At 39.6% G+C, this 72,089-nt stretch overlaps 3 protein-coding genes and 1 long non-coding RNA gene across 4 annotated transcripts in view; 3 read left to right on the top strand and 1 right to left on the bottom strand.

Moving 5' to 3' along the window:
• The window catches only part of LOC137095889 (uncharacterized), a 9,441-nt gene extending 581 nt beyond the window's left edge, over positions 1–8,860 (top strand). Inside the window, exons 2-3 of the long non-coding RNA XR_010909037.1 lie at positions 1,863–2,034; positions 7,728–8,860. This is a non-coding gene — a long non-coding RNA (uncharacterized lncRNA). The remainder of the gene's footprint in view (positions 1–1,862; positions 2,035–7,727) is intronic.
• Positions 8,861–25,479: 16,619 nt separating this feature from the next.
• Positions 25,480–35,438, top strand: LOC132775659 (sulfotransferase 6B1-like). Its single transcript, XM_060776450.2, has 7 exons — positions 25,480–25,681; positions 26,953–27,098; positions 30,851–30,940; positions 31,721–31,847; positions 32,094–32,188; positions 33,333–33,489; positions 35,299–35,438. Exons 1-7 carry the CDS (start codon positions 25,480–25,482, stop codon positions 35,427–35,429), a joined length of 948 nt encoding a protein of 315 aa, XP_060632433.2. The 3' UTR covers positions 35,430–35,438.
• A 2,943-nt stretch (positions 35,439–38,381) lies between these two features.
• LOC132761137 (sulfotransferase 6B1-like) lies at positions 38,382–53,697 on the top strand. Its single transcript, XM_060753759.2, has 8 exons — positions 38,382–38,484; positions 38,821–39,063; positions 41,013–41,149; positions 43,208–43,297; positions 44,354–44,480; positions 45,518–45,612; positions 46,723–46,879; positions 48,935–53,697. The coding sequence occupies exons 2-8, from the start codon at positions 38,862–38,864 to the stop codon at positions 49,063–49,065; spliced, it is 939 nt and encodes a 312-aa protein (XP_060609742.2). The 5' UTR covers positions 38,382–38,484; positions 38,821–38,861; the 3' UTR covers positions 49,066–53,697.
• A 7,714-nt stretch (positions 53,698–61,411) lies between these two features.
• On the bottom strand, positions 61,412–70,064 carry LOC132761136 (sulfotransferase 6B1-like). The gene is made up of 7 exons (XM_060753758.2): positions 69,666–70,064; positions 67,245–67,390; positions 66,174–66,263; positions 64,591–64,717; positions 63,202–63,296; positions 62,682–62,838; positions 61,412–61,848 (listed from the first exon to the last, which is right to left on the bottom strand). The coding sequence occupies exons 1-7, from the start codon at positions 69,859–69,861 to the stop codon at positions 61,718–61,720; spliced, it is 942 nt and encodes a 313-aa protein (XP_060609741.2). The 5' UTR covers positions 69,862–70,064; the 3' UTR covers positions 61,412–61,717.
• Positions 70,065–72,089: the final 2,025 nt, after the last annotated feature.

Below are 72,089 nucleotides of genomic sequence, written 5' to 3'. Positions count from 1 at the left end.
AGTGAGGCAGTGAGCCAGGTCTAGATGTAGTGGTCTGATTCAAACAACATGATCCTGGTTCAGACATCATGATCCCAGGACCAAGCTATGTGCCAACACACACCCTTTTCATTTCCCCCTTCCCTTACACATGTGGCTTGAGCAAATGTTTCTCAGGGTTTACCCACCCTGCAGTCTCAGTGGTTTACAATCAAATTAATTGACTCGTCCTTATGATGGGATGTAGAGAAGAGACAAAGTCCCAAGAAACTGAACAATATTATTTTATTTTTCTGTTGTCCCAAATACAATAGACTTTTTGAATACTCCAAGATTCTGGCCCATTTACATTGCCTTATAGTGCATTTTCAGAATGCATTGAATTGGAGTATATGAGACTTCACTGCCATATAATGCAGTTCAATGCAATGAAACTGCATTCTGAAACTGCATTATATGGCAGTTTCATTGCTGCATCCCTTCTATTGGGTGTTACCAGTCCTCATTGCTTGTTCTTCTTATGATGACTATATGAATGAGAGTCATCCATGAGTGTTATCTCTTGCTTCTTTTTTGATTTTTTCTTGCCACATGGATTTCAAAGTAATAGTCAGACCTTCTGTATCTTGGGAGGTATGACTTGACCACAGTGGTCCACGCTCTTGTTACATCCTGAAGAGATTATTGCAACACACTCTATGTGGGGTTGCCTCTGAAGATCGCTCAGAAGCCCCGGCTAGTCCAAGATTCGGCAGCTAGACTGCTCACTGGGGCGGGGCATAAGGAGCGCACAACTCCCCTGTTATGCCAGCTCCACTGACTGCCTATTAGCTTCTGAGCACAATTCAAAGTGCTGGCTTTAGCCTATAAAGCCCTAAAAAGTTCCAGCCCAGTTTACCTTCTGAATATATCTCCCTCTACGAACCACCAAGGATGTTAAGATCATCTGGGGAGACCCTGCTCTTGGTCCTATCTCCTTCGCAGATGACTGGTAGGGACAAGAGACAGGGCCTTATCTATGGTGGCCCCTTGGCTGTGGAACTGTTTTCCCAATGATATTAGATCTGCCCCCTCCCTCCTGACTTTTCAGGAAAAAAAACTCAAATCCTGGTTTTGGGATCAAGCATTTGTGTCAACTGGGAAAAGAATGTTTTAGTGGACTGCAATGGACTGATTTGGATTATGTTTTGAACCGGTGAACTTTTTTTAATTGAATGATTATAATTGTTTTAATTGTGTTAATTGTAACTGTGTGTTTTAATATTTTGGGAGGTTTTTGTTTTGGCATCTAATGACTGCCTGCTGTAAGCCGCCCTGAGACCCTCTTCAGAGGTGAGAAGGGCGGGATAAAAATGCCCAAAATAATAAATAAATAAATAAATAAAATTGGGAAATGTTTACTTGCCCCCTTTTCTGCACAGTGCTAACAAGAATTAGCTAGAGCATTCCCGATTTTGTCTCTAGGAGATCCTTCATTAGTGTTACCTGATACTACTGCTGTCCATAACTTGTTAGCCCTGACTTAATAGACCTTATTGGTAACAGTACTCCTGTAAGTCTAGCCTCTTGCCTCTTGGTGCATGCAGTTCCACCATGGAAGAAAGATAGCAAGTGGTACAGTGTAGGAATGGTGCCTTCTTTACATTCAGGACAAATTTATGACACACATCAAATACTCATTTTTGAGGAATGTTTAAAAGTGTTTCAATTTTGAAATATTGCATATTAGCATCCCATTTCCCACAATTTTACAATCAGATGGACTGGGGGGTACTGACAGCTGCAGCTTTAAAAAATCAACTTTTTCTCCTCTGTTCACTGGATACAGATCCTAAATAGAATAAACTGTGTAATGGCATAAATGTTCCTCTCTTGCCCTCCAGGACCTCAGAAGAAGAAATTTCACAACAGCAGCAGACAAACAGAGGTCTTATGATCCTGCATTCCAAAGCCAAGGAAATTCCAAATATCTCCTCCAGGGCAACTGCCTCATAGATAGCAGACAATTGAACATACAAGAGAAAGGAAATTCTCAGAAGATGCTTCTGATAATAGGTAAGAGTATTTTTCTTAGTGATCTGTCTTCTTCCTTAGGGTCAAAATGGTGCCATTAAGTTAGTCTGTTAGTAGGCTGTACTTAACAACAGGCCAACTGAATTTTAATGTGACCTCAAATGTAAAAAAGTATTATATTCCATTTGTTTTCAGGCTTTTGTAATGGTACTGCTTATATTGTATTTTTGTGTCCAGAAAATCCTGCCCAGCCTTTATGCAATTTTGTGTTATTTTTTTGATGGAGGGAATAAAGAATTATCTTCTCCAAGGGCCCATCCGGACAGGACCTTTATTGCGGGAACTCCCGCAATAAAGGAGGGGCTGTCCAGACAACATTCTGGACAGTCCCAAATTAATCCACTACAAACCAGGAAAACCCTGGTTTGTAGCAAATTAATTTGATTGTGGATTTATTCTGTGCCTTCTTGGAAGGCACAGGATAAATCCACTATTTCTGATGTCTGGACTACAGTCCAGACACCATTCTCACAGTTTACCAGGCTAAATAAGCCTGGTAAACTATGGGAATACCCACTCCCCCTCCCCCAAGCCCACAGACCCTCCCCTCGGAGCAGTTCTCAAGGCGTGTACCAATGACGCGGCAGGAGAACGGGGGGTGGAGGAAAATCGGTCCTGGCACATCATTTGAACATGCTGGGAGAGCTGCTCCAAGGGTATACTGCAGGTCTGGTAAGTTTTTTTTACTTTTCTAAGGGGTCTGGGGGCTTGTGGGGAGGGGGATAGGGCCTCCAGACATTGTCATGGGCTAGTCCCAAGAGAACATCTGGACAACACACCCCAGAAAGTGCATGCTTTCTGGGGTGGGTATGGACAGGCCCCCAGAAACATCCGTGTTATTTTAACGTGGATGCTTCTGGGATAAAGGCTTGTCTGGATCTGGCTTAAGATTGCACCAGCACTGTAGAATTAATGCAGTTCTACAGTGTAGATCAATACACCCCAAGTCAGTCAGTGAAATCACTGATGAACAAGGATTTAGAACTACCCAGTACTCTCTAGAGAGGACTCAATTCAAAATGCTTCAGTGCTCTAAAAATCTACCTGCAACAGAGTCTCACATCTGTGTGAGACTGTCTCCTGTGGTTGTTGCTGATGCAGGTTCAACAAATACCTGAAACAAAATGAGTTTTTTTAAAAGAATCTTCTCTGGAAAAAAAAGTCTTAGGAATGAATCATCTCTACCAATTTCATAGGGGAACAGGGCTACTTTTTCATATCTAAGGAGGTATCAGCATTTTTGTGACCAGCGGCCATTAGTCCAATCTCTACTTGCATCTCCAATTTGTTTGCCTGTTTAGCAATCCAAATACCTTAGGCTAGCAAAATGTTCAAAGAATCAGTTAACATGTCTGAAAAGAAAGAAAAATAGATGGATGGGGACTTACAGATGCAAACAATGGCAAAATACTTTTTTGAAATATTGTAAGTGGCAGTGAAATACTTGAGAAAGATATGATTTTGACCTAACTTACTGGGTCCATTAGATTCACCCATCTCTTGACTAGTCCTCAACTGCATATTCAAACACAAATATAAGCTATTACATCTGGAAGGATCCACACTAGAAAGAATAGGTTAGAATGATCATTCATTGAAATTGTTTTTCAGTTTTACAATTGTTCTTGTTAGGTTCCAAATAATATGCGGATTTTATATGTTCAATAAGGATAATTTGGTACCTTAGACAGGAATTTCAAGGTGAAAAGGTATGGTTCCAAAAGAAAGCCAAATGATCAAATGGGAAATAAAGATGATGATATGACTTTAGGTAATCGGTAATAAACATAAAAGATAGGCCATTAAGAAAAGTCAATGATGCAAAGATGAGAAGGGCCCATTTACACCCAGTTAAATGTACTGTGTCCAATGCAAAAATGACCTTGAAACAAGCATGAGGCCAAATGTAAGTACAAGCTGAGGATTCCAAGTTTTAGTCAAAACCTGCTCAATAGTTCCATGCCTGATGGATTTTAGACTCTTCAAAACCCGAGTCACTGAATTCAGAACAGTGTGAAAATTCACATTTTTTGGGGGGGTGGGGGTGGGGGTGGGTGGGATCTGAACAAACAATACTATTTTGAGGATTAACTTTGGCTTCAACTATTTGGTTTTCTGGCTGATTTGTGGAATGGTAGTTGCTGGGAAACTTTCAAAATATGCCCTGAGAATTGAGAACAGCAGCAATTTAAGATGAAGCTTTTAGGGTGGTACCACAAGTAGGTTTTTCATGTAGGTTTCACATCTTATTGTGCTCTACTCATTTGTAGGCTGAAATTAAGTTGGTTTTGTTGCATTCTGTTTTTTTTTTCCTTTAAAGTTGCTGTGAGTTAATGATGCAGACAAAATACAGGACCTTTGATGTGTTTTGGGAAGGGAGCTGTAGTGTGATTTATTGTTCATGAGAGGTATTTTGGTCACACCTTCTTGGCTTCTACTGATGGAGTCAAGCCACCACAGCAGCAGGGAGCCTTCTTGTTGTGTTTAAACAAGGATCCCTTGACTTTCTCTGAGTTTGAGAGCTTTGCCTTTCTCTGAGGCTGAGAGGGTGTGACCTGTCCAAGATTACCCAGTGGATTCCATGATTGGGGACCCATCCAAACAGTATCTTTATCTCAGGAGCTTCCACAGCAAACAGGAGGGTGGTTGTTCCCTGTAAACGTGGAAGCAATTGTTACAAATGGCAAAAAATTTAGATTTTCAGGTGTGGGAATATCCCAGTTCTGAGCTGAAAATCCACATCTTTGAATGTCTGTATTCTCTGCACTTGGAAATCACTGTGTTTTTTTAATCTAGGTTTGTTCCCAGGTTTTATATTTTTTATTCTGATTGGTTGGTTCCTAAAACGAAGGTGACAATTGAGTAGAACATAAACATTTTGTTTGTGTGCCCGAAACTTCATGAAACGTGTGGAGGGCACATTTTCTCTAGCCAGGACAAAGTTGTGCCCCCTAGTCAACGTTGTACATCTTTTCACAATAAGAGTAATCAGGAAGAGATATGTATAACTCAGGAACTACACCCTGTCACACAGATGGCCCCGCAGCTTGTATAACCCAGGAACTGAACTTTTCCTTTCTGTCAGGAGTGACTTGAGAAACTGCAAGTTACTTCTGGTGTAAGAGAATTGGCCATCTGCAAGGACATTGCCCAGGGGACGCCCAGATGTTTGAGGTTTTATTATCCTTGTGGGAGGCTTCTCTCATTTCCCCGCATGGAGAGCTGGAGCTGACAGAGGGGGGTCAACCAGTTCTCCCTGGATTCAAACTGCTGACCTATTGGTCAGCAGTCCTGCCAGCACAAAGGTTTAACCGATTGTATCACCAGGGGCTCAATGATACAATGATTTGCATCTTTGCATGTTTGCATCCTATTTTTTTAAAATCTGCCAAAATTTCCAGTGGAAGTCCCACGGTGGCCATCTTGGGAGCCTCTAAATCTCACAATGAAGCAGCAAGTGTGGACAATGTATTTAAAAACGCAAACAAAGTTAAAAACTTGGCATTATGCTAAATGTCCTTTGACCAGAAGCTGGCTACTTGGAGTGCCTCTGGTGTTGCCACAAGAAGGCCCCCCATTGTGCACGTGGCAGAACTCAGGTTGCATTATAATAGGTTGTCTGTGGTTTGCTCTTCTCCACACTTGCATATTATGGACTCCACTTTCTGGCTCCATTTCTTAAGGTTGGCTCTACATCTCATGGTGCCAGAGCGTCTTCCAAGTCGCACAGTCTTCTGTGTGCCCAGGAGTCTCTCATTTGTTATCAGCCATGGCTTGAGGTTCTGGGCTTTAGCCTGCTACTTTTGGACTCTTGCTTGCTGAGGTGTTTCTGAGAGTATCGCTGTAAATCTTAGAAAGTTATTTCTTGATTTAAGGCATTGGTGTGCTGGCTGATATCTGAACAGGGGATGGGCCAGGTGATACAGTACCAGCTAAACAGTATAAATTTTCCAGTAGTGTGGGACGTGGACATCCTGTGATAATGCGGCATGTCACAATGAGAGTCACATCCACTGTTTTAACGTGTTGAGATGTGTTCCACACTGGGCATGCATACTCAGCAGCAGAGTAGCAAAGTGGAAGGAAAAATGTCTTCACTGTGTCTGGTTGTGATCTCCAGGTTGTGCCAGTCAGCTTTTGTATGATATTATTGATAGTCCCCACTTTCTGCTTGATAGTCAAGCAGAGTTACTTGTAAGTCAGAGCACGGTCCAGGGTAATGACTGGGTATTTTGGTGTGCTGCAGTGCTCCAGTGGGATTCCTTATGAATGTGGCAAACATCTCTTTTGAGGCTAAAGTTTAGAAAGATGTTTTAAACAATGAAAGAAAGCTACATTGCTGCTGACACTGTGGCTAATATTACTTTTTCTTCCTGCTCTTTCTCCATACTTTCCCATAGACTGGCAACATGTAGTGTATATACAGTGATGCGCCAACAGGTAATTACTTGGCCTACAAAGCTTATTTTATCTGAGTGATTTGCAATAATTAAACCACCGAATGCTTTTTGAGATTCAAATACATATGTTCCCAGAAAATACCTTGATTTCATTTTCACTCTATCTACTGAGAGCTGTGCCTCACAAAAGTAGTACAAAGAAGAACATCAAAAATACAGAAACCATTTAGTATAATGAGTTTGGCTTCTCTCACATCAGTTGTGGCATCATTGCAGTCAGATTATGAATTAAAGCACTCCGTTTTGCATATAAGAATTCCTGATATTTGCTAGTCAGACACAGTGGCTATAAAACATGACTTCCGGGGGGGGGGGGGGGGGGGAAGCGGCATTCATAAAGTAACAGGGAGAATGACAAAAGAGTAAGTTTCAAATAAGTGAGGATTATTAGCAGTTTTTCTTTAAAAACCTCTTTAATTTGCACATCATTTGGACCATTTCCTTGTTTACACTGTTGAATCTACTGACATCCACAGAACAAGATAGACCATTCTCCAAGGGGGCAGCTTGTTTAACTGAATCAGCCACATAGGCATGGCCCAGTTAGGTGAATCTTTCCTGGGATCGGACTAAAATGAGAATGAAAGAATGCAAAATACTGAAATAAAGATAGTTCAATTTTATGTTAACACATGTAATGAGATGTGACCTCCAATATGATTGGGAAGACTAGGGAGCTTGTAGATAGGAGAATAAACTATTTGGTCAACTTTATTTCTCTTCCAAGTGAAGAAGAAATCCAGGGAACCCAAGAGAAACAGGTGGAGGATGCCATCTCCCCAGAATGAGGCATTTGAGAAAGATGCCTTATTCTGGGACACTTGGCCCTAGTCTATTTTTTTTCTTTTCATAAGAAGCAACACTGTGCTGGGAAAAACATATATTTGGTCTCATAATCTTTTGCTCAATTATTTAAAGGCCCTCCCCTCCCTGTTGCACAGGAACTGCCAAGAGACAAATGGTTTCCCACATAGCTGGGAGATTGCTTTCTGTGAGATTATATAAGTGGTTAATGTGTTTCACTAATTACTTTTTTCCACCCTTTCAACATTTATGCCGGAGGAGAAGCCTAACATTTTGAATGCTTACTACTTTTTACTATGATGAGTTGGTGCAAAAGTGAAATTGTGCTGGAATCCAAAAGGCAAGTACAAGATCATATGCAGAGTACTTTTCTATGTCTGTGGAAGAGTCGCTCATTTTTTTTTCTTTCAGACTCCTTCCCTGGTGCTACATGGGATGTCCATCAGTGAAGAGGTCTGCCCAGTTTTTCCAGTGATGGTCCTTGATGATTAGAAGTTGGTTTTGTGGGTCACAAAGGAAGAGCAAGAAGATAGGCCTGAAATCCCACACTGTTCATGGAGACCATCCAAAGGAACATTGATCTCATTCTGTGAAACCAACACATCTCTAGGCTAGAGCATGGGAGCCTTTTTAAAAATGACAATGCATAGAACTCTGTAGTCAGCGGGAGAAAGTGCAATTTCAAAAAGTATTTTGTTCTAAACCTGCTTCAAACAATGTTTTGCAGATGTTGTTTTTGAGTTGGTTTTGACTTTTACATCCTTATTATATTGGGTTTGACAGCTACCTCCCTTCATGGCTTGGAATTGCATTACCTGAACTATCCCTTCCTGTCTATTTTTCACACCGTAAAATGTTTTTGAAAGGTGCCCCACTTCATTCTCCATCATCTTTCTGCAAAGGAGAAGGCATTCTTCATGACAAGACAACTGTTGAATGCTCTTTCTGGAAAGCCTGGCATTTTGCCTGTTCTGATCTCATTTCACTCTCAACTTTATAATTCAATTTTATTTCTTTTATGTGGGCTGAAACTTTATCATTATAATGGTGCTCATAATGATTGCACAGTTTTAGTCTATATTTGTATATTTACAGTATAAGCCTAAATTCAATGTGACACTTGTGATATATCAGCCTTTTCATCACAACTGTCCTTGAGTTCCCGAAGGAATAGAAAACCATGCCTAGGGTTCTCCAGTCCTAACTATCAAGTTTCGGGACACACAGTGAGCTCCAGTAAGAAGAAGATATAATTTCTCCTCTTTCTTTAGTAAGTCTGAAAATTGTTTGGATACTGAAGAATTTATTTTGTTTTTGTACAAGAATGGAGATCATATTGAACTGAAAACATCTCTGAACAAATCCTCCCAGGAAAGCTTCTCTTTTTTCCTTGAATAAGAACGAGCTTCCCCCCTCCTGCAACGCTGGAGAGGGGGAAGGGCCTTTGCCACCCCCACCCTTGGGGAGGCGTGGTCAGGGGCGGGGCTAAGCCTGGCTGAGGCCCCGCTCCTCACTTCGTCCAAGGACGCTGAGGAAGACGGACCTCTTCGACCTAGGTCCGTGAGTAGAGCCTGGGGGAAGGGCAAGGGCTGGGCCCAGTTGGCTGCGTGCCCTTCCCTTCCTCCAGGGCCAGCTGCAGAGGGGACGCGGTTGCCGTAAGGCGGCTGCGCCGCCCATCGGGACGCGCGCAGGCCGCATCCGCGCTGGAGGCGCCGCCGCGGGATGCCGCCGTTTTTTCCTCCCTCTTTCCTGGGCCTCCCTAGGCCCCCCCTTGCCTTCTCTCCTTTATTTGCCTCGGGCGTGGGGACAGGGTGGGGGTTACCGGGCAGCGGCTGCGGCGCCGCCGCCGATGGTTCCCCTCCCCCAGCTGGGCCTCTGCCTTGGGGGCAGGCGCGGCATGGGGGGGGGAGCCTGTAAGGGCCACGAGTTGGCTGGCTGCCAGAGAACCCCCCACCTTTTTTCCTTCTGTAGGTCATTATGGGGTGGTGGGCCTACTGGGATGACTGAAGGTTTGATATGCGCTGAGCTTTTGCCCAGTCCCAGGCCCTCTTCACTGCATTGCTGAGAGGTAGCCGGGGTTGGGCTTTGTTAAGAAAACAGACCCCATTCGGGGGCCAACAAAGGGGTTCATAATACCCTAGGCCATGTTTTACAATAGTTTTGCATTAGTTTCACTTTTGATTCACGGCACATGGCCCAGGGTGAGGGCGGCCATTTTAGGTCCACTGGGTTTGGCCATTTTAGACATAGGGATACAACAGCGACGTCCTTATTATTTAAGGGTGGCTAGCTGCAGCCTGATGACAATGTTCTGCAGGCCCAGCAGTAGCTATTGTGGCAATAAGGAAATATCCAGCAGCAGAGCACGATGACATCATGCAACCCCTCCCCCCCTCCTTTTTAGAGATAATATGAAAACCACTCTCACCCTCCCTACCCCTCTCCTGGTCTATATACTCAATAGGGACGTATTTATACAAACATGTTCATCAGAGGTATGGCCCAAACTGGTCACCATACGCAGGAATAGTAGGTCGATGGTTAAGAGTGAAGCCATATTTCTCGTCAAGAGATGGTTATTGTTAAGAGGCAATGCTGGGGGCCATTCCACAAAAATTGCGGCTCATCTTTATGCGGCCAATTGCAAGCCAGGCCTTTTGGCCGGGCTTGTGGGGTCACATCCCTTGTAATAAATAGCTACACATTTTAATGGCAAATTTCATTTTCTTCCTTATAGTATGACGCCAAGGAAGAATGTCGCAGGAGCCAAGGGCAAGGGCCCGGCCAAGAAGACGCCAGTAAAACTTCCTCCCCCTCTGGCCCTCTCGTCATCGGATGAAGAGGATCAAACTGCTGACCAGATTAATGCGCTTATCGCGCATGTTAACGCGCTAGAAAAAGAAAAAGGGGGTGGCTCAGTGGCTTCGGTACAGCGACCAACTTGCACAGCTAGCAGGGCACTCCTATTAAAATCGCTGTCCTCTCGTGTCTCTGTTTTAGAGTCAGGGAGGCGGAAGGCCACGTCAACCCTGGAAAGTCGGTCAGCCACTCAGGAGACAGTCGAGGACGAGCCACATCGATCTAGCGAACCAGCGGTTGATCACCAGCCACAGACCATGGCCCAGGCCAGCACGACTTCCTCATCAGGTAACGTAGAGGCACACGCCTGCCCATGGGGGTTAACACAAACTCAAGATTCCGACATAGGACAGCTAGTGTCAGTGAGTGCTCAACCATCCGTTACCCCCACCCCAATGGCGACACAGCCGTCTCAGGCCCTGGCTCCTAAGGAGGCGGAGGAAGCTGCTAGCTCAGAAACGTCACACCAGTTTTGGGGCACTGCTAATTGGACATTGCCAGCACCCAAACGGCTGGGTAGTGTTACACTGGGATCACACTTAGCACAGAAAACCATTGATAAAATCCTGCGGAATGAATACGTGGAAATTTTCTCCCTCTTTTTTAGAGAATTAGAAAAGAAGGAAAAGGAGGAATTAGATGACGAGAGAAAAGAGCTTTTAAAAAAGCGCAGGATTGACCAAAATTGGGGCAATTGGTTTACGTGTTTCCTAATTTATGGTGGAGTGCTAGTGCAGGCTTACCCATCATGAGCTCATTCCCTCTTTCAATATCTAAATATCGTGTACTCAGCCTACGTTAACTTTACTGGTAATGCATGGTTGCTATATGATAAGAGGTTCCGCCTGGAAGCAGCCCGATATCCTACTTTACGCTGGGATTTGATCGATGATCAACTCTGGATGGAGGTGCTGACGCCGGCACGTCCGGTCTATGGGGAGAAGGCTGATAGTGGCCATACCATACAGAATTCCAGGACTGGCCAGTCCTTTCGTCAGCCGGCCAACCAGCAGCCCCTCCAGCAACAACAAAAAGCCTTATGCTGGGAATACGCTTCCCAAGGAACGTGTTCCCGCAAAGGCTGTAGGTTTCAGCACTCCTGCTCAATCTGTTATGGCCCTCACGCAGTCAGGAACTGCAGCAAGGGAAAGTCAGTTAGACCTAACCAAAAGGACAATCAATTTCAAAAGCGGAACCCTGGCCCAGCTCCCATTTCAAAAGGGCCCCAGCCCAATTAATTTGGAACAACTTGAAATTTGGCTGCAACATTATCCAGATGCAGCCACAGCCAGCTATTTACATAGCGGCTTTAGGGAAGGCTTTCGGATCCCAGCCCACGGCCCCAGGGTCCCTTATAGGGCACATAATTTTAAATCAGTGGTGGGGATGGAAAAACTGGTTTTACAAAAGATTAACAAAGAAATAGCGGAAGGTAGGGTAGTGGGCCCCTTTCTCGAACCGCCCACCCCACATCTGAGAGTGTCCCCACTAGGGATAGTCCCAAAAAAGGCGCCGGGCGAGTTTCGCCTCATCCACCATCTGTCCCATCCCAGGGGCAGGTCGGTGAATGACGCCATCCCTGAGGAAGTTTGTTCAGTCCAATACACTTCCTTTGATTCGGCAGTTCGAAGAATACGGGCTAGGGGAACAGGGGTGGAACTGGCGAAAAGCGACATTAAGTCAGCTTTTCGCCTTTTGCCAGTTCACCCAACAGATTTTGAATTGTTAGGTTTTCAGTTTGGAGGCCATTATTACATGGACAGGGCTTTGCCAATGGGGTGCTCTGTGTCATGTGCGGCGTTCGAAGCCTTTAGCACTTTCCTAGAATGGGCGCTTAGGGTTAGAACGAGGCTGCCAGGAATAGTTCATTATTTAGATGATTTTTTGTTTATCGGGCGACATGGCTCGGGTGAATGTGCCTTTCTGTTAGAATCATTCCAGAACCTGGCGGGAGAATTGGGAGTGCCACTGGCCAGCGAAAAAACGGAAGGCCCGGCTACTAAAATAACCTTTTTGGGCATCGAGCTGGACACAATCCAGCAATTTTCAAGGCTGCCCCCCGGAAAAAATTTCCAACCTTATAACACGCATCAGGCTCTTCAGGTCAAAAAACAAGGCAACTTTGCATGAGTTTCAAGAGATTATTGGTCACCTGAACTTTGCTTGCAAAGTTATAGCGCCTGGCCGAGCATTTCTGAGAAGGCTCTCCAAAGCAACGGTAGGGATAGCCTTGCCCCATCATCGGATAAGGATAACCCGGGCCATTAGGTCCGATCTCTTGGTTTGGCTTCAGTTTCTTACCCAATTCAACGGGGTTTCCTTTTGGAGGCAAGACCTTCTGTTGAAGGATGCTCTCCAAATTGCTTCCGATGCCTCAGGGGCCATAGGTTTCGGAGTCTATTTTGAGGGCCGATGGTGTGCAGAACGCTGGCCTGAGAAGTAGCATGATCGGGGCTTAACCTCGGACTTGACATTTTTGGAATTTTTCCCCATCCTGGTGGCTGTAATACTGTGGGCGCAGTATTTCGCCAATTGCACACTACATCTTTGGTGTGACAACATGTCAACGGTCCAGGTGGTTAACTCTCTCACCTCACGATCTAGCAGCACAATGGAAGCGGTTAGAATGTTCACGCTTCATTGTCTAAAGTATAATATCTTGTTCAGGGCATTCCATATAGCCGGGGTTGATAATTCCTTAGCGGATTCTCTGTCCCAAATGCAGATAGAGCGCTTCAGGCAACTTGCCCCCAACGCGGACGCCCATCCGTACAGCATGCCGGTCCATCTTTGGGAGATTGGAATGCAGAGCTAGTCAGGGGCATGAAGTTGGCTTTGGCGCCGCGTTCCAGGAGGGCCTACATCAGGGCTGTTCAAGAATTCCTCGAATTTAGAAAGTTATACTCCTTAAACCAGGTTACGCCAATTCCTTATGACGATGTGGCACAGTTTGCTATCTTTTTACAAAGGAAGGGTTTGGCCCCACAGACGGTTAAGGCCAAGTTATCTGCCATTGCTTTCTGGTTGAAGGGCCAAGGCCTGCCTGACTTCACGTCAGAGTTTAGAATCAGAAAATGGCTGGAGGGTTTGACGAGAGAGAGATGTAGACACAGGGACGATAGGGCACCTTTGACACCCGTCATTCTAAAAGGATTGAAGCAAGTTTGGACGCAGATTTGCGAATCACAATATGAAGCTCAATTGTTTCATGCCTCGGCCCTCATAGCATTTTTTTGGCGCTCTCAGAATAAGTGAGCTGGTTGCCGGATCAAAGTCTGACCGGTCCAATAGGGCCCTTGCTCTTTCTGATCTGCGCTTGGAGCACGATGCTATACATCTGTTGATAAGGTTTTCAAAAACAGACCAAAAGGGCAAGGGATCAGTCATAAAATTGCAGAAGGCTAGTGATCAGGATCTATGCCCAGTCTCTGCCCTAAATCTGTACCTCAAAAGTAGGGGATTACTTGAGGGGCCCTTGTTTTGCCATCAAGGGGGATCACCTTTGACAAAATTCCAATTCTGGTCCATTACAACGAAGGCCCTTAAGATACTGGGTATAAAAAACCAAAAATTCGGAACCCACTCTTTCCGGATTGGAGCAGCCTCTACTGCATTTGCTATGGGATACTTAGTGGAGAGAATAAAGAGCTTGGGGCGGTGGAGGTCCGGGGCATACCAATCCTATATACGTGAGTTGCAGTCATAGTTACAGTTCTTATCTTTTCAGATGTCACGAGAGTGTTGCATAGAAGAAGGGTCCTCGTGTGTGGCCACAGCTTTATACATTGGGCCGAAAGACAGGCTCGGAGAGGAACCTTCGGCCAACACCTCGGCCTTTCAACCATGGCTATGGTTGACTGGAAGGGCAGAAGAGGCCTGAGGTGGGATGGACTAATCTCTTTGTTGTTCAATTCTGGAAGTTGTTATCCACCTGATGTTCTGATCATTCACCTGGGAGGGAATGATCTGGGTTTGCTGAAGGGCAGGGCTCTGTTCCTTCAGGCTTTGAGCGACATACAGAGAATTAAGGAGGCATGGCCTCAAGTTTGTATAGCGTGGTCCGCTATTATTCCTCGCCCTAACTGGCCCAATGGTGATGGCAAGAAATTGGATGGGGCCCGGAAGAGGGTCAATAAAGCCATGAAAAAAGAGATGGAAAAGGGCTTGGGCTACTACATACATCACGATGAGATCCACCATAAAAATCAAGAGCTATATAGAATTGATGGTATCCATCTGTCTGAGAAGGGCAACATGTTATTTTTGGGTGATATTCAATGGGCCATCAAATTGATTGTGGGGGATTTGGTGGGGGACAGGAGCTAAATGGACATTTGCTCCTGATCCGTGGCGGAAAAGGTAAAGGAATAAGACACATTTGGTGTACACCCAGGCACCTGGTTTTGGTGTAGGCCAGAAGCTAATTCCCCCGGCTAGGGTTCAAACAACCCAGGCGGGGGATGACGTCGATGGCCTAGAAATAGGAGAGGCTTGACCCCAATACCTTGGGGCAAAATTCTCCAGGATATTTCCCTTAAGGTCATCCGGGGTTAATTGAACGGAGGCCTGGTGTTTCGCCCAAGTTTGATGCCAGGGATGGGTCGGGGAGGACCACTGCCTGGTACTTTGCTCACCAAATTCCTACACACATTTAGAGTTTAAGATACAGTTAATAGTTTGAAAATTCTAACTTGGTAACAGTTAATAAAGTTGCCCAAAATTTGAACCCAATTCTTTGTGTGGTCTCCTCATTGGGGGGTGGGATGGCAATGCTTCTTCCATAGTATGATTCTGCCTTGCTTTGATCTTATGGTCAACCTCCTAATGGTCTGTTGACAATAATAAAGTCTGTTGTTGTTGTTGCATGTGCTCAATCTCCTATCTTGCACTCCTAACAAAGCCTTATGAGGGAGTGTATGTTCAATTGGAAAAGAGAATAGTGACAGGTGACATGATAATCATCTTTAATTATTTAAAAACTATCCTGTGGAAAATGGAATGAACTTGTTTCTGGATATTCTAGAGGACAAGATCCAATCTAATAGATTCACATTGCTATTCCCTCAAGGAAGGAAGGCAGGCAGGCAGGCAGGAAGGAAGGAATTTTGACTAAAATATGAGAACAACTTTCTGATATTAAGTGTTGCTAAACAGTGGAGCCTCCAGTGGTGCAGTGGGTTAAACTGCTGAGCTGCTGAGTTTGTTAAACAAAAAGTCATAGGTTCAAATTCAGGGAGCGGTGTGAGCTTCCACTGTCAGCCCCAACTTCTGCCAACCTAGCAGTTCGAAAACATTCAAATGTGAGTAGATCAATAGGTACTGCTCCAGCAGTAAGGAAACGGCACTCCATGTAGTCATGCCGGCCACATGACCTTGGAAGTGTCTACGGACAATGCCAGCTCTTCATCTTAGAAATGGGGATGAGCACTAACCCCCAGAGTTGGACATGTCCAGTCAGGGGAAAAATATAACCTTTACCTAAACTGTGGAATAAGTAGAAAGAGTGTGGTTGCTATTCCTTAGTAAAAAGGTTTTAAGCAGAGGTTATAGTCCTTTCTAATTCTCTGATTGTTGGTAAATGTGAATGATGGGATTGGCTATCTCAAACAGAACTGTCAAACTGTCAAGGCAGAAGATGAGCAAAAACCACTCCAATATCCAACAGCCCCGAGGAGTCGGGTGTACAGAAGAGCCAAAGAAGACTGCTTAGTCTTCTTTGTGAAACATACACAAGCAATTTTACTTACAGATTACTCAAACACAATCAAGCACATGGTTTAATAAGGAGAGGAAGAATAAAATGGTTGGAGGTTGGGGTGATTCAGGAAAAAAGTGGGTGTGGAAAAACAAAGAATGCAAGTCTGCAAACTAGCAGTTAATGAGCAGGGATAGTAAATGGGCATACGGACTGTGTCAATTCTAACAATGTTGCAATGATGCTGTCAGTGCAAAGAGTGTACTGGATACTGGATGTAATTTTTATGCTTTGAAAATGTTGCAGGTTGTGCTGATCAAAAGAATATAAGTACCTAAGATGAATTAATAAAAAATGATTTCTGATTTTTGAGCTACCACTTCCTTTAATAGTAGTAATAAAAACTCTCAGAGGATACAGGCAGAAGAAATAGCTGTTCTGCATTTCTGAGGATATCCTGTCCTTCCCCACTGAAGGACAAGAGGCTACAAACTGATGAGTAAACATAAAACAGTTAACTTAAGAGAGTTGGCCCTACTAATAAACAGAGTGAACAGCCAGGCAAGGCAGCATATATAGGGTGTCAAAGAAGGCACCAAACTGCTAACATCTTGCAGTGTTTGTTTCTAAGGATGCTCAGTGGGCTTGTGAGATTTCATACCCCATGTGTCAAAATAACTTGGGGATGGCTTTGGATCAAATATATTTGGGTTGGGAGTGCATTCCATTTGCAACTATGTGTCCTGAGTAGGCCTGGCTTTGAAGATTTCTTCAGATTAATGGATATGTTTGCTTATAGTTGGATAAAGGATGCAGGAGCAGTACTGACACTTCCTTCAGTAATTCCCTGAGATGACACTGTCAATACAGACATTTCCCTTTCTTTACATGCAAATAGCCACACCTTTCCTCGACTATTTTCTTCTCACAGGAAACTCAAAGGATAAGAACTCAACACAGTCAGAATTCCAGTTTCTCTTTTTGTTACTAACTGATCCTCCCAAATGATAGCATGGGAAGAACTGTGTTCAGAATTTCAGGATGTTTTGGGGGGTTGGAGCCAATGATCCAGTTTGAACCAAAACATTTCTCTTCACTCAAACTTGCCCACAGGTTCAAGTGGATCTGTCACAATATTTTTGCAAGGACTTTCAGAGTAGTAGTTGTCTTACGACCTCATCATATGCAGGGAGACAAGTGTCTTCTCCTCTCTTCTCTCAACTGTTAGCACAGTCTCCTGCAGTGTATCACTTGATGCAGGGCTCTGTGGGTTTCTGTCCCAGCAATGTTGCAGCAGCCGAGCCCCGAGGAGTCGGGTGTATAGAAGAGCCAAAGAAGAAGCAGGGGGCAGTGGGGAAATGTCATGGGAAGGTATGCCATGGACCTTGACAGTACGTAACACAGTGTGATGGTTCCTTACGCTGCTCCAAGATTTCCACCACTGTCCCCCACTTTTAAAAGGGTCATCTGATGAGGTCCGTAGTCTCTAGTAACATAAAAAAGATGGGAGGGAGCAAGGGAATAAAGCAGCACCTTTAAAATTAACGGGTTTTTGTTTTAGTATGAACTATTTGTCCACTTTTTCACAATATAATAGTATACAGAAGATAGAAATTATGATCCGCATCCTAAATTTTCAGAGTGAGAGTCATGACATATATCCTTAAAGATCTCTTTGCATTCTATCTTACTCTCACATTTGTCTAAATATGTGAAAATCAACTGAAGTACCTCTTTAACATTATTGTGGTACTCTTGAAGTTAGGCATACCTGGGCTCATTGGAGCAGGCAAATTCATCCCTCATTTGGAAGTGCTGGTTTGGCCAAGCAGCAATTGCATGTTAATAACAAAGGTAACAGTTGTCATTCGGGTGAAAACCTGGCTCTGGAAACTGGCATTTGACGAGTGAGTCAATAACTCGTGGCTATATGGATGGAAGATGATGAACAACGATCTTGTTGTGACGACTTGGCCATTCTAATTTATATGATTGTATTTTTGGTTTTCTAATATGTTAGTGTATTACAGAATGTGATGTTTTTAAACAATTGTTTGTGATACTATTGTTGGAGACCGGCCTGAATCCCTCTACGGAGGTGAGAAAACACAAAAGTTCTAAATAAATAAATAAATAAATAAATAAATAAATAAATAAATTCACATGGCTGTGAACCTTTTACAATGGGATGAACCCATAGAATGTAAGATAGCATGTTACAGCATGACTGTAACCTTTAAAAATCCTTCTCTCTGTTCAGAGAAGCTGATTTTGAAGTTGCAGAAAAAAAACTTTCTATGATTTAGTTTGTCTGCTACTGGTTTAAACTGTGGTGTCTGGGGGATTAATCAGGTATCAGAGAGCAAAGCTGATAACCTTTATTCTTTATAATCCTCTCTTTAGTTTCATTTTAAGCAGGCATAAAAGGTTAATCCAACCTGGGCCTGCTGTGACACATCAAGCAGTGTTCTAGGAAGAAATAAACGTGATTGAATTACAAGGTAATTTCAAAGATGGCCAGCCTCTAGCAGTTGGTGAAATGGGATGGAATTAATGGGAGGCTCTCTTCTTAGCTGTGGATCAGAACCAAACTTGGTACACAGACTCCCCCCCTCTACCCCCCTTCAACTCCTTTAAATACAAAAACAAACAATTACCTTTTCTAATTTCTATCCTTACAAAATACCTAACTTGGGCATTGTCGGGTACCTAAGCTAGATATATTTCTAAAATGGAATTATGTATATAGACAATTTTGTCCCACCCTTAAATTCCGTTTTTGTCCACAAATTCACTACAGAACGAATTTGTAACTAAGATGAAAATTGAATAACATATTTTCATAGTATAGTTCATTCTAATAACCATTCCACTCTCCAAAAAGAAGGTAATATTTCACATTAATCAGAGGTTTGCCAACCACCACAAAGAAAATAAAAATGTCTTTCTTTCTCTCCCTCCCTCAGTTTTTAAAGCACTGCTGTAGTGGAGATACCGGGTTGAAACCTTGAGACTTCTTTATCAGCAGGCACTACTGTATTTGCATTTCTTTTCTCTCTGTAACTCCCACAGTACCTGGAATTGAAATGATTTCCCTGAATGTTGCCATGTAATTCAAAGTGTTTTGGGATGGCTTCATCTTCAGATGGCAAGAATCATTAGCTTTACAAAAGAGTCACTCCCAGAAGAAATAAAAACTGCACGAATGTTATCTATTTTTTAATATCACTGTCTCCTGAATGTTTTGACTTTCCCTATATGTGTCACCATAGGACATGCCATAATAAGGGATTGCACTTCAAATGTTACTGCTCCACCACTATTAGGATATTCCTATGTGCTTCAGAATAATGATGATGATGATGATGATGATGATGATGAGCGCACTGGGTGCTGTGCCAAAAGATCTCAGCCAGCATTTGGAAACAATAAACATCAACCAAATCACGATCTGTCAACTGCAAAAGGCCACCTTACTTGGATCTGCGTGCATCATTCAAAAATACATCACACAGTCCTAGATGCTTGGGAAGTGTTCGACTTCTGATTTTGTGATACGAAATCCAGCATATATATCTCATTTGCTGTGACATACTGTGCTTTTGTGTCAGTAAAATAACCTTTATTTGTACCCTGCCACCATCTCCCCAAAGGGAACTCGGGGTGGCTAACATGAGGCCAAGCCCAAAGTTACAGTACAGCAAAATAAAATACTAAGAAGCAGAAAATGCCATCAAAATAAATACATGAAAAAAACAAAATAAAAGAAACAGTTACAAAATAACACGATAGAGAAATAGAACACAGTGGGCAGTCAAAGCAGACTGAAGCTGAGCTAACATTTTTCACTCCCATTCTGACTATCTGAAGGATCACTGTTTCCAAAGCAAACACAATGAGCAGTTTTAATATTTCATATGAAAGATTTGCATGGGCTTCAAGTGCTGGCAAGAACAAAAAAATATGCAATTAAATTAGGAAGGAGTAGGAAAGTATGATAGCAGCTAATTATGCCTGCAGATCATCAGTCCTGGCAAGTTTCCTTTCATTTTCTCCCCCTCCCCAAAGAGCTTCAAAGCAGAGAGCTCTTTGGTATTTGTGTGTGTGTGTGTGTACAATCAATCCTCCACATTTGCTGGGGTTAGGGGTATGGAACTCCCACAAAAGTATTTTTTAACCTACGAGAACAGAACACCTTTCTGGGAATCTCTATGTCCTCCAGCATGAATCTACAGTCAATTTCCAGAAGTGATTTCCAGTTCATTTTTCATAACATTAATCCATAACATTGTTGCATAACAGCTGGGTGTTAAGCTGTGGTGTTTAAGCAATCCCATATGATAAACTAATAACTTTCCCTCATGTGCTGGAGAAGACCAGTTCAATATGTGTGCTACATTCTTCTTTCTTTTCAACTTGCTACAGAGAGGCAGCTGATGATGTGCAAATGGTTAATATGAGTACAATTTGTGTATAGTCTTTTTGTGCTTAACACATCTTGGTAACCTAAAATTATTGCACAAATTGTCTCATCCAATGGCAAAAAGTTCATGCACCCTAAAATGTTTTTTTTTCCTTCTTTTTTTCTTTTTTCTTTTCTTTTGGCAAAGTTAGTTTGACCTTGCCTTCCTCTGATGCTGGAGAAGATGTGACTTTCCAAAGACTACATAGAGGGTTTCCATATCTGAGCAGGGATTTGAACCCTGAATTCCCAGTGTCCCAATCAAACACAAGAGTCAAACTACACTGTGGTGGAGGCTCCTTCTTTGGAAGCTTTTAAACAGAGGCTGGATGGCCATCTGTCAGGGGTGATTTGAATACAATATTCCTGCTTCTTGGCAGGGGGTTGGACTGGATGGCCCATGAGGTCTCTTCCAACTCTTTGATTCTATGATTCTATGATTCTTCCAGAGAGATAAATGCAGACTGAGCATCTTTACATGGTTCGGAGTGACACCCAGTGGTAGAATATCAGATTGCATATTAGATATCTGTAGATAATGTGGAGTAATACACATCTAGAAGACTGTTGTTACTGGTTATTTGGCTAAGAGCAAAAATCAGACCCAGTCTACACTGCCATATACTGCAGTTTCACAGTGCAGTTTAAATGCATTGAACAGCATTATACGGCAGCATAGATTCATACAATGTACGTCAATGTTGTTAAACTGCATTATATTGCAGTGTAGATAGGGCCTCAAAATAGGAGAAACTGAAAATGTCCAATGAAACCTGATAAGAAGGAAATATGGCATTTTCATGTCTCTAGTTCTTCAGCAACCTTGCAGGCCATAAATATTTCATGTTTCGACATTTCAGAAAAGATGAGTGAAGGCAGCTCACTGGGTGGCACCCCATCTTTGTAATTTGTATGCTGAACCTACCATATGTAAAGAATGATTAGAACTGAAGGAAGGGGACATAACAATTGGAAGAAGGAACATCAGTAACAACATGTAACATAATTTTTCTCCCTGGGTTATGAATGTCATTTCCTAATTGGTTCTATCATAAAAACATGGAAAAAGTTTATTAAACTGCAAAAACATTGTTTTTGCAGGACATCCTGCAGCACATTTTGGTATAGTTTTTCAATGAATTATAGAGTCTCAACTATAGAATCATAGAATCATAGAAATGGAAGATATCTCGTGGGCCATTCAGTCCAACCCCCTGCCAAGAAGCAGAAAAATTGCATTCAAAGCACCCTCGACAGATGGCCATCCAGCCTCCAAAGAAGGAGCCTGCACCACACTCTGGGGCAGAGAGGTCCACTGCTGAACAGCTCTTACAGTCAGTAAGTTGCTTTTAATGTTCAGGTGGAATCTCCTTTCTTGTAGTTTGAAGCCATTTGTCCTAGTCTCCAGGGCAGCAGAAAACAAGCTTGCTGCCTCCTCTCTATGATTTTACCTCACAAATTTATACATGGCTATCATGTCCCCTCTCAGTCTTATCTTCTGCAGGCTAAACATGTCCAGCTATTTAAGCCCCTCCTCATAGGGCTTGTTCTCCAGACCTTTGATCATTTTAGTCGCCCTCCTCTGTACACATTTAATCTTGTCAATATCTCTCTTCAATTGTGGTGCCCAGAATTGGACACAGTATTCCAGGTGTGGTCTAACCAATTCTACATAGTTTGTGGCAATCACAAAAATGATGTTTTTGGAGTGTAGTGATTTCTTTCAAAGTAAGTAACATACAATTAAACAGGAAATAACATTTTCAAACCACAAAGATATTTTTTCCAAATTTTGTTGCATTGTGTAATTTAAGACATGCAGATGACACCATAATACTAGTAGAAAATAGAAAAAGACTTGGAACAACTCCCAAAGATAATCAAGAAAGAAAATATGAAGACAGAGAAATACTGAACATTAATAAAACAAAAAATGACCCCAAACAATCTGCATAATTTTAAAGAAGATAATAAGACATTGAAAGAGTTCATGATTCTCCATACTTTGGCACCAAAATGGAAACTGCAGTCAAGAAATCAAAAGAAAACTAGGCCATAGAAAGACAGCTATGAAAAAATTACAGAAGATCATGAGGTGTATTATTTGATAGTAAAGTTAGGCTAATGCATGTCATTTTATTTCCCATTTCTGTGTGTGGTTGTGAATACTAGACAGTAAAGAAAGCTGATAGGGAGTAAATTAACACATTTGAGATGCGGTCCTGGAGAAGAGTACATGTTTGACAAGACCTTCTCTGATTTGACAACATACACTGTAATGCAGAATCAAAATAGCACGTTATCTGGGTCTCCTTTCTGAATATCCATCCATACCTAGGCTTATGATATCAAAGAGGTTTCAGTAAGATAGTTTGAATGTCATCATAGTGAATAGCTTTAAAAGTGTTTGTTTTGAAAATTGCTCTCAAGTGTCACCTTTCTGCACTGCAAGGTTTAGATTGCAATCCTTGGAAGTGAAGCTCCGTGGACTCAGTTGTGCAATAAATAGGGGCAGAACTATACCGTTATGTAAAGTCCCAAAGTGTGATATTCCCACAATATCACTCTTACAGTTCTCAAAGGATAAATGTCACAATAATATAACATGGTTCAGAATACTTATTTTGTATCTGACCTTGCAATTATAATAATATTTTCCTATAAGATAATTGATGTGCATGTAACCATATGAGATTAAAGATGTAATATTTCCAAAAAAACTGGAACTTGGGGGAAAAACCTGAATTTTCTGTTTTCTTCAAGAAAAAAAAAGTTTGGAAAAATCCAAAAGACATCTTGAAAGTTACTTTGTTAGTTTAGGAACTTAAAATGCACTATATATAACATGATATACTATTAGATTGATATATACTTACATGTGCAAGAAATAGAATTGATCTGTTTCACAGCATCTATATTCAGCAAGGAGCTGCTATGTTACTATGTGACTGATGCATCTTCGTGACTCAGTAATAGGATTTCTTAGCGCCTCTGCTATGTAGCTAAGTATACATAAAGGGATGTAATGTGGACCGTAAGAGACAATTCTGGCCATAATTCCAAACTGTAAAAATATCTACATTTTTTTAAAAAAACTCTTAAATAACCTTTTTGTTACAAAGCTTATTGTTTGTTTGTTTGATGGTTCATTGAATTTATATGCTTGCTTTCTGCCAGAATGGGTCCCATGATGACTATGTGGATTCAATGAAGTTCCATAGAGTGAGTCGTAAAAAGTATTAATGAGAAAGAACAAATGAGATAAGATAGGCTGCAGCAATATGGTTACTGAATTAGTTTGCAACAGTTGGAATAAGCTGAGGATAAAGGGGGAAAGAGGAAGGAGGAGAAAGAAACTACGACATTTTATGAGCAGTTGAAAAAGTGGGATAATAGATTAATTGGGAATATTTCTGACAAATCGGAACAATTGGACAAGAACTCACCCATGAGCCACAAGTGATTTGAGTGTTTGCAGTTGGTTCTTAAAGCCTCCTTCCAACTTTTCTGATTCCCCTTATGACAATGTAAGAAAACCCCAATGAACCAGGGAAATATTCAATTCATTCATGTCTTGAAGTATGTGCCAACAGGCCCAAGGTGGGAAAATGTTCTGAAAATAACTGGCAGTGATTTCTGCTTTTGTGTACATACTGTAGAAAGGGATATAGCCTACATCAGATTTTAAGTGCCAGAAAATGTATCTGAGTTTAACACTTCTGGAATAAGCAAGAAAAATAGAGTTGTATAGGTTTGAAGTGTGGCTTTGTGTCTCCATTCATTCTAAATCAAAACTACAAAACAATTTCCTACCCTAATTCAGAATTATGCAGAGAGCAACCCTACACGCTGGGTGCATCTATAGATGGAGTTTAGTCAGTGGATTCCTGACATTTTTCTCTTTCTACTTTATCTCTGAAAATCTGCTCTCGAGTTTAGGAGAATTATCTGAAACAATAATGTGGAGAGTTTTATTATCTGTAACATATGTAGACTCATAATCACATAGCTATTCAAATTAAGATGAAAACCAAGCAATGTTAAAGTAGGTTATTCAAAACCAGAAATGGATCACAAATTAAAGGTAAAGATTTTAAATTTTGTTCTCTCAAATGACAGTCAACACTTGCCTAAATTTGCCTTCCAGTGATATACTACTAACAATAGCAAAGGAATGAGGAAATGCAGGAGACAATTGTCTATATAATTTCAGTGACACCGTGTCTCCAACATCCATCCTGTAGAGATAATCCAGTAATTATAGTCAATGGTAGCAGAATTTACTAACAGATCCGTAAAGATCAATATGGTACTACTTGAACCATCTTTCACCTGGAGTAGTTTCTCAGGGCGTTTCTACACTGGCTTATTATTTGGGGGCCAGTCTGGAGAAGAAATGCTCTAGACTGGCTCCAAAGGCTGTGGAGATGTTTACATACTCTATCTTTTCCTAATGTGGGGCTAAAATGGTTTAACCCCTTTTAGCCTGCATTACACCTGGAAATCCCTGGACATCATGAAGACATCCAGGAGCAACTTATGGACTACTTTGGGTTTTGTGGCCAGTGTAGAGAAGTCCTCAACAATACCCATGATTCCACAACCTTGAGACATAACAATGAAAATAGTAGCAAAGTGTACCAATTATACAGTGATGCACCCCAAATCTATTTCAATTCCATACTCTGAAATCAGATTGAAATAAATCCAGATAATCTGATTTCTCCAAGTACATCTAAAATTGCGGAAACATCTTGCCCAGAAAGTGGATATAAGCATCGAGGCAGTAGTTCTCACATACCACTGTGTTATGCAAGAGTACCATGGGGCTTATTCAATGGTGTTTTATTTTTGAAATGTGATATTCCAAAATCAGAAAGGCCTTTCAGCTAAACAAGATATCAAATTCTATGTAGAGTCTTATACAACACCAAGTAAAGTTAATGAGCTTATTTTAAATTATTCCAAGGGGAACTTATTACATTGAGTCATACCCCTATCTGCAAGGTATACCAGATCACATGTTTCCCACATATTCACAGATCTTATTTAAACATGGACATTAGCTTTGTGTCTCCAACAGCGTTTCCATATAGAGCAAAGTGAGGGTGAGCACAAGTGAGCACTGGTAAGGGTGGGCACAGAAAATGTCAAAACACAGAAATAAGTTTATTGCTGTAATAGACAAGGCAATGGCTGATGGTAACAAAATGGAACCCGAAGATCTACTGTTTTTGTATAAGCAGGTTTTGTATCCATCTACTATTTGCAGCCCAGAAACCTTCAAAGCTCTTGAGTCCTTTGAAGCAAGGAATGATGATGTGTTCCTAGCAGGTTATCCCAAGTCTGGTAAATACTTTTTTTGTTATGGATATGTTACATTGAAAAGAATTCTGAACAATGGAATGAAAATGCCAAATGATCGGAGGTGAGAGCCTGTCCACCTACTGGATGGGTGCAACTGATGGAACTTTCCTTTCCCCTGCAGTCTCTCACCATAGACTGCAAGTCATCTCCTAAGTTTTGGGAGACCCATCAGAGCAACTTGAGAGGTGTGACTATGGGGAGGGAGTGGAATTCTGATGCAAGAGAAGAGACTGAGGCTGATTCTGGACAGTATACATTTTTTACATGTAAAACTTCTAAGCCTCAGACATGGATTCCTGCAAGTTTCTGGGCCAAATCTGACATAAAAAGGGGAAATAAGTTGAGGAAAAAGACATACAATTGTATGGGGAGGAATAAGTACTGTGGAATGGTCTATTAAAATATTACAAATCATATTATGGCAAGCAATATGATTTCTGTGAATAAACTGATGGATCAATTAATAGCATGCAGAGTTTTAAAACCATGAATACACGAAAAATTGAAGTTTTAATATTTTTTGCAAAACAGATGTTTTGTTATGATTTACCAAGACCTTTCACTACTTTCATAGCTATATAAATGTAAGCATAGTTATGAGTGAACCAAGGAATTGGCCCTTTAATCTCCAGTCCCCAACTCTGTTATTTAGCTGTATTGCATTAGAATCCAGAAGCTTACTACTTAACCATGTTGCACATAGAGCAGCTCCCTGGAGTTTAAGTTGAATTTAAGGTGATGATTATGGAAATGTTTCCACAGTCATTAATACTGCATATATACAGAGTACTTCCAATCCATAATTCTAGGTCATAAATCTGTATGCAGGTTACCCGTCATCATCATCATCAATCATTATCATTATTACTATTATGATTTATCAACGATCATTTGCATTGTTCAGTCTGTAAATTAAGTTATGCCTAAATTATTTGTTTAGTTTTACCTTATACTTTTCCTGGCTGACAGCTCTGGTATTAGTAAGGTGGCAAATCTGTCCCAAATCTTGATTCTAACATTAAAAGAGCTATTCAAGGTGTTTTTGTAGATAGGATTGAGTACTCTGGATAGCTCTTTTTAAGTTCAGATAAAAATCCAGGACAATCTTCATACTTACATATTAATCAACAGCTTCTTCTGTGTGATATGTTACGACTCACAACTTTCAGTTTATTTTGGTGTTTGCACCTTCCTTCCTTCCCTTTTTCCTCTTCCTCTATTTATTTTTGTCTTCTTCCTGCACAACTTCCCAGGTACAAACTGGGTTGGTCAGATCTTAACAGATTTGGTAACAACATCTGCAAAGCATACTGAAAACTTTAATAGCCTGGAGGATGATGATAATGATGAACTGGAAGAATTTCCGTATCTTGAAGTTGGTGATGCTGAAAAGTATCAGGTAGGTTTAGAATACTTGCTAAAGTTAAAAGAGAGAGAGAGAGAGAGAGATTCTGAATAATTCCATAAAATGTTTTTTGACTCAAAGTTTTGATATACCATTTGTCGTATCATATGTGAAAAATTGCACTACAATAATTTTGGCTTCTTTATTTCAAGCCAAATGATAAAAGTAGGAACCCATGAAGCCATGATGGCTAATGTCTTTTAGGCCAGTGGTGTGCTGAATTTACTTTAGAATTCAGTCTAAATATTAAAAAAACTACTCAAGGTTCCAAAAATATTCTGAAGATATTTTGAAAAGGTCATTTGAATTAGAACCTAGAACTGAATAATACCCCACAGGGGAGGGGGGGGGGGAGGTGTTGAAAAAAAAAGCAAATCATGAAGAGTAGTTCCATAACAACAATAATTTAAATAGTATAGTTCATTTTATATTTTATATAGACTTGATGAAATCAATTTAATGTTTGCTTCTCATAGACTTAGCATGGGAATTTGGCTAACCAGTTAAGATTTATGAGAAAACCAGTTTTTTTATCTTGAAATATTGGGGGGGGGGGGGAGAGAGATTGAACCCCTATACCCCCTCCCCTGGCTATAGCCCTGCCCACTGATATGTAAGGCACCAACTGCTTTTTCTTTGAAGAGCATCTAGGGAAGAAAGCTTAGGAACTATGTGAAGAACATTTGCTAGAGACTACTGTTGGTGAGGTATTATTTTCTGGGGGGAGGGGGGTTGTGTGTGTGTCACATAACTGCATTGCATTTTATTTTTCTGACTGTGGGCAGACGAAGGTTGTAAACAGGGTATTTTTTGTGTCAGGAACGACTTGAGAAACAGCAAGTCACTTGTGGTGTGAGAGAATTGACTATCTGCAAGAATGTTACCCAGGGGATGCTAGGATGTTTGATGTTTTACCATCCATGTGGGAGGCTTCTCTCATGTCCCCACATGGGGAGCTGGAGCTAACAGAGGGAGCTCAACCTGCTCTCCCTGGATTTGAACCACTGACCTGTTGGATAGCTGTTCTGCCAGCACAAGAGTTTACCCCATTGTGTCACTGCAATGAAAACAGGTGAAGACAGTACATTATCCAGGTCTGAACTTCATAGTAGCTTCCATGTTTCATTATTCTGGAAAGATGCTGAACCATTTGAGAGCAATACTCTGTACATTTTATACACACCTTGTGATGATGGCTGTTTGCTTTCCAGTAATGTCAAGGTTTTCAGAGGCTAATGACCTTATCACAGTTACAGTTGTTCTGTCCTGCTTAGTCTCAAATCAGTGGGGCAGTGGGGTAACTCTGTCACCAAGTATCCCATTGCCCACATAGCAAGTAGAAAAAAGAAGAGAAGGAAGCAGAGGGGAGGATTTGCTTGGGGAAAGAAAGGAGCCAGGGTTAAGTTTGTCCTGGATGGAGGGGAAGCCGGAAGTTTCCTAGTTGCATCTTGCCAGGTTTCTGCAGGTTTCAGGCAAGATCAACGTAGAGGAAAAGAAAAAGATGCAAGTCAGGTGCACAGGGCAATGCAGATACAGATTGCAAATTGTTAATGTTTACTTGGGAAGAAGGAGGCGGAGAGAGCAACCAGGCACCCAGTCATATGCCTGGCCCAGCCTTGCACTCACCATGAGAAGCTTTTAAAAATCATCATTGTTCTAATTTTTTTTTCTTACTCCTCCCAATGGCCAAGGGATGGGAGGAAGGGAAGGATGAGGGAAACTGGAGATGGGGACAAAATCTGAGAAAACTAAGCAGGGAAGCTGCAATTACCTGGTGGGAATACGGGGCAATCCCTTTGCCCCATGCCCTACATTACCCGTGGTGATGCTTCCTCATCACATGGGGGAAAGCATTGCTGCATGGCTTTCCTCTATGCTGGCTCCTGGAGGAAGCTTTGTAGGATGCTTCCTCTACTGTTTAGGCATAGAGCTCCAAAGGAAGTCACTCTGTGTTGTGTGAACCATGCCTGAACTGTGTTGGAAAGCCTCCTGTGCCACCCATCACATGACGCAGGATGACTTCTGGTGGGGCTGCCTGCTTCAACTGTGAAGGAAGTGTCCATGTCATAGGATGCTTTCTCCACAGTTCAACCCACCTTGAGCCATGAGGAGAGGCAGATAAGATAATAATAATAATAATAATAATAATAATAATAATAATATAACAACAATAATAACAGTTCCTGGGAAAAAATTGAGAGCCAAATTGACAAAGAAAAAACATGGCTGTGGCTCACAAATGGAACTTTGAAAAAGGAGACGGAGGGCCTGATTCTGGCAGACCAAGAACAAGCCATTAGAACCAATGCCATCAAAGCCAGAATTAAAAAGCCGATGAGAGATCCCAAATGTAGACTCTGCAAGGAAGCAGATGAAACAATAGATCACATTCTCAGCTGCTGCAAGAAGATCGCGCAGGCAGACTACAAGCAGAGGCATAACACCGCTGCTCAGATGATTCATTGGAACTTGTGCCACAAATACCATCTGCCTGTGACAAAGAACTGGTGAGATCACAAGCCGGAAAAAGTTACAGAGAATGAACATGTCAAGCTAATCTGGGACTTCCGGATTCAGACAGACAGAGTTTTGGAGCACAATACTCCTGACCTCACAATCGTGTTAAAAAACAAAGTATGGATTGTCGATGTTGCAATCCTAGGGGACAGCAGGATTGAAGAGAAACAACTGGAAAAGCTGACACGATATGAGGATTTAAAGATCGAACTGCAAAGACTCTGGCACAAGCCAGTCAAGGTGGTCCCAGTGGTGATCAGCACAGTGGGTGCATTGCCTAAAGATCTTGGCCTGCACTTAAACACAATCAGTGCAGACAAAATTAACATCTGCCAGCTGCAGAAGGCCACCTTACTGGGATCTGCACGGATTATTCGCCAATACATCACACAGTCCTAGACACTTGGGATCCAATATAACAGCCAGCAGAGTGTCTGCTGTGGATTCATTTTGTTGTGTTTCAAATGATAATAATAATAATAATAATAATAATAATAATAATAATAATAATAATAAGATGGGCATTGTGGGGATACATGCCTGAACAGTAAATGGGATGAGGTGATAAGAATGTGTGACTTACCCAAGGTTACTCAGTGGGTTTTCAGGGGCAAATAGAGGCTTGTCCCCTGGTCTCCATAACCATACTTCATGGTTCAAACTAATATGCTATACTAGTACCTTACAAACCCCTTACTATGGTATTTTGTTCTACAAACATTTTATTGTGGAGAACTTGACCACACATTTTAACCACGCATAAGACAAATTCTTACCTATGTGAGCCAATAATTTTCACCAATGTTAGGAGGGGAGGCGAATGAGAGAGGCTTCAACCCTTATTTCAGTGGTCCAATCTGTGGTAGCTCAACTGTAGGGGGATTCTAAATATGTTCCCTCCACCGGGCATAAAAACATAGAGGTTAAAAGAATTCATCTGCCTCCTACTTAATTTAAGCTCAAATATAAATAAAAACTATATTTTCATGACCATCTGTATTAAGGGTTTTTTTTTTTTTTATCATAGTTCTACATACATTTACTAGCCAGTGGTTCACTGCTTTCATGGGACTCACTTTTGCATAGAAATCCATAGGGTTACATTGAACAGTTGAATTTTTTGAGATGTAAATGTTAAAGTTATATTGTTTAATTATGTCTCTCTCCACAGTTCAACCCCCATTTACCCTCACCTCATTGCTGTATCGCTACCCTTCATTTTACCAAAGAGGATGGAAAATTTACCTTCTAGAAGAGTTATATTTACACATCTTCTTCCAAACAATCTGCCAGCATCTGTTTTTAAGAGAGAGGCCAAAGTGAGTAGGTTTTGGGGTTTAATGAGTATTTCAGCACAGCTACTAATTACTATTCATTCTGAAAGTTCAGGAGCAAAATCATTAAAGTAATACCCATTGACCATATGTTTGTATGTTAGGTTTAATAGTTATCTTTTTGCTGGTCCTTCCCCATTGCAATTCAAATCACTTACAAAGGAGTATCTGATAGGCTTGATTTAATGCCAGTCAAAACTAGCCAAGGAAAGCAATTACTGTACATTTAATAAGCCTTCGTTGGCCTCAACCAGAGTATTTTTCAAGGACAATCTAAAAGGGAGGCGGTAAAGAGGAAAAAAAACCCTAAAGAGAAAGAAGGAGTTGAAGGAGCTGATTATACTAAAAAAAAATCATAGATATTGAAATTGTATCCACAATGCAGAACTAAAGCAGTTTAACCCCAAATTAACTGACATGGGGCAATGCAATAGGATTCTAGAATTTCTTGTTTTCTGAGATATTAACCCTTCTGTATCCCAGAATTACACATCCTGGAGCTAAGACAATTAAAATGATACCAAATTGCTATAATTCTGCAGTGTGGATCATTTTCGAGAGAGATTGGTTAAGGTTTCCTGCTTCCTGCTTCCAATTTGCCTGAGCTTTTGAAAATAAAGGACATGTGAATATTACTCCTGAACTTGTTGTCTGATATTAATCTTTTAAAAATATAACATTTTTGTCAACATAGCCACAAAAGCATTATAAATATTACAACCTGACATTGCAAATATTACACATACAAACATTCTTTACTTACAGATACTACTGCTGATTAGAAATCCCAAAGATGTGGCTACTTCTTTCTACCATTTTTCCAATGCATTGTCTCCTCTTCCTTCTTACAAGACCTTCGATGATTTTTTTACAGATTTTATGAAGGGAAAAAGTAAAGTATATTTATTTTTGCATAATTTTAAAATATTATTTCCATGTTCTGTAGACATTCAGTAACTTATTTATTCTTGGGTGGACATGAATAAAAGAGACAATTATATGAAAATGGGAAGATTCTCAATAATTGCATACATCTTGGGCAAGGAAATCCTGTTGTTCTAGGAATGCAAAAGAATCTTCAGATTTTCAGCTATTCTTCCTTTTATAGCTGCCTTATGTTCTTTGTGTTTCTTTACAGTGCCATGGGGCTCTTATTTTGACTATGTTTTTGAATGGAGCAAGCACGCAGATAGGAAAAACATAATGACAATAACATACGAAGAACTGAAAGAGGTAGGAGTGTTGCTGTATGTAGAACACTTTGTGTAAGTATACCTTGGTATTCTGATAATTATGAAAATCAACAAAATGCTTCCTGATTATCTGCCTAACCGGACTGCTCATGCAAAGCCAAACACTCACATTGTTTAATGTATTGTCAAAGGCTTTCATGGCCGGAGTCACTGGGTTGTTGTAGGTTTTTCGGGCTGTATGGCCATGTTCTAGAAATATTTTCTCCTGATGTTTCACCTGCATCTATGACAGGCATCCTCAGAGGTTGTGACCTGAAAAACCTACAACGACCCACTCACATTGTTTGTCAAGTATGACACTGTACGCTTAACTGTATGTCCACAAAGAGGTTGAATGAACAGGTTGCAAATTATTTGACATTATTATTGTGGATTTATTGTAAATAACTGAAAATGGCATTTAACTTTAACACAAAACTCCTTAACTCTTTTCTTATTCTCAGCTTCCCAAACCCTAGTCAGATTTCCATTTGGGGCACAACTACACTGATCACTTAGGTCAGGGTGAAACCAGCAGAGAAGGAAGCAGTTTCTGTGTGTGGATGATTAGATGGGAAGTCCTAGAACTGGGTTGAGGCTTGGATAGTGCTTATGAACATGGAGGAGGCTGGCTTGAGCCACTTCTAGGATCCATAGTATCCTTGGCTTGAGAGCTGCAGATAATGCAGTTTTTAAAAACTCACCCTTCCATAATGTGCATGTGCAGATTGGTGGAGTGCCCCATCTCTTAATTGCTTTTGCAGTGCAATGTGGTTGCACTCAAGCATACTATTGCATACTATTTTGGCTTAAAGAGCTCTTAAAGTGCATTCACAGCGTGCATCATATAAACACCACACTGTCAAACCGTCTTCAAACATCATTAAATTGTCACTGTGGATGTGTTCTGCTCTTTGATTGTCCTTACTCTGTTTCATCTTTTCCTATTTGACTCCTATCTGACTCTTTAGTAGATAATTTAGTAGTATGTATTTCTCTCTTTGATATGCCCCTGTTCATAAGCTGTGATTGGTTGGTTTTACCCAGGCTTTACCCACTTTCACATCTCAAAATATTACATTTCAACATCTTTCTCAAGAAGCAACTAACAATTACCCAGTACATTTTTATTTTCTTCATTTCAGAATAGGGCATTGGGAGTGAAACAAATAAGTGAATTCTTTGAACTGCATTTATCTGATGAAGAGATTCAAGGGGTTGTAGACAGAAGCAGTTTTGAGGCAATGAAAGAAAATTCTACAAGTACTCATGGTGCATTGGGCAGTGTCCTTTTCCGTAAAGGTAAGTTTCCAAAACTAAGTTTAGACTACATCGTTTGAAAGGAAACTATGATCATTACCTTTTGGTGACATCAGTTTAGGACAACCTGAAATATTATTCTTTTTTTTCTCCTAAACTTGTGCCCTTGTCAAATTTCACTGCATATGGCTAATCCTGGACCTATGTTTTCAACTAGAAACTTATATCCAGAATGTGTAGTTCATATAACTGATCGTAGGTTGTAATGTACAAACAATACACAAGCTATTTTGTTCTGGCACGTATCTTTATTCATGAATTTCTCTGTGTCTAGGTGGTTTTCAAGTATGTGCTTGTATTTTCTTTTGAATAAAATTCCATTGTCAGCCTGAATTAAAGAAGGACGTGTTCAATCAATGAAAACATAGTAAATCAACCCTTATATACATTATTTATTTATTTATCATATTTATACCCCTCCCTTCTCACCCTTTAGGAGACTCAGAGTGGCTTACATAGATATGAAGAAAGTTGATGCCAACGTAAACATACATCAAATAAAATAAAACATTAAGACAATCACTAAAAACATATCAAGCATTAAAACCACTTATTTAAAATCTCGCAGTCTGATACCATAGTCCGAGGCCATTCCAATTGTCATTGTACCCTTCTGTGTTCTCTTATTGCACTGTTACTGACCAAAAGCTTGGTCCCACATCCACGTATTTAGCTTTTTCCTGCAAGTCAGGAGGGAGGGGGCTGATCTGATTTCACTCAGGGAGGAGGTCCATAGCTGAGGGGCCACCACTAAGAAGGCCCTGTCTCTCATCCCCACCAACCACACCTGCTAAGGAGGTGGGACTGAGAGCAGGGCCTCCCCAGAAGATCTTGATCTCTTATATGGCTCATAGAGGGAGATACGTTCGGAGAGGTAAACTGGGTAAACTACATTTCATGAGTTCAGCGGATTAACTCTAGATGGGATTAATAGCTGAATTAACATCAATATTTTTCAAACAAGTGCCCAATATGAAATGAAAACCATGTAATATAACCAAAGAGAGGCAACCACAGATCACACTCACATGACTCAGGAAAGTGTTACTTGTATTACATGATCAACAATAAGTTGAGGAAGGCTTTTTCTTTTAAATTGAATTCATAGCAATTATGAATTCCTTCATAGATCCAGGAACTCCTATGCATTTAACTAAACAACATATAACTAATATTGGTGGGTGAACTCTCAAAGGGGAGAAGGCCTTCTTCCTTACACTTCACCATGCTGTCAACACAGCATGCATCATAACAGATACAGAATGAGTAGTAGATGGGAAGGATATATTTTCTAGCCCAGATTAAATTGAAAGGTAGAGAAGAATTTGGTAGACCATTATGCTTCCCTGATAATGAAAGTGAGTGTTAGGAGCAAGGTTTATGTTCTGGATGAAAGAATTACAAAACACGGTAACTTGTCTAACAATGAGCCTCTGGCTCATGTGTTCCGATAGTATCCCTGTAATTATTTAAGTGACATTTGGTTACATAGCTCCAACCACTCCCAATGCCAATATGGCCCATCTTCAATTATTTTCTTCTTATTTATAATTTTCTTGCCATTCTTCACTTATCAATTTCCTTCCATTTTTCTTTGTACTTTGAAGAATATGCTACCATTTCGCTGATTTGCTTTAGAGACCAATAGCAGCAAAACTGTATCAGTTAATGAAAAAAATAATTAGAGCAGGATAGATCTGATATTATGGTAGAATGAGGGATTGTATTATATTTTAATATTAATAACTCATTGATATAATAACCAGTAATATATATATATACTCTGTTCAGGCAGTGTTAGTGACTGGAAGAACTTCTTCAGTGAAGATCACAATCAGAAGATGGATATGATATTTGAAGAACGCTTAAGTGGGACAAAACTGGGAGAAAGGTTGAAATATGGAGTTTATTGTAAACCCTGAAGCCTGCAACAAAACTGTCAGCTTTTCCTGTACTATAATTAATGAATTGTTTTAAATATATCAGGAAATAGTTAGCTTAGTTATGTCTATGGATCAAAATTAAATCCAATGTCAGAAATAGGCACTACTGTTGAAAATGTCCCAGAATGTTTCAAACCAGAAGGCTCCTTTCTTTATATGTAGTGAACTTGTAAGAAAGCAAAAATGTTTTAGTCAATAAAAATACAAGTCAATAAAAATAAAGATTTACAGTACTGTATTACCAAAATAGATCATGTATACTTTATTCATGGGTGGCATTTTGCATATTTATATACAATGAGATGGAACCCAAAGCTAAACACAAAATGCATGTATTTTGCATATCTACTTCATATACAGAACCTAAAGGTAATTTTATACAATATTTTATTTATAATTTTGTGCATGAAACAAAGTTTGTGTACACTGAAGCAACAGAAAGCAGAGAGGTGACTATCTCAGCCATCCAAGTGGACAATTTTGGATTTTAAAGTGAATTTTGGAATTCTGGATAAGAGATGCTCATCCTGTATGGATCATTCTCCAATAACAGCAGAAAGAATACTATTTACTCAGACTTGGAAACATTTACAAATTGTTCATTAAGAGTGCTGAATTAGCTCAAAATTTGATTTATTTTATTTACTTACAGTATTTATATACCACCTTTCTCAGCCCGCAGGGGACTCAGGGCGGATCACAATGTACATATACATGGCAAACATTCAATGCCATAAACACACAACATATATAAACAGACACACAGAGGCTATTTACCTTTCCAGCTTCATGAGTATGCTTTGCATTCTGACCACCAGGGGAGCTGTTGCTTCACCGTCCACTTGTGACACCAATGGAGTGCTTCCTCATTCTTTTGCACGCTGCTGGAGAGTTTGATGGCACTGTAAATTAGTTAAATTAGCCTCCCTGCATAAGTGGTACCTACATTTCCTACCTGATAGATGCAACTGCCTTTTGGGCTGCAAAGGTCGACAGCAAGTTAGAAAAATGGGCAGGAGCTTACTCCAACCCGGGCTGACTTCAAACTCATGACCTTTCAGTCAGTAGTGATTTTAATGCAGCTGACTCCCAACCAGCTGCACCACAACCCGGTCTAAGACTATATTAACATGGGTTTTAAAGAATAAGACGATTGCTTATTTATTTATTTACAGGATTTATATACTGCTTTTCTCACCCCTGGGGGGACTCAAAGTGGTTTACCCAGAGATAATGGCAAAATTCAATGCCTTACATATGTAAACCAAATCACAAATCAACACCATATAACTAAGTGTAAGATTGCTTCACTGTGCACTGTGTGCAGTTCTCCATTTGAAGTTTCACTGTGCAGTTCTTTCATCTGAGGAACTCAGATGTATATTTGGAGGACACAGAAATCCAAGCAGGGGAGGAAACTTTTATGTTGCCCTCAGACTCTGCTCTGAGAGAATCCTCATAACCAGAGTACATACAGACTGCCTTTCCATCAGTATAGTTGGCAGAAGGGGCGGCTAAACCCATTACGCAAAGTAAGCATTTGCAGTATAATTGATTTTGCCCAGGGGCGCTCTTGAGGCGCTCTTGGGGGAAAATAGACCTTGACATATGCGAGTTGTAGTTACTGAGATGTATAGTTCACCTACAATCAAAGAGCATTCTGAACTCCACCAATGATGGAATTGAACCCAATATGGCACACAGAACTCCCACGACGAACAGAAAATGTATATCTGTGATTAGTTGGGGGGGGGGGGGGTGCCAAAATACTGTTTGCTTACCGTTGAAACTTACCTAGGACCGCCTCTGGTTGGCAGCCACAGCCCTCAAAAATACAAGTACATGGAAGATCCTGTGATGATTTGATGGGAAAAGAATGAAATAGTACGTTGGCAGTAGCTATAGGTTGCACAAATGTTGTACAGTGTCTAGACTGAGGGGAGTAATAGTACCACTCTATTCTGGTTTGGTCAGGCCTCATCTGGAATATTGTGCTCATTTCTGTCCACAACAATTTTAGAAGAATGTTGACAAGCTGGAACATATGTCCAGGAGGGCAAACAAAATGGTAAAAAAACCCCTGAAAACCACGCCCTTGGAGGAACAGCTTATGGAAATGGATATACCGAGCTTCAGAATAGATTTTTTAAAGTGACATAATATTCAATAACAGCTTGTTTGTTCTTGGTCCAGAGGAGCAATGAATTCAAAGTGCAGGAAAAGAGGTTTGGCTTAAACACCAGGAAGGACTTCTTGCTGGTCGTAAGTACTACTTGATAGTTAAGAACACTGCTTTGGAGTACAGTATTCTTCTCTAGAGGTTTTTAAACAGAGGCTATCTGTTGGGTGTACTTCCATTGCATATTCCTATATGGCAGGGCCCTGGACTGGATGATATATTCCAACGCTATGATTCTATTATGCTATTTGATAGGAAGATTATGGAATGGATAGAGGAAAACAAGAAATATTGTAGAAGACATGGATCAAGAAACACAAAATGAAGGTGGAGGGGGAGAAAAACCTGAAGGGGGAGGGGGAGAAAAAATGCTGAGAAAAACAATGCCTGCCATAGATGCAGGTGAAATGTCAGGAGAGAATGCTTATAGAACATGCCCATACAGCCCGAAAAACCTACAACAACCCAGTGATTCTGGCCATGAAAGCCTTCGACAATACTGAGAAAAACAATGTTAAAAGTGGAAAGGGAAGAGAGAACACTAACCACAAAAAAACCAGGCCTGGTCCCATATTAAACGTGTGCCCTTTCTTTTTAGTTCTCTGGAGGCTGCAGCTTGTTAAGCAAATAAAATGCCAGATAGGAAGGAGGCTGATAAGCAGAGTTATATCACAATCTTTTGCATTTGTTAACAAAATACTGATATTCTCTGCCAGCTTGTATAAAAGTGAACTTTGAACGTTTACCTTAACAAATGCAAATATGTTGTAAAAATAATCTCAAGGTTCCAGTAACCGGAGACACAGACAGAGGAAAAGCAGCAGAGATCTGTCTAAGCGTTCCATTGGACTGAAGGTAAGTATTAGTGCATCTTTGAAATATTATTTGGCCATATCTCCATATTCAATCATTGCATTCAGAGAAATAAGGAATAAAAATTTAGAAGGAGGAGAACGTGAGAACTAAGTGATCTTGGACATGTAACATCTTGGCAAGAAACTCCCGAAAAGGTTATCCTAAGTTAGAAATAACTTGAAGAGACACAACAGCAACAGTGTTTGAAAGAAAAACTGTCTAGCAGGACACATTTTACCAGATTGATGCACAATTTAGAAACATACAAACACAATACAACCCACTTTAAAAACAAGTAACATGTTTAAAGCCTAACCATATCTATTTTCTTTATAGAATCTTTTTATCTCCTGAAAAAAGAAGAAAAGAAGTGTAAAATGGCATATGTTAGAAATAAATTTGTCGAGGCTGTGGAAAAAGCAATGGAAGCTGGTAAAAAGATGACTCCAGAACAAAAGCTATTCACTTACGATGGCATTGTGTACCCTACAACTCTTTGCAGCCCAGAGGTCTTCAAAGCTCTTGAGTCTTTTGAAGCAAGGAGTGATGATGTCATTCTAGATGGATATTGTAAATGTGGTGAGTCGCCTTTGATATATCTATATCTATATAGTCTACCATGAGTGATTTGAACTGAAACTGTCATTAGAAGAGTTGCTTAAGGTTAAAATTGATTGGAATCCTAGCATAAGGGAGACCAAAGTGTAAAATGATAGAATCAGAAAAGTTTGTCTTCAATTAGTTATAATAATGAGCCAATACAGTTAGCTGGGGGGAGAGTGCGAATGGGGAAAGAAAGTTAATGACTATTGCCAGATTTTCAGTCAGTTCAATTCAATAGCCTTTATTTGGGTCAACAAACCTTCGGCTGAAGTCAAATGAGGACAGAATAGTAAATAGTGTTTGAATCATTTATAGCTCACCCTGTTCCCCAGATTTGAACTGCCAACCTTTTGGCCGGCAAGCTCAGCGGTTTAAACCACTGCACCACCAGGGGGCTTAAAATGATCCAAACCTTGGGTCATGTAAAGGCTGACCCCTCCCCCCCTCTTGTGCTACTGAATAAATTGAGCAGAAGCTGGGCCTAACAATGGGAGCTCACCCTGCTCTCCAGATTCAAAGTTCAGCAGCTCACTGGTTTAACCCACTGTTCCACCGGGGGGGGGGGGGGGGAATACTCTCAGTTATTACAAGTTGCAAATTGTCCATGATGAAGCACTTGCAACTTTTTGTGGCAGCTCTCCAATAGAGGCCGGGTAAGTACTTTTCTTTTTAAAGGGTTTTTTTTAGGGCTTTGGAGGAGGGGGTTGGCATTCCCACAGTTTTCTGGGCTAATTTAGCCCAGAAAACTGTGGGAATACTGTCTGGACTGCCAGTAGAAAGAGGGAGGGGGAGGAGGAGGAATATCGCTCCCGCCCCCTCTTCTCCTGACACAGCATTTCTACATGTTAGGAGAGCTGCTGCAGCTCTCTAATGGAGGCCGGGTAAGTACTTTTTAAAAGGGCTTTTATAGGGCTATTGGAGAGAGGGGTAGAATGTCCCGGTGCCCTCCCAGGCCACTCCCAGAAGGATATCTGGAAACCTGTGTGTGGACAGGACCCCAGTAACATTCACATTTTTTAAACATGAATGCTCCTTGGATAAAGCCCTGTCTGGAACGGCCCTCCGAATATCATGGCCATAATCCCACAATATCTTATTTGAACTGGGTTATCTGAGTCTACACTGTCATATATTCCAGTTCAAAGCAGATAATGTGGTATTTTATTCAGCTGTGAGGAAGGGGTCTACACTGCCTTATAAAATGCAGATTATCTGCTTTGAACTGGATTATATGGCAATGTAGACTCATATAATCCATTTCAAAGCAGGTAATGTGGATTATCTGCTTTGATAATGCAGATTATATGGCAGTGTAGAAAGGGCCTCAGGCTCAGAAGAAGGTAAAGGCAAACTCCCTCGGAACCTGCAAATATAAACTCCATGTTAAGGTTGCCTTAGGGTCAAAAATGGTTTGAAAACACAGAATAATGTTATAAAGTTTGAGAATGAATAATTTTATGAGGCAGAATTCTTATTTGTGGGACAGTATCCTAATTTCTCTAGCTCCCTCTCTACAGCTATATTCATGCCCAGGGAATAGATTTCATCAAGTGAACTCACCTAGCGTATCAAGATTTTGCTGAGAAACAGGTCAAGATTTAAATCAATTTCATAAAGAAACAATGGTTGTGCACTTAATAGAGTGTTTAAAATTACAGCAAAGGTTTTGTGGAGTGCATCAAAATAGACTGAAATTTGGCCAACTCCTGGAGAAAATTATGGTAAGTTTGCTTCACATATATAGACATAGACGTGAACACTCACTTAGAGTTGATGCTAGCTTGCTATGAATGTAAGTCAATGAAATGTATTGATTTGAGCATAACTTAAAATAACTCTTGCATCTTTTGCTTCATAGCTAACCTTGGCTATGGATTACCCCTGGGGTAAAAAAAAAAAAATCTAATTCTCTTTTTCTTTTCTAGGTAATAACTGGGTTGGTCAGATTGTTACAGATTTAGTAGCAACCTCTGCAAAGAAACATGAACCTCACAAATTTAACAAAGAGCTACTACTGGCAGAAATGCCCTTCTTGGAAATTGGAGATCCTGAAAAGTACAAGGTGAACCTTTGCCTACTTATACAGAAACCTGAATGGGTGCTTAAATACATACTTATACTTCTCCTTGCTCTTTAGCCTCTCCTCCTCCTCTATGTAATTGTTGCTGCTGCCAGTGCTAGAGATGAATGAGGATGCTTTATATCGTTGCACACATGTTACTTTTCTGATATTTAAAATACATCCTTCTGCTGCTGTATTTGATTAGCTGACATCTCTTCCAGGTTCCAGGCCAATCATAATCATGGCTGGCAACTATTGGGCCTTTGTAGGTACACCGACATTCTTCATGTTGGAGGAGCAGACACTACCACCTTCCACACCACAGCTGTTCATAAGCACTCTAAATGTCAAATTCGAAACTAAAGACCATATCAGATGGCCATTTGGAAAGCGGGGCCTGTTTGTGCTGGAATGGCAACTTGACAGTGATGCATTTTTTTTCATTGATTCTACCCCCCAACTTTGATTCGAATTAACCTTGCACTGATGCACTGATGTGAATTATTGGGCTAATTCAAACTACTGCACTGTAATTCTCATTTAAGGTATTGGGAACACAGTTTATGACCTCATCAAATGGGCTGATTTACCCTTCGTATGCTTCTTCCCTGCCCCTTTCACCACAAAGCCCATTACACAACACACATCTACTTCTGACAGGGCTCCACGATGAAAGGGGCAGGGTAGCAGTGCCACAATGCGTGGCGAATCCCTCATTTAAGGTGATAAGGTCCTTAATCTGCCCTACATTGTGCATGATGTGGATATTGTGGTACTGAATTGCACTGGTCTAACATTATGTGGGCAGTGTGTATTCCCCTATGTGGATTGGCTCCCCCAAGACCAAATTGTTACATGTATGAACCCATTTACTTCTGTAGAGGAAAAGTTCAACTGTCTCTGTTTGGCAGGTAATTTTATAATTTTGTTAGATCCTTTTGGAAACCTCTAGAACAGAGGTTTCCAATGCCCTGCCTACTTAATCTGGATTGAAAGCAGCTCAAAAATGTTGTAATGATGCATAGTGTGAGCATGTGCAGCAACATGAATTAAAAACTTTAAATTTGGATAAGGTAAATCAGGGGTTGTTCCAAAATAGGGCCTGTAATGTGCATCAGTTCATGTAGCTCATGTAGTTTTGAGCCACATGCTTAAGTGGTGGGTGCTCTCCATTGTGATAGGGGAGTGGGTAAAATGATTTCTATATTACTGTAAAGTCACGGGTCCAGCAGATCCTGGTTTTTAATTTATTTTTTTATTAAATAAATAAATAAATATTTTAAGCTGTAGACAGTAAAATAGAACAAGGCACAAAAATGCCAGTGAACAAGGTGTTACATATATATGGGTATAGATATGATCTAACATTTTGGATTAAATTCTGGGTGTTTCTATCAATGACATAAATGTAATCAAAAATCCTGATTTTATATATATACAATTGTAGACCGTCCTTGTACATAACCAAGTGCAGAATATTTATTTATCTATTCGTTTGTTTATGTTATATGCTGCCTTTCTACAAATAAACATAAAAATGCATGGGGTATTTATGGTTTGTATATAGAAACAAAAATATTGACTGCCAGATTAGGCCAAAATAAAATGTACCTCCCCATTCCTGAGGAGAAAAATTGTCAGACAAAATAAATAAATGGACTTTATATCTACATTGTGTGCATTCAACTGGTTTGCTACATTGATTACATTGATCTTTTAAATGACTGTTTTAATAGAGGTTGTTTTACCCAATTTATATGCCAGGTTTATGTTATGTATTATTGTTTTCATATGTTGATGTATTTTATTTCATGTGTTATGTATTCTATGTATGGCACCTTTGTGTGCTATTTTGTAAGCTGCCCTGAGTTCTTATGGGAGATGGTGGCAGGGTACAGAGCTAGGGTCTGCAAAATGCCAGGGTCCACAGTCCTGAGGTGCAGCAAACTTTCCTTCCAGTAGTCAGTTTTGTATTTACCACCTGGGTGTTTTTGAGCTTTGATGTTATTATTTCTAAATTATTATTTCTCAATTTCATATTTATTTTCTCTATGAAAGAGAATGAAGAGTTATCCTTCTAGGAGAGTGATATTTTCACATCTTCGTCCTGATAAATTTCCAGTATCAGTCTTCAAAAACAAAGCCAAAGTGAGTAAAATCTTTAATTCACTGTAATTATTCTGTTCCCTTCTGGCCCATCCCCTAATCTAAGTGTCACCACCACATCTTACATTGCTCATTTGCTTTATTTATTATTTCATGTTGTTAGCCACCCCTACAACATGTGGGGGGTGGGATACAAATAAAGTTTTGATTGATTGACAGCTCTTTGCTGGACTTGGAACACCCTATGACTGCCCGTCACCTGTTGCCTCTTTTGAGGACATAATGGGGTACATACAACACATACATCCCCATGTTATCCACATCCTATTACAGTCAAGAACATCATATTACCAGTGTGGTCTGTGTAGTGTGCATAACAAAAAATATTCTTCACACACACACACATAAATAGAGTTGTGCACTAAACACTGTTTTATGTATAGAAAATGGTAGCATTATTAATATTCTTTCCAGCTGCCATCCCTCTCTTGAGAAAAGTCAAGTCCTCACAGTGATATCAAATTTGCTGTCTTACTCTTCTCCAAAATGAATAAGAGAACCACGCAGACATTTAATCCAACATATTATATTGAATAATGTCTCCCAGCAACCATTAGTCAACATTAAGCACCTAGAACAAGATACAAAAATAACACATGACAAAGAACTTCTTGATTTGTGTGACTTTCTGTGCAGATTTCATTAGAACTTTTAACAATGTCTGAAAAATTATTTTTCCTTACTTGAACTGTATTATATTGAGCTAATATAAGTATAAAATAAAATTAGAGGATCATATTCTTAAATAGAGTGGGTTGAGCCTACTCCCAATTTACATTGTATGGGGAAAAACTTAGCATATATTATTGGTGAAGATACATTAGTTATGAGTTATGAAGCCCTGCCCTATGCAAGTTTCCCACATAATTCACAATGAATTAAATGTGGGTTACTCCTAAGAGGGTGTACATAACATTGCAGTAATATACTGTGGTTTTTGAAACTAGATAGTAATATATTTTAGAAACTACAATATCATTTTCTTTCATCCATAATTCTCACATTCTTGATTTTCTTTTTTTTCTTTTTTTTAAAAAGGTCCTGATGTTGATTCGGAATCCAAAAGATGTAGCTGCATCTTTTTTTCATTTTTCAAATACCTTTACTGCATACCCACCATACGACACATTTGGACCATTCTTTGAAGACTTAATGAAGGGACAAGGTAGGATGTCTAATTTTTCATTCATACTAATTATATAATGAACACACACACACACACACACACGAATATCGCAACCACGCCTTTCTTATCCAGTCAATAAATGCCAGAAATGAACGGATTATACTGCATGAAGGGATTTAAATACTTAGGCTTCCTAAACGGTGTTTCATTTCTTAGCATTCTTTACCATTGTCTATGATGGTTAGGGCTGCTAAGAGTTGCATTCCAATAATATCAACAGAGCCTGACAATCCCAAGCTCTTATTGTAAAGTGAGCATAAAATAAAACCATAATAATTTGTGTACCCCTTCCCAACTCCATCTGAGAAGTTCTGAAAATATATTAAGATCTCTGATTCTACAGGTCCTCAGAGATGCCCACATATTTTTTTAAAAAACAGCTGGAGGTTTAGTATGCCCTTTAATGGGAGTAAGCCTATGTTTGGCCAAACCCATTCTGAGTTTTCCACTGTTGGTACTCTACTCTTTATCCTACTCATTTCATCACTGCCCTCTCTTTATTAACTAAATGACCTGGATCTGTTCTAGGAGAAGGGATTCTTGCACACAGTAATGTCTGTTATCTTGGTGACTTCTCCATTCCAGAGATCAACCAGGGTTTCCACAGGATCATGTCTCTTATCAATAGGAAACTCGCAAGTGTCATCAGGAGCCTACCTGGAGCCATTCACCTCCTAGGGTAGATCATAAAAACGTTAACTTAAATAAATAATAACTTTAACAAAAGGAAAACCCATTATATTATTTGTACACTGATTACAGCAGAACATGTAACTAACTAAATAATGAAGCGACTTGTTTTGAGCCAACTTACTGAACTGGACTCTTTATGAACAGAAAACAGTCAAGAGGTAAAATGGTTTTCTTCTCTCTCACACCATCTTAAAGTGTATAGAAAAGTGTATGGGAAAGTCTCACCGATGTTGAAATAGGATGCTCTGAGAATGCAGCATGCCCAAAAATATTTTTAAATAGTTATCTCTGATTATTGTTTCTTGATTTTTTATTTCCACTAGTGCCCTGGGGATCCTATATTGATTTTCTTTGCATGTGGAATAAGTACATAGATGAAGAAAATGTCATGCCAATCACATATGAAGAAATGAAAGAGGTACTATCAATATTGCTAAGATATGGGCTTGTCCCCATTGATTCTTCCCAGTAATTGTGTGAGCAAAGTTAAACTAAGAGATACCAGTAGCCATGAGCTCACTCAGCAGCCCTTCCGCACAGCCATATAAATCAGAACTTCAAGGCAGAAAATCCCACAATATCTGCTTTGAACTGGGTCATCTGTGTCCTCACTGTCATATATTCTAATTCAAAGAAGATAATTTGGGATTTTCTGTCTTGATATTCTGGGTTATATGGCTGTGTGGAAGGGCCTTTAGAAACCTTCACAGATAAGCAAAATTCAAAATTAAACCTAGTTAACAAGTTCAAAACTGTAGACATTATCCACTGTGAAAATTTATTTTTAAAGCTTTTCTGTTGAATGCTGGAACATATCTTAAAAACAAGGAAACTTTTGTTGTTGTGTTTGTACCTTCATTTGTAGCTTTAGTTGCTGGTTTGTTTTGGTTCAGGAAAGAAGTGAGAAGCATAAAACTGCAACAGAAGGAACACAACAATAGGGGGGGGTGTCTCTGGAGGAGAGCTCTGTAAATACTGTGGGCTGCCAAGGCAAACCAAGCCCATTTTTTCTTTAGAAGCCAAAGTGACTCAACTGAGGCTATTTTAATTAGGGTATATCATGAGAGAACATGACTCATTAGAAAATAAAACAATTCTTGGTGAATTTAGAAAATTAAAGAAGAGATTATAAGTATGGATAAGTGGGTAGACTCAGGGCTGTTAATAAGGCGTCCAAAAGATCTCTCATTCATAATGTCACAACAGGTGCTAGCTATCTTGAAAATAATTAACACCAACAAAGGTACCTCATGTGATATGGAGCACAGACTTTTTAGCAGGGAGGATTCATGTAATGAGCAACTACAATCTGTGATTTTGTATGTTACTGTGCTTTGCTCAGTTCCAATATATGCATTGTAATGTAGCTGTAGTCAATACAGCACCCTTGAAGGCCAATTCATGAAAATGAGCCATCAATTAATGTAGTTTGTTTAAATGGAAGTAGAATTCATCATATAATATCACTTCCCATGCAACCTTTATGAGCTTGCAGGAAGCAGAACTGACTTTCCTTTTGTCTTTGCAGAACACAGTTTTAGGAGCTGAGAAGATAGCTAAATTCTTAGGACTGAACCTAAATGAGGAAGATATTCAAGGTGTTGCAAAAAGGAGTACGTTCAGCGCTATGAAAGATAATTCTAAAACAACCCATGGAGAATTTGGTAACGCCCTCTTCCGTAAAGGTATTTTTTTCTAAAATGCTTAAAATTACAGTCACCTATTGGTAAATGCTGCATCCTTATTTTAACGGGGTTTACTATTTCATCACTGCTAAAGCATCTAAATCTGGATAATTAACATATTACTTTCTGACATTTGTACTGCACCAAAATCCAGCTTTCTTTTGAAATAAAAAAAAGTTTTGAATTCATTCAGCTGTATTTCAAAATAGGTACCAAAGGGAACAAAATATTTTTCATGGAATACTCATGAAATGATTGAGGAATTATTAGTGGGAGTCAGACAAATCATTACTCCCATCCTCCTTCTTTAAGAAGCATAATGCCATTAAACAAAAGGAAGGGTGATCTGTATACAATTTTTTTTACTTGTTTAGAAAGCAATGAGAAGCTATATATGCAAAGTGCTATGTGCTATATGAAGCCTATGGTTCAGAATGAGTGATTATATGCATTTTACAACATGGGAATATAACATTCTCCTGTCTTTTGTTCACCTACACACACATTATGAATGTTATCACCCATTTTCATTTGTCCATTTATTAGCAGTGTTTGGGATATTTGTCTACCGGAGCAAATATGGGAATTCAGTTTAGTGACTGGTAGATTCCCACTTCCTCCACCACCACAACTAATATTTTAGATCACCTGCATATGTTTACCTGTACCCCAAACATTTGGTTTTCATATCACAAGGTAAAACCATGAGTATTTATCACATCCACTATAATTATACAGTGTTGTTGGTATGTACCTTCAGGTAGTTTCCAACTTGTGGTGATCTTAAACTGAGCTCTCATGTGACTTTTTGATCCTAAGAATGTGTGATTTGCCCAGGGTCACCCAGTGCCCTTTCATGGATGAGTGGTGATTTGCAGCCTGTTCTTCAGAGTTGCAGTCCAACAAACCGCTATGACATGCTGCCTCCATTTATATATAGATATTAGGACTATGCAAAAAGTTGTTTGTACCTCATTTGTCAGCTCTATTTTGTAAGATCTGTACATACGAGGCAATATTAAGAAATGCAGGGGATGCACACACAAAAAACGTACGAATCGAAAAACCTATGACTTTTCCCAAAGTTAATTTCATTTTAAGCACAAGCAAACCATACCAACGGAGCAAGGCCAAAGAGGCCATTCTTCTTTAAATTAAGGAGAGCCAGATTGCCTGTTGCCATTGTGGGAGGGCAAGCGAGCTGGGAGGGAGACTGAGAGAAACGCATTAAGATTTGAAATCCAGCAGCAAATTTCTTCTAATGTGAACAGAATTCTGGGAAATTTAGTATGGGAAGGTGAGGGCCCCTGTGGCAGAGAATTCAACAGGCCCTGCCCTAAACTACATTTCTCAGCATTCTGCTCACATCAGAAAGCCCCAATGAGATAGGGGAAAGCTATTGTTCGTCTGTAGCAGCAGCCTGGTATGTAGTTTAGAGTTCCAATAAATTATTGAATCTGTGCTGCACTATGAGGAAAATCTCTAAGTTGAAGTTCTATAATATTTTGTGTACCATATAAAGGCATTCAAGGGGATAGCTGTTGTGGCTTTTAAAAACAGTTTTTGTCAAAAATTAATTTTTTCCCCCAAATCAGTAGATGTATGAATCTTTCTGAAACTCGGGGGGGGGGGGGGGTTTATGTCCTTGTTATCTTGTGCCATTGTAGAGATAATAAAAAAGTTAGCTCATGTCTGTTTTTTTAAATGTTGTTTATAAAAACTTTTTTAAAAACCCAAAAAATGTTGGATGAGTGAAATGTTCTGAAACTTGGGGGGACTAAGAGTGATAAATGTGTGCTACAATTGTAGCAAATTTCATCCTGTTAACTCTAATAGTGAGGGAGAAAGAAGTCCCTGAAGTTTCCCCATTGGTGCAATGACTTAATGAAAAATATGTTATTTGTTATAGTTATGAAACGGACCCCTTACGATATTTAAAAAACACTTTAGAAATGATTGCCCCCCCCCCCCCGTAATTTAGTAATGAGTATTGAAATATTTTTTTTCATTGATTGCACAGGCCTAATAGATATCTGTATATGTATTTGCTTCTAGGTTCTGTAAGTGACTGGAAGACACTTTTTAGTCAAGAGAACAACCAGGAAATGGACACAGTATTCAGAGAGCGTTTAGCAGGAACCAAAGTGGGAGCCTTGATAAAGTATGATGTCTATTGCAAGGCGTGACGACCCAGAAAAAGATCTCAGTTTGCCTCAATAGAAAGCAAATGTTTGCATGTAAAAGTGATTCCACTACCTGTAGTAAATTTTTAATCAGTTCTAGAACTTAGATGTCACATTGAGTAAGAGACCTAAGGAAACTCTTCTTTCACAAGTAGCATGCTGATGCGTAGTCTGCAGTTGCCCCTATTTCCCCCTCCTGCTAATAGAAGTATTATGGGATGTGCCTATGTTTCCTGCCCAATATGCATGGGCTAAGAAATTTCATATACTAGTTAGTGGTGTAACTGTGATATATTATGGTATATTTTGCCTTTTTCATACAGTAATTTCATAATGATTAGTTTTTTTGTCTTGCTCAGTGTGTCTGTTTTATTGTCCTGAGACACCAGACACCTTTTCACTGCAGCTTAAATAAAGTTTTGTGATCAACTACTCAGTGCTCTTATCTGGCCAATATGTACCAAGGACCAGATCTGCAATTTAAGGATAAAATAGGATGTTATCACACAGGTTTCCTAAAACTGGTTCTACCATCATAAACCCACCTTGCTTGTGACAGGAGTATGCCATTGCCTATCTAGCCCTTCTTCTTATCAGACAAAGAATTTCTGAGCACATTTAGGGCCCTTTCACACAGCCATATAACCCAGAAAATCAAGCCACAATATCTGCTTTGAATTGGAACATCTGAGTCCACACCGGTTTAAAACAGATAATGTGAGATTTTATTCAGTTGTGTGGAAGAGACCTTAGAGAAATTGCAAAGCATGTTGATCTTACTATAGCTGCAGGGATGCAACTCTTCCCAATCTGTGCATCCCCTATCTTCATACATGCTTCCTTTTTGATTTTGGTTTTTAAGCTAGAACTGCAGTGCTCTGATCGTTCAGAGATTCAAAATTGCACATCTCTATGATTCCATATTTTCACAGTACTGAATTACCATTCATACATACACTTTCAATATTAATTAAAAATAACAATTTACAATTTAAAAACTTCTCTTATTGAGTTTATTCTGCAAATGGAAGGTGCACTTTGCACTTTCACAGCTTTTGTAATGAGGCAAAAACATGCATGAGTGGGCAGTTCTGTAAAATATTATTGCTTTCCAAGAAAAAGAAACATTTAATTTACAGGGGAAATCCATTTTAGAGGCTTGGTGCAGTTCCTTCATTCAGTTTTTTAAAAAAAGCAATTGGGGATGATCAAGGAGAAGGCGTTAACTTTTTGCTTTGCAGCTGAAGGGGCAAATACTCATCACACCCCCCAAAACTAACTGCAGAAGTGGATTCACAGTATCCATGGCAGAAATGGCTTTCTAAAGCTGTTTGAATGGACATTGAGAAGCCTTAAGATGGGGAAATACAATTTCATTTGCTACAGCTTTAATACACCCTGAAGACTGGTTTGCAATGGATTGAGGGTATCATTATGCAGTGATATTTTCACTTGTATCTAAGGAACCTCCAAAGTGTTTCACTGTCTAATGTGATAATTTCCAGAGTCATAAACCATGGTTTGTTGATGGCATACAATTTTGGCATTTATATAGGGAGACAAATCATGTCTCCAACTCTGCACATAATAGTAAGCAAACCATGGATGGAAGTTTGTTTTGGATTATTATTATTATTATTATTATTATAAACATAACAAGATTAGTAAACAGCAAACAAGATCACTATGCTGGTTATCATGCATCAGACACTTCCCAAGTGTCTAGGACTATGTGATGTATCGGCAAATAATGTGTGCAGATCCTAGTAGGGTGGCCTTTTGCAGCTGACAGATGGTAATTTTGTCAGTGCCAATTGTGTTTAAGTGCAGGCTGAGGTCTTTAGGCACTGCACCCAGTGTACCAATCACCTTGACTGGCTTGTGCCAGAATCTTTGCAGTTTGATCTTTAAATCCTTGTATCGTGTCAACTTTTCCAGTTGTTTCTCTTCAATCCTGCTGTTGCCTGGGATTGCAACATCAACAATCCATACTTGGTTCTTTGTTGCAGTTGCAGACAGATGGTATTTGTGGAACAAGTTCCAATGAATCATCTGAGCAATGGTGTTGTTGTTTCTGTTGGTGTTGTTGTTGTATTTGTATACCACCCTTCTCAACCTCAAAGGGGACTGAGGGCAGTACACAGTGTCAGCAACAATTCAATGCCATCAATAAAAACAGTATAAAACATCAAAATTAACCTTTATTTCAGAAGAACAAAAAAAAAAAAAAGGGAGAGGAATCAAACTATCTATGTCTCCACATGGCATGAGCCTAATAAAATGGGATTTAGTTACTTAAATCTTCATCTATTTTATTCTCACAAGAAGAACAAATAATCTGAAAAAAAAAACCTTCATCCTGGGTAAGCATCCATAAATTTATGGTTTGGTGTTTTGCTGTTGTTGTTGTTGTTTGTTATTTGTTTAAATTGATATTTTAAAAATCATTACTCTTCCCACTTTAATTTTGTTTAAGATATTTATTTTCTGTAAAACAAAGTGATACACAATTTTTGCTCAAAAAGTTCTGGATTGCCTCAAGTTCTTAAAATAACTGCTAAACTGCCAGGACTCCATATATTTTACATACCTTCATTATAGGATGTGAACAAATACCTTCTAACTGAAGCTACAGAGCATTCTAACTGAAGCTAATGAAAAGAGCTGGTGTCTACAAAAACCTAAACAAAACGAAAGTTTTGTAATCTTTGAGAAAGTTACTTTCAGTACTGAGGGTGTGGTTTTCATTTTCAACAGTAGATGGAGATATAGCCTTTCCTATCATTTGGCTAGAGCTCCCCTCCCAATTTACTTTTTTTATCTGAAGACTTTGCTCTTAACTTGTTGTCCTTTTTTGTTGAAATAATGCTGCATAATTTTGCTCTAAAAATAAAGTACCAGGTCCCATTTGATCTTGGAAGTTAAGCAGGGTTATTGTCCACTCAATTATGTATGTTAGCTATCCCTTCAGTTCCTACATAGAAACAATAAGTGGGAATGGGAAGGTTAGCTGATAGAGTGCCCCCTGTGTTTCCATGGACTTATGATCCACAGATTCAATGTGGACTCAAATATACACAATGCTGTATTTATGAACCTGGAGGGTTGCCAGCTTCTGCCTTTGAGGCATACCAGTCATGCTTGGTGCCTGGGGCTTGCTGGCCACATCACAGCAGCTCTATTTAATAGGAATTTGAATGTGCACATTTGTGGTATCAGCAGGTACAAATTCCTCCTGAATATCAAAGGTGTGCTGCATTTCTTCCTTACAAATGATAGGGGTGAAGTAGAGGTTATCCACAACATGGTTGTGCTTTACGTAGTCTATCTGATTTCTTTGGGAAGACAGCGAGGAGGGTGGGGGCAGGATTGAGAGAGAAAACTTTTTCCAGCAAAAGAATTGAGTTTGTTTAATTCTACGATCATGTATGGGAAAGAAGAAAGTGAGTGAACCTACATAATAGTTTAAATCAGGTGTGGGCAAATTTTCTAATTTGGGGGCCACATGGGCGGGGTGGGCAGGCCAGGAGGGAGGGTATTCTCCTCAAGTCCTATCCCTGCCCTTTCCTCCTCTTCATCTTCTCTTTTGGAGGCAGAAAGTGAAGGAAAGACAGATAAGTTTGGATTCCTAAAGGGTTGGTCTTGGTCAGGATGAGATGGTGGACAGGAGAGAAAAAGTGTATCCATTAGACCCTGTATTGTCTACTTCTCATATAGAATTCTAGAGTTGGACGAGACCTCCAAGGGCTATCCAGTACAACCCCCTGCCATACAGGAAGGAATAATCAAAGCACTCCAAATAGACAGCCTCTGGGGAAAAGCCTCAAGAGAAGGAGGCTCCATCACACTCCCAGGCAGGCTATGCCACTCTCCAGGAAGTTCTTCCTAATCTTTTCAGTCAAATCTCTTTCCCTGCCATTTGAACCCATTGCTCCCTTGCTCCCTGGTCTCTAAAGCAGCAGAAAGTCAGTTTTCCCCCTCCTTCTCAATGGGTCACCCTTTTAAATCTTGTAATATGGTTCTCGTGTTCCCTCTCTATCTTCTCCCAGCTAAACATTCCCCAGGAGGAAAGGAGAAAGGAAAAAGAGAAGGAAGAAAGGGTGAAAGGGAATGGAGGAAGGAGGGAGGAAAGAGAAGAAACCTCTACATTTTATGGCGAAGGGTATCCCCTCCAGCCCTGGTCACTTGAAATTTGCACTTTCTCTCAGCTCTATTTAGGAATCATTGCACTTACTTGAGCCTGAACCCAGTTTTGATTTTTATCTCAGCCATAAGCTTGTTTTTATGATAATGTTTTGTGACTATGTTATGTTTTTATTTGATTGATTTTAATGTGTTCTGTTTTTATTTGTAATCTTGGGCTTGTCCCTTTGTAAGCTGCCCCAAGTCCCCTGGGGGAGATGGTGGTGGAGTATAAAAATTAAGTTATTATTATTATAAGGAAAGACAAAAGGAAGGAAGGAAGGAAGGAAGGAAGGAAGGAAGGAAGGAAGGAAGGGGGAAGGAAGGAAGGAAGGACGGACGGAAAGGTGGGAGGGAATGGAGGAAGAAAGAAGAGGGGAGGGAGGAAGGGAGAAAAGAGAGAAGGAAGGAAAGACAAAAGGGAAGGAAGGAATAAAGGAACAAAAGAAGGAAGGGGAAAAAAAGGAGAGAGGGAAGGAGGGAGGAAAGAGAAGGAAGGAAGAATGAAAGGGTGGAAGGGAAGGAAGGAGGGAGGGAGAAAGAGGGAAGGAGGAAAGAAAAAGCGAAGGAAGGATACAATATGATAGGAGGCTGAGAGAGAGGAGGGCCTGAGAAAAAGGCCACCGGACCTAGGTTTGCCCATACCTGGTTTAAATGCTTAGTGGAGTATCCCCATAAATCTAGCTTGGTGCATAACAGTCCCTTCAACTCTGGAACCCAAGAGCACTATCACTTTTGAGTTTCCACGGGTAATTAAGATTATTGGCCTTTCAGTCTTTTAAACCAGGAAAAGCTGCTATAGTTGTTTTCATTATCTGTGGGTTTAAAGCTATTTTTGAAGAACCCTTTTAGTATAATTGAAGATGTTTGATGTATATATTTAATGTATTAATTATTTTATTGGTGGTACAAGACTTGGGGATCCTGGCAATTTGAGAGATGATAGAAAAATGTTTTAAATGAGTGAGAGAATAAATAAATAATCCTCCTCCTTATTATTAATGTTAGAAAGAAGGTAGTATTGTTTCTCTTTCTCCTAAACTATGTGTGTTCATTTGGCATGATGAAAATAAAAGAGGGGAACAATTTTCTTCATTAAGTGTGTAGAAGTTTAAGGAAGTGTTAGCTGCTCATTGGAGTTAAAGCAGAATACGACATGGTCTATATGTTGTGTTCTTGGATATCAAACAGAATGCATAGGTAATGGCTATATTGGAGTAATCATAAAAAAGAATTTTCAGGGTAAGCATTTGAAAGAAACAATGCCAGGTAGCTGTATCTAGGTGTCTTTTAATAATACTTTTGGGGCACTGTAGTAAATTATAAGATCAGTTAGATGCAACTTCTCACAGCTGCATGGAGCATTGCAACTAGAAATGTCCAGAACAACAGCAATCGATTGCATTAAAAGTCTGTCCAATGCTTACTGTTTTCTGTTCCACTGTTCAGTGTAGCACACTCTTCCCCTTTTTGTGGGCCCATTCATCATTCCCTATCTTATCTAGGATCCTGTTATTAAGGAATCAATAAAGTGGGTTGTTGTAGGTTTGTCGGGCTATATGGCCATGTTCTAGAAGCATTGTCTCCTGAAGATTTGCCTCCATCTATGCCAGGCATCCTCAGAGGTTGTGAGGTCACAGCCTCTGAGGATGCCTGCCATAGATGCAGGCAAAATGTCAGGAGAGAATGCTTCTAGAACATGTCCATGTATCCCAAAAAACCTACAACAACCCAGTGATTCCAGTCATGAAAGCCTTCAAAAATACATTGAAGCAATAAAGGTTTCTGTTCAACTTCTTAATAATAATAATAATAATAATAATAATAATAGCAATAACTATTTTTATACCCCGCCAACCATCTCCCTAAATGGACTTGGGGTGTATTGCAAGTGGGGCCAAGCCCAGAATATATAGTAAAATTCACCAACTAAAAATGCAGTTAAAAGCATGATAACATATAATAATTAAATTAAAACACAATTAAAATTGACAAATATACAAGCAACGTCAATTTATTTATTTATCGTGTCACAAGCAACGTTGAAACTGTATCAAATTAGACTCAGCAACCAGCAACCTGAAATACGCATATGGGCATGATCAGACTAGAGAGGGCTGAGAATGAACTTGTGCCAAAAGCAGATTGTATGACCAAGGTGAGGTGTAAAGTGCTGAGTAACAAACCTTATCGGTAAACTAGGGCTGGGCATTCATGAGCAGGGATTAAACATCATCAAATGCACACTGGAACACCCAGGTTTTCAAATCCCTGCAGAAGGCGGGCAGATTGGGGGCTAGCCTTATTGAGTTTAATATATTTTCTCATTTATATGACCAGGAAAAAGCAAATTCCCATCTATTGTTCCTGTGGCTGGTACACCCTTATCTGTGCCTACCATGTTAAGCCATGGATTAACAAACAGTGGCCATGAAAAAAACCATAAGCACACCCATACTACTCACTTCAAGATACAACCTGTTTGAAATGCAATGTGTACCTAACGTCATATATAGTTGTGAACCTTGTGTGATTTTCTTTTTAAATGGCATACTGCCATTTGGTATCTATATCTTTTCTTTGTTTATCGCAGAATCAACAAAAGGAACCATAGAAGTGATATATGGTGGAATTTGCCAACATCTCACCTTCAGCTCCTACCAAATAACCTTCTAAGGATGCAAAGACAAAGGAGACTTCCCAGTATACATTTTGTCCAAGAGTCCCAGAAACACACTGCACAACATTTCACAGATAAAAACGAAGACATATTGTTAAGTAAAATTGGGTGTAATCATGGTGGCAAAGCTTATTCAAGAGGGAGAACAGACAAGCTAGGAGATGCAGCTAGCTTTTGCCTGCATTAGTGGAGAAGGAAGAAAAATCACCTCTCCTCTCTGCTGAGTTAATTGAGTGCGAACTACTTTTATAATTTGAACTCCATCCAAAGTGACTGAAGTAAATTGGGGACAAAGAGGAAAAGATGGAGGAGGAGTGATAATCCGGGCCATTTTAAAAGCAGTAGAAAAAGTAGGATAACAGAACTTTGAGACAATTGGAGAGTATGCAAAATCTGAAAGCAAGCCCTATGTTGAACTTTATGTGTAAAATTGTTTTCTGTTATTCACTTTTTATAAGCACATTTTACATTTCTAAAAGTAAAAGAAAAAAACAACATTTCAAACTAATTTCTCTTCTTGTTCTTTCAGGGACAGTTTATTTTTAAGTTAGTCAGTTGAGTTGCTCTGCCTCAGAATCAGAGGTCATTTGGCTCACAATGTTATAAATGAAATTGAACAACTGTGAAAGGCTATGGGACTACTTAGGCTCCTAAGGGGCAAACCTTTATTATCCCACCTCTAAAAACAAAATGTTCATTAAAATAATTGCACCGAAATGATTTTTTATAATGGGAAGGGAGGGGCAATTGAAAGAAAATTGAAAGGACCTAGGACATTTTAGGCCCTTCTCTCCAATAGATGGGGCTCCGTGCTGTCATGCCGGCCACGTGACCTTGGAGGTGTCTACGGACAATGCCGGTTCTTCGGCTTAGAAGTAGAGATGAGCACCACCCCAATGACTAGACTTAATGTCAAGGGGAAACCTTTACCTTTAGCTTACTCCAATAGAATGATCAGTTCTGAAATCACTTTATCTTAAAAAAAAAAAAGCCTGGACAAAATGGCCTGGACAGCAACTCTCCCCTTCTATTACTAAGGGGTTCCTAGGAGCATATAGCAAAAACAAAACAGCATTTTGCTTCCACATGGCTGATTTTCTTGCCTCTGTTGAAAATCATCAATACAACATAACAACACTTAGGATTAGGTAGAAACGTTAGGACTGATATACCTAATTTTGTGTTCCATACAAGGGCACAGATTTATAAATAGTTGAATCTACTGTTGTGTTTCATTGCCAACAAGGTGTCAATGGACCGTTCTGGTTGAAGTGCCAAAGTGACTTGGGTGTGTTTGGGAACAAAGTGCCTTGATTAGTGACTGAAAGTAGTGATGGGGCACCCTCTGCTATAAAGTAATTTTGTTGCTCGATTTGGCATTCATTCATTTAATATCCTGCTTTTTGTCCAGAGTGGAATCTGAGACAGTTCCCAAAAAGAATAAATTGAAATGTGAAAAATATTAAAACAATTTAAAAAATTAAAACAGTATAAAATCATACACAGTATGAAAGTATACACAATATAAAAGCATACACAGTTTTTTTTTAAAAAAACACCCCTCCAAGTCTCCCTGCAAGTAATTACACATTAAAAGTGTTCTAAAACAAAATGGAATGATGAAAGGAGAGCATGGGGAAGGTTACTGTAGCCTCCTGTGGAAGGGAATTCCAGACAGTGAGAACAATCACAGAGAAAGTTTTTCTTTTGTCTTCACCACAGAGCCTGTGAGGCTGCTGGGACAAAGAGAAACTCTCTCTGTGGGTTTTAAATCTCTGGGAATTTCATACAGAGAGATATGGTTCTTCAGAGAAGAGAGATGTCTTCTAGAGGCCACGACGAGCCTATAGTGCCTGGAAATTGATTCTTAAGCACTTTTACCCAGAAGAAAGGGAAAATAACGTATTTCCAATATTTCCACTAAAACTGTGTTTTGATTTGTTCTGTAAATAATTTACTGGACATCATACTTGTTTACATTTCTTCTTATTCCAAAATTCCAAGAAAGGAAAGAAAAATCTAGATTATTAAGAAGCAGTTGCAGAACTCATAATTCCTCATAATTCCTCTCTGTTAACTCCTGTATGTTATCTATTTAACAGTTGCGGGTCCATAGACCATAATAAAGTTATATATGTATAATTCCTCTACAGGAAATAGGCATCACTATCACAATATTCACAGCACTTTCCCCCAGTTTAAACTATGCTATGTGTGGCAATGAGCAAAGGTAATGAGCCGCCTCATTTGGTATCAAAGGGAAAGGTTAACAGCAGAAATAAATCAAGATTGCACAAGCATTTTGGATTATGCAAGCAATTTATTGTTTGAGCACTACAGTTGGGTTTTAATTACAGTGACAGTTATGCAAGGCAGGAAGCAAAGTACGGCCTTATATCACATAGCCTTGTACATATGATCTTTCAGTCCAGATGTTTATAGCTGACCATGATCCCTAAGGACACTCATTTGGCCTTAATCTGAAAGGGGCCTTACCAATGTTCTAGTTACAGAGTCATCAAAACAACAGCATTGTTTTCCAGTAAGAATTTTGCCTTGTCCTAGTGAAATTTTCATTCGGATCCCAAATTTCTAGCATCACAGCATTTTTAAACGTGACCAGTCAGAAATATTGGTTGGCATCCTGTTCAGTAGTCACAAGATTATAAAACAGATTTATGATCTTTTAATTGCTGGGGCTTAACATTCATTAATGACTGAACATGACCTCCTTTCTCCTGCCATGTCAGCCAGGAAACAAGCTATTGCAGCAAAACAAGTATCTGTCCAGTTGTTTGTTCTTGATGTGTTTCATGACCAGGAGAGTGCTAAAACATTATTTCCTAGTTATTCATTCTGCAGCAACTCCAACTGATGTCCTGCCAGACTGAAACTAATACAACCCTCTCACCCATGAATTCAATAAGCACAGTTCCATTCATCCACAGTGCAAAAAATATCCCCCCCTCCTACTGGAAATGTTTGTGGCTCTCCCTAGGTTCTCCAGTAAAATTCTGTGGTATAATTTTAGCCCAAACCTAATCTGAATAGGTCATCATTGGCTGAGGTCTCAGAACATATCTCCTATGTTTACAGAAGTCATACTGTATATGTTATAGGGGATGCCATCATGAGATATAACCGAGGGCCCTTCTACACTTAGCTAAAACTCTGGAAGAAGCAGGCTAAAATAACCCACTTCCCCTGAGTTTTAGTCCCCAGCCCCTTCCACAACCCTGGGCTTTCCCTTGGGGCGGGGGGGGGGGGGTGACTAGCTGACATCCTGGGTCAAAGAAAGGTTGATGCTGGGTGGCATCTAGCTCCTCCAGACTCCATTCCCCAAAGGGGTCTGCCAGCAGTTCACACCCCTCTGTAGATAAGTTCTGATGCTTGAAAATGACATGTCAGGAGGTGTGGGGAGGGGGGGGGGAGAAGGAAAATCCCTCCTTCTCCACACCCTCCTGAACCATCATTTTCAAGCACCAGAGAAACTGGAGGGGGCTGCGTAGCCTACAGATCCGTTGGGTAAGTTTTAGGGGAGGAATAGGGGCTGGGGGGGGGGCAAGTGAGTGGGTACCCTCCTGCTCCATCAGGCTCCAGGGATGGTTGTGGGGAATTACCCCTGTGGAGATTGAAATTAAGTAGCTATGGCAATGGAATTTTTACAGAGTCTTAACACACAGCCTATTGCATGGGGATAGTAACTGTAGATGGCATTGGCAAGAAATGAAAACTTTAAAGCTATCGTTCTGCTGTACTGTCATTGCAGCACAGGGCTAAGAATAAAGATGTTTGCAGCAGCAAATGTTACATTAACTGTTTTATAGACTAGCTTCCCTCTATTACTATATCATGGTTACTTGTATGTACTTCACTGGAGATTTTTTGAAGATGCCTGAAGGAGAAACTGTGTCCCATAGTTGAAATGTAATTACTGTTGCTACTACTTCTACTTGTGGGATGGCTTGAATATTGGTCTATGACTCTAGAGTCAAGAGCCTGATTCCTCCTTAGCTAAAGGAATACACTGGGTGATCTTGAGTGGCTCACATACTCTCAGTCCCCTGAAATCCCATGATAGGATGTGAACTTCATGGCTGCTGCTACAATGGCTTAAAAGCACAACCCCTTTCATATGCTTGCCCTTCTGATAGCTTCAGTTTTAATAGAACCCTGAAAGATGCCCTTCTTTGTGGTGTTATGGGCTCTACGAAATGGGCAAATACTCTATCACACTCCTGTGCCACATCTTCCATCTCTATGATTCTAATAGGAATATCTAGTGACTTCCATATCATCGGATTGTTGAATCTGCTCTGGGTTTTAGCCTGGATTTTAAATGGGTTACCCAAGGTTATTAATTCTATCTCCACTGAAGTTAAATACCTTGGATTCATTATTTGAAACCTGGGCTGGGCTGGGACTAGATTTATCTTTCCACTGATATAAAAACCACCAGAGAAGACAGTGCAACAATAAGGCTTTTTGAGGGATAGAAGCAGATTGCTTTTTGTGGTGGTTTTCAAGGAAGGAGATGTCAAATACTTTTGAGTAGATGGGTTTTCGAGAGACGAGGCAGACACATTTGTGCAAGGTTCTTGATGTGAACTCTTGCAGCTTCCAAGCAACTAGGCCGCAAAGGAAGATAGCTGCAAAACTCCTCTTGAGAAATCAAAGAGGAAAACTCGAGCAGCAAAAAAAAAAAAGTGTCATGTTTTGTCAGACTAATGGGATGGAGAAAAAGTTGAAAAACTAGGCATAGTTCATCCAAACTGATAACAATAACAGTGTAACCCAGTGGTTCTCAAAGTATGCTCCATGGAACCCTTGGGGCTCTGTGAATCATACTGAGAGGCTCTTTGGTTCCATCTTCCTCCTTTCCTCCATCTTCCCCTCCAAGCTTTCTCTCCTCTTACCTGCTCTTCCCCCACCTCTCTTGCAGCCAAAAGCCTTTTTTGCCTTTGGCCCCCTTGCTGCTAAAAGTTTTTTTCCTCACCTCCCAAAGCCTTTTTCCTTGCCTCTCTCACATCCAAAAATGTTTTTCTCCTGTCTCCCTTGCTGCCCAGATCATTTCATGCTTCCAAAACCACATTTCCTTCCCACTGCTCAGGGGGTGCTTTGATGAAAGAAAGGAGTTGAACTGAATAGCCCCTGGGGTTTCTGCTATTACTATTATTACTACAAAGCTACCTGTTGGAGTGCTTTGATTGTGCTTTTCCTGAATAGCAGAATTAGTGTGTGTTTATAAACCAACATTTTAACATTCGGTCCGATTCATATTTAGTCAGAAGTCCGTCGCATTGAACTCAGTGATACTCCCAAATACGTGTTATGGGATTCTGGATGGCCTCTGGGGTTGGTCCTATTATTATTATTACTACTACTACTACTACTACTACTACTACTACTGCAAAGGCTGTATGGCCATCTATTGAGTGTGCTTTGTGTCAAAAACTATGGCTATGCCTGATATATATACATTACATATATAATATAATATATAAACATTTATTGCGGCTCCAATATAAACTTTTGCTTCAAAGAGGGCTTCATGGCTGAAAAGTTTGAGAACCCCTGGTCCAACCTCTCAGCCCATGCTGTCCAAGTAAAGCAGATCTTTATTGGTATATTGGCTTTTATTGTTTGAAATTTACTTCAAATAAAAATAATATCAATTCCATGGCTTGACGTGGAGTGACAATGTTACTGTTGTTTAAGAATTCCTAACAGAAATATCTGACATGTCTTTGCACATATATAAAGCAAAACATAAGAGGCCTGTAGTTCTCATCTTCAATTTTTGCAGTACACTTCATACTTCAGCATTTTTCCAAGCTTGGTTTTTTTTAATTGTTCTTCATATTTTATATCCATCTCTTTACTCTGGTCTTCTGAGAAGATGCTACTCCAGTCTCCTACTATGCCTGAAACCATAAATATAATAGAATGTGTGGTGAGAGATAGAGAGAGATTGGTAACTTTGAAGTTGGACTGTTGCAATGTATTCCATGTATGTCTTGGATTAAAACTGATATGGAAACTGCAGCTAATACTGAATGCTCTGGAAAATTGAACTAAGCTTTCTATTTACTACTAGGTATAATAAAAGCCTTACACAACTTCAGTTTACCAGATAGGAAGATTTCTCTCATATAGTCTAATTTGGTTCCTGATATCTTCCCAGTGGTGTTACATGCACCTCACATATGCTCCATAGTAACAAATACACTTTATTTTAATTTTACAAGCCTTCATTATGTACTCAGCTTACCCGAACTACCTGTAATATATATATATATATAGTACATCATCATATTGTCTTTTTAATATTTATGTGTTATTATACTTGTACAATTTTGAAATCTTGGGTTGTGATCAGTCGAATATAGATGTTCTCTCTAATCATCTCTAGGTTCTCCATCATGATTAGAGGAAGCTGATCATAAAGTCAAACTGGAGAACCTAGAGATTTCTAGAGGAAGATTCTAACTAAATCTGTAAATAATCAAATCTACAAAAGTCAAAAGCCCTAAAGTGGAAGGATGACTATCTTCTAGTCTAGCTTTCTAGTTGCAGGAAGGTGGTTACAGTAAAAATGCATTGTCATTCCCCCACTTGCAGTGCAGAATAGTATGATCATTGCAGAAACTGATTACAATAAATCATTTTATGACTAGATTTGTCCTAGGCTAGCTTCATTTTAACCTGTATTTGAAGATATATAGCACTTAATAAGAATATTGCATTAGAATTATACCTTTGCGGAAAAAATGTTGACCTATATCTCCATGGGTCTCAGCTGATTTCTCTTTCATTGATTTGAAACTGGTTTTCTCCACAATAGTTTGAATATCTTTTTCGGTCACAGAAAATTTGAAGAATTCAGCTATTCTTTTCACTCCCAAAATTGGATTCTGAACAAATAAGAATAATAAGAATACAGCATCCTCAGTTTCAAATTCCCCCTGGAATGAAACTTTAGGAAATTATTTTGAAATGTGACTTCCCATGAAAAGGCACTGAATTTTACAAAGAACCGCAACAAAAGGCATTGATGGCTAGCAAGATGGAAGAATTATGATATTATTTTGTTACCTGAATGTCTGTGTGAAATAAGAAAAGATTTATATAGAAAATTCAAAAGTTAAATAACATTTCAAAGATATATGTTAATGAAAGAGAGCAAAAGAATAAATTATATTTTCATTTTCTGAATATTCTTGAATTAAAACAATCAGAAATTTAAAATACAATGTCCTGTAGTCTTAAAAGCTCACCTCTTTTAGTTCCTCAAAGGTAATAAACAGAATGTTTTTGTTATCAATGTACTTGTTCCATTCAATGATGTGGTCCAAATAAATCCCATATGGTACTAATAGGAAAGATACAAAATGTCTGGATTACTAAGAGCTCTCTAATAAGTCAACAGTACAGTATATTCCACATATGCATAAAGGGGGAAAAATCCAAGGAGTCACATAATTACATAAAACTATATAAAAATAGATAATCCTATCATTCTCGATGAGACAAAACCAGAAATACTGAGAAGCTAATCTGGTTTGTACAGGAGGTCCTCAAGTGAAATGATGGATAAGTGATAGAAACTGCATATATTGATTCCACAGATATGGAGGTTGTACTGTAATTAAAATGATTTGTTTTGCAGTTTAACTGTAATTTAACTGTACAGTTGGGGATTTCCATTCAAAATATTTACCTCTATAATAAGTGTTTGGATTTTTCCCAAAGTGGTAGTGTTTTAATGTTTCAATTCTTGGTTTGAAATAAATAAATAAACAAACAAACAAATGACTTTCCAGTAAGGAATTGTATGTGTCTCTTGGATTTCAAATAGTTGCCAACAATGGGCAACAATGTTTGCAGTTCATTTGTGTAAATCTGTAGATCAGAACTAAGATAATTATAAAAGAACTGTCTGCAATATCTATGCTGGAAGCAATGTTTCAAAGGAGACAGGGATTTAGAGGAAATGTAGCAGAGATCTGGACAAGTAAGGCAGAGCTAAAGCTTGTTGCTCGACAATAACAACAGAGGAACCCCATCCCTGTTCCTCAATCTCAGTGTGATCCATCTTATAGTTGAGTGTTCAGAGGTGTGCTTCCCTCCCTTCATCCTCCTCTGCTCCTCTTTCCACCCACTCTCAGTGATAAATACTGTGACCTGTATGTGGCAGATATAGATGCCACCAATCAAAGGAATCCTTTGCATGGAGGGTTGATATGCCAACCACTCAATGGATGCAGCTAAAGGCTTGCCTAAAAACTTGCCTTTGTTCAAAGACGAATGGTATATGTTTGCTTCCAACCAGATTTCCCTGCAGGTAGGAGAAAGGTATGGAAGCCATCCAAGGTCCCATCTACACTGCGATACAATGCAGTTTAAAACTAATTAATATAGCCAGTGTAGGCTCATATAATGCAGTTTAACTGCATGGAACTACATTATATAAATCTACACTGACAATTATAATGCATTATATGGCAATGCAAATGAGCTTAAGGCAAATAAAAAGTCAAAAGGCTGTATACAGCCTATGGACTCTGGTGTACCATCTACCACCTCAGCTTTAAAGCAAAATATTTGAAATAAAGGAACTCATTGAAATGTAATATGCTGACTAGCTAGAGAAAAGTCAATTTCACCTTTTCCATTTATAAAATCGGCAAAGAAGTCATCCCAATTTTTTTCACTGGGAAACAATTTCATGCTTTTGGCAAAGTGGTAATAAGATACAGCAGTGTCCTTTGGATTCCGAAACAAAACCAGCATCTTGAAAAAAGAAAAGAAAAGAAAAGAAAAGAAATAGACATGAACATGAATTCAGACTCCAGCAATCAAAAACTTAAATGTCTGCATTTGTTTGTAAAAATGAATTAATTAGTAGACTTGATTATCTCTTAAGAACAAGACTCAGAACTCAGAACTCCGTCACTGTGCATGGAAGTAAAAAAAAAAGAACTGAAATAAAAGATTTACATGACATCTGAATTTATGAAATTGTAACTTATTAAATACTACATTTTGGTCAGCAATCAGAAACTTTATCTACATTTTCATTTATTGCAGTTTGACCAGTCTTGTCCTACCTTTGACCCATGGGCCACATGCTAGGGGTATGATCCAACACAATATTATAAACTTAGTTAAAAACATTTAAAATGGTGTGAATTTTGTAGATGACAATAGAATGGAATGGAGTAACCAGGGTGCATTGTGTATACAAATATACACATTACCCAAAATTTGCATTATAATTGCAAAATGTTCAGTCAGAAGACTTGCTTGAGGATTTTTTAAAACCCTTCAGTCAAGGCAGTACATAAATAGGATTATTATGCAAGGACTCTTTTATTTTTGATCATCTGTTATCATTACTGTTAGCTTATTTTATGTGTGGCCCAGGACAATTCTTCCACTGTGACCCAGAGAAGACAAAAGATTGGACACACCTGGTGTAGTCCTATATAATTGCATTGGGCAGTTTGAGTCCCACCTGTGGGAAAAAAGCAGGATAATAAATAAATAATAATATAATACAGGGTGAGGCAGCATAACTTCCTTTTTTCAAAACTTAATAAAACCCATTGTATCAATCAGATTTTTATTTTATAATGTAGGCGCATACCTAAAGTTTTGTTTTACATAGTTTCGAAGATCAAATTAGGTAGGTGACGTCCCCCATTCTCCATTCTCCATACACTGAGTAAACCGATTTCTGGTGTTTGTCATGACTCTTGCCAGCATAGCAGGCGTTATGTTGGCAATTTCTTCCTGGATGTTGGTCTTCAAATCTTGTAGGGTCCTTGGACGGTTCATATAAACACAGGATTTCAAAAAACCCCATAGAAAAAAATCACAAGGGGCCAAATCTGGAGAGTGGGCCAGCCACTCCAAATCCACTTGAAAAGTAGGCCTCAAAGGCAAAAGCACGCTCCTCACTGTTCCAATGCATGATGGCGACTGAACTGTGTCAGGACAAAACTTTATACTCCCGCCTCTTGAACGAGACCACTAGCGCTCCGCTACGTCTTCAACCGACTGAATGGCGAGTATTTTTAAAAAAGGAAGTTATGCTGCCTCAACCTATATAATACAGTATTGATCCAGCCATGGGACTTGTTTTCATAGTCCCATTTTATTATGTCAACCATGCTGACATCTGTGGAAACACATAATATATTCTAAATTATTCAGTCAGAATGGATTTAGCATGCAGAATGCTTACCTTTGTGTTTTGTTCGAAAAAAGATTTGGGAATATTCTGAGGCTTTACATGTGTTCTTATAATTCTTCTGGAAGGTAACTTCTCCATCCTCTTTAACAACAGGATACAAATAGGAAAATTCATATTACTTTATATAAAAAAATAAAATCAATGTAACAGCCTTATAAGTTATATTCCCAATGCAATTACATGGTTTCAATTTTCATTTATGGTGTGTGTCTAGGCGCAGATAAAGATTGATATAAGGAGTTTTTTTGTAGAAGATAATCCTGCAGGCAAGGCTTTGTGCTGCCTAGATACCTAATGATCACATGAAACAAGTGGTCTCCCAACCTGGATCTTTCTATATTGATGTCAAAGCACCAAAAGCTTGACATAAAAGCAGTTCATATTATAGTCATAGCTGATTAAATGTGCCTTCTGTCAGCCCTGTTAAAAAGGAATTCAACACTTTAAGTTATCTTGCCATTGCTAATAACTTACAATCCCTTATGTACATTTGTGTGTAGGACTGAACGAAGGGTTTGTGTTGAGATGCATAAGAAAAGATGATCTCTTATAGTAAATGGGAAAATCAAATCAAACCAAAATGTATTTGTCAATCATTACTTTTAATTATCAATTGTATTTTTCAAATGTGGTTCCATGCTAAACTCATCAGTTGAGTGAATTAAACCCTATTAAACCTCAGCAGCTCTGCCAAATGTTTGTCTAACCAGGGATGGACATAGTACAGGCTGCATTAAATGTCCTCCCAAACCATTTTATGCCCCTTGTGCTCTGAAAAGGGGACATGTCAGGTTAGAGGAAGTGGTTGCGGTTGAAACATATCTTAGACCTTTTGAAAATTACCAAAAATCCCCAATCGCCATCCCAAACTTTTTCCTATTGCAGTTGGCCATGAGGGTGGTGGTCTTTGGCTAATGTGGATATGGACGGTTGCAACATTCCAAGGACCTGAGTGTAGAAAGAATACCACAAATCTATCCACATGTTTTTCCTGAATGGTTCACCCCCCACCTCATGGCATTTGGATAAAATACATTGCCCAGCATTTTTCTACATGCTGACCTCAAACTTCCCAGGATCTCCAAATTCAAGGTATGGCATAAGTTTTAGTTCTGCTTCCTGTTGCTTCCTCCTCTTCCTTTCTTCTTCATCATACTTGCCAGATGCAGCCTCCAGTTCAATTAATATATGAGCAACCCAATTAGTACCTGAAGAAATGCATAAATTACATTAAAATGCAGAAAACATTGTATCTCTATGCCTGCAATCACTTAGACCTAAGTGCAATTGCTAATCCCTTCTAAAATAGAGTTATTGAATTAATGGCACTGTCATAAGTGTTGATTTAATAATTTCTCTTTATAGCAGTAAGTAAGGTTGCTCTAGTTGAGATTAGAAAATAGATTTACATTACAGGCCTTTCAGTAAGTAGACAGATTCCAAAATGAAACATTTAAGAATAGGATATATATATATATATATATATATATATATATATATATATATATAACCTTTCAACATTTTACAGATGAAAGCCAAGGCACCTGTGACTGTGCAACCTCGCAGTATAGTGCGGATAGTAAAAGTTATTATTAATAATAAGAACACACAAGCTAAAGAAGGCTGCTGCAGGAGTCCTGGAGAAGACTCGTGTCTTGGTATTGAGGCTTTTAAGGTATGTTTTAGAGCTAAGTGGTGGTGGTGGTGGTGGTGAGCCTGTCACTGCCATCCTCCCTTTCTAGGCTGCCTGAACCTACTGAGGCATTTCACACATACATGATATCTTACTGAACGGCCCAGAAGTTTGCTGGTATTTTTAAAATATGGAAACCTGGATAAACAGGTTGAAATGGATTTGTCCGGAGCATAAATTGGATGTCCCATTCTAATCTGTTTCCTATGCCATATTATGTGGCAGTTTAGATGGACTCTCATTTGTGGAGGTGGGCAGGAAGGGGATGGGAGAATCATGAGGAAGGAGAGTGCAAATATTTGCTTATTTGTGCAGGTGGGAGGGGAAGAAGGAGATGGGATGAAGGGGTAACAAGAGAGGATGTGTGGGTGTGAATGTGTTTGCTCACTTGAGCAACTGAAGATGGGTTGGCCCACTATCCATTGGTTTCTGCCTTTGGATGAAAATAAAATAAACTTATTTCCCTCTTCTTTATTTGTTCCAGTGGTGAAAGGTTCAGGGGCTTACTGCCCACAGATAGGAAAACCTGCCAGCCATTAACTTCTGCCTTTGGAGACCAAGAGGAGAAATACCTTTCTGCACTCTTCACTCATTCCAAAGGCAAAAGAGATTACTGTTGTGCTCCCAGGAAAGTCTTCCTTAGGACAAGTGAGCACAAGCACTGCAGCAGGATATGGAAGGTGCTTCATCCTAAAATTGGGAGCAGGCAGATTACCTTAAACATCAGAAGTTATGATTTGCTGTTGCTTTTTTGTCAAGGAGGTGGGATATATATATTAATAGATTTCCCACTTTTGTATTGGTCCTGCATTCCTAACCCTCACAAATCTGGAAGGTCAACTGTATGTATATGCTCTTCACTTGTTATACTTAGTGTTTTTATTTAAATGGTGTACTCAGTACAGCAATAATTAATGCATAAGTGATCATGCTTAACAACATCACTTGGTCATCTCTTAGATCTCAGGTTTTGACTCAGAAATCAGAGGTTCTGGAATAACCCTGATATGGCAACCCTGTATCATAACATCACTATTTCAATAGTCCATTATAACCATTACAAATTATGTGCCAAAAACACAATCTGTATAGTAACCAATTTAGCTCTATTGGTGCACACATTTCCATTATGTGTGAAAACCTAAGCCTGAAGCAAGGTTTTCTTGCAGACCAACACTATTTGGCAAAGAAAGCTAAAGATCACGTATAGTTACAATAGCAATGAGCTATGGCTATTAAAGTAGTGACAAACTACATTAATTTACACTGCACATGCACTCTGTGTTTCACCTCCTGATTAGTTAAAGAGCCACTCTTGGATATGGAAGAGATTGAGGGTGATGGACTAGCCAAATTGCCCTTGATGCCACATAGAGAGAAGGATCAATTCTGGTGATTTCCCAACTTCCAAATCCCCCTCTCAGCTGGGGGCAGTGCAACCTTCTGACGTGTGCATGGGGACATGTTATGCTCCCAGTCCTCAAGTATATGCCCATTTCTGCTTTGTTGGTGTTTCAGATATAGCTTGTGAGATGCATTTGGCTTCATGAGAGCACAAGTTGCATTTTTACCAAAATATAGTCATGTATTTATTGTAACAATATTCAAATGATAGACATAAATCATATTTTTATATTATTTAAATATAACTTCACTTTGGGGTATATTTTTGAAACTATATTGGATTAGCTATTTCTTCCCTCTCTTAATTGGAACCTGATTATATAAACTTTTGTAAAAGCAAAAAAAAAAAAAAATCAGTGAAATTTTAGCAAGTTTGGGATACTTACCAGTTTTGGCATATCCAACTAAAACCACATCATCACTCCGAGCTTTAAAGGTGTGAAGAATTTTCAATGTTTCCAGCTGACAGGTTACAGAAGGAAATAATTCCTCATTATACAAAACCAACCCATCTTTAGGACCAGCTTTTCTGGCTTCTTCCAGTTTCTTCTCCAGACTTTCACTCAATCCTTTCTCGGCCATGATCAAGGTTTTCAGAACACACAACAGCAATATGGGCAGAATGAAACCAGAACTGTCTTGATACAAGAAGCAAATTGCAGAAAAATCATCTAAATATACAGGAGGCAATATGCTGCCCTGCCTTCCTCAAAGAAGAAAACTGGTTACTGATTAACTTCGAATCTGTAACTATAATTAATCTTTCCTCTCATTTGGCAGGAGAATTTTGGCCAATGAGAGCTGACACAGGATTTTCAAGGGAATGTTTGTTCTGGAGGCGGAGAGAATTGGCTCGAGGGATGGAAAGGAGAGAAACATTCTCTGCAAATGTGGCCCAGATTTCCTGCAAACACTTGAACAGAAACAGCAGTTGTGCTCATTTCTTCCTACGAAGAGATAAAGTAAACTTGTAGACCAATGTTTTTCTAACTATCGAGCACTATCACAGTGAAATTTCCACAGCGTTCATTCCAAAAATCCAGATGTATGCTAGCTTAGTAGTTTACCATTTTTAAGAGGGTCTCTCTGGTTGAAGCTAAGTGCTAACATATGTCTATTTTAAATGTAATTCTACTAAAATGTAATTCTACATAGGCAAGAAAAAAAAACATGGAATAAAGTTTGGTAGACTTAAGCACTCTTATTATTTAAACAAACTTTGCAAGGCCAGAACTAGATGTTAGGGAAGGAGAGTGGAATTTTAAATTGTATTTCTTCAGGGTTTGTGTGTGTGTTTTATTCCTTCCCACTGATCTATTCTCCATTGCCAGTGATTCTCCTGGCTATTTAAATATGAACTGTTTCTTGAACTTCCCAGTGTTTTAGCACTTATGCAAACTCCAATGCTTAGGGAAATGCCTATTCCAAAATGCAAATATATCATAAATCAACAGATGACTTGAAGATATGTATAGAAACACATTGGGGAAGAGGGGGGAAGGAATCTCATTATCATCAGCAGGTGATTCCCTCAAAAGCAACTTTAAGTTCTTTTAAACATTCTTTCAAGGTAGAGAGCATAGGAAGAAATACTCATTTTTTTTGATCTAATTAATTATTAACTGTTCTACTAATTTAAAAAAAATGATATTCGAAGTGTTTTAAAAATGCACAGTAAATGCAAAGATGGCTTTAATGTGCTATCTATTTTGGCTTTAATTCTCTCTCATCTCCATGGTCACTGCAAACACTTTTCGATTGCACTTCTGTAAGAGAAAAGTACTGCTTGTTCCCAAAGCTGGGAGTATCCCAATCCATTGTGAAACTTGAATCCAGTTTTTATGTATGATGTTACTGTTGACATTGTTCAGTTTGGCAAAGAACACAACTTGTGGCACGTCCAAGTTCCCTATGCCCTTAATAATGTCAGTATTTTCGATGTTCTTTTTAAAACCAGAGCAAGCATTTCCAATTAAGGAACACTGACAAATTGCTCCACCAGCTGACAGTTAATGAAATTACCATGTAATGTATTTTAATTGTACAATGACCTTTCATAAAATTATAGAATCATAGAGTTGGGCCATGCAGTCCAACCCTGCTAAGAAGCAGGAAAATCGCATTTAAAGCACCCCCAACAGATAGCCATCCAGCTCCCGTTTAAAAGCCTCCAAAGAAGGAGCCTACACCACACTAGAGAGTTCCAATGCTGAATTTATTTATTTATTTATTTATTTACAGCTTTTATATTCCACCCTTCTCACCCCGCAGGGGACTCAGGTGTTGGGGTTCAGCCTGAGTTTAAACTTGAACCTGATTCTCTGTTTGTTCCTCCTGATGCTAATGAAAGTATATTTACTGATGCTAGTGGAAATGTACGGGTGAATGAAAGTATATTTACTGATGCTAGTGGAAATATACGGGGAAGTGTTACGGGTGGCGGACCTTCCTGCCACCCTCGATGGTCTCATCACTCTGAGTCTCTGGCTGGATGGTAAATTACACATGAGGCGGCAGTGGACCCGTGGAGCTTCTGAACGGCCGGTCCCGAAGGGTGTCCCGATCCCTGGACCCAGGGCACTCAGCCGGCCAGTTCCGCCCACGGCAAGTTTGGATGAGGAGGAGCCAATGCAGTTGGGGCACATCCACCCCAAGATTGATGCTGCGGAGAAAGCCAGGCGCCAGCGTTTAAACCTCTGTTGGTACTGTGGAGCAGCAGGCCACTTTTCACGGGAGTGTCCAGCAAAGCGGCGGCCGGTGCAGAGGGCAGCGTTGGCGTCAGTGGAGTTGCTGGAGAGGGAGGATATGCC

Source organism: Anolis sagrei, chromosome 1 (genome assembly GCF_037176765.1).
Source record: "Anolis sagrei isolate rAnoSag1 chromosome 1, rAnoSag1.mat, whole genome shotgun sequence".
NCBI classification, from domain to species: domain Eukaryota; kingdom Metazoa; phylum Chordata; class Lepidosauria; order Squamata; family Dactyloidae; genus Anolis; species Anolis sagrei.
Note: the sequence above shows the minus strand (reverse complement) of the source record. Positions and strands in the feature narration are given on the sequence as shown.

What these genes read in the sequence shown, in the direction of transcription:
- LOC132775659 (XM_060776450.2), top strand. Translation starts at nt 25,480, where the DNA reads ATGTCAAAACACAGAAATAAGTTTATTGCTGTAATAGACAAGGCAATG. An exon ending in TTTTTAAGAGAGAGGCCAAA is followed by an intron (nt 30,941 to 31,720) that starts GTGAGTAGGTTT and finishes CTTTACTTACAG; the next exon opens with ATACTACTGCTGATTAGAAA. An exon ending in CATACGAAGAACTGAAAGAG is followed by an intron (nt 32,189 to 33,332) that starts GTAGGAGTGTTG and finishes TCTTCATTTCAG; the next exon opens with AATAGGGCATTGGGAGTGAA.
- LOC132761137 (XM_060753759.2), top strand. Translation starts at nt 38,862, where the DNA reads ATGGCATATGTTAGAAATAAATTTGTCGAGGCTGTGGAAAAAGCAATG. An exon ending in TCTTCAAAAACAAAGCCAAA is followed by an intron (nt 43,298 to 44,353) that starts GTGAGTAAAATC and finishes TTTTTTAAAAAG; the next exon opens with GTCCTGATGTTGATTCGGAA. An exon ending in CATATGAAGAAATGAAAGAG is followed by an intron (nt 45,613 to 46,722) that starts GTACTATCAATA and finishes TTGTCTTTGCAG; the next exon opens with AACACAGTTTTAGGAGCTGA.
- LOC132761136 (XM_060753758.2), bottom strand. Translation starts at nt 69,861, where the DNA reads ATGGCCGAGAAAGGATTGAGTGAAAGTCTGGAGAAGAAACTGGAAGAA. An exon ending in AGTTGGATATGCCAAAACTG is followed by an intron (nt 67,391 to 69,665) that starts GTAAGTATCCCA and finishes GCATTTCTTCAG; the next exon opens with GTACTAATTGGGTTGCTCAT. An exon ending in TTTTCGAACAAAACACAAAG is followed by an intron (nt 64,718 to 66,173) that starts GTAAGCATTCTG and finishes TCTTTTTTCAAG; the next exon opens with ATGCTGGTTTTGTTTCGGAA.